This window comes from Rutilus rutilus (assembly GCF_951802725.1).
Source record: "Rutilus rutilus genome assembly, chromosome: 11".
Taxonomy (NCBI): domain Eukaryota; kingdom Metazoa; phylum Chordata; class Actinopteri; order Cypriniformes; family Leuciscidae; genus Rutilus; species Rutilus rutilus.
In genome coordinates, this window is record NC_140216.1 from 13,374,399 (window position 1) to 13,440,542 (window position 66,144).

The 66,144-nt window shown below is 37.9% G+C and overlaps 3 protein-coding genes across 7 annotated transcripts; 1 reads left to right on the forward strand and 2 right to left on the reverse strand.

Annotated features, from left to right (window-relative positions):
• Positions 1-15,114: 15,114 nt before the first annotated feature.
• Positions 15,115-25,065, reverse strand: sdhaf3 (succinate dehydrogenase complex assembly factor 3). Of its 4 annotated transcripts, none has more exons than XM_084422895.1 (3): positions 24,948-25,065; positions 24,593-24,825; positions 15,115-15,426 (listed from the first exon to the last, which is right to left on the reverse strand). In XM_084422895.1, the coding sequence occupies exons 2-3, from the start codon at positions 24,767-24,769 to the stop codon at positions 15,232-15,234; spliced, it is 372 nt and encodes a 123-aa protein (XP_084279021.1). In that variant the 5' UTR covers positions 24,770-24,825; positions 24,948-25,065; the 3' UTR covers positions 15,115-15,231. The 4 variants fall into 4 exon arrangements, with proteins under 4 accessions (XP_084279021.1, XP_084279020.1, XP_084279019.1 ...); XM_084422894.1 differs by having other exon boundaries at positions 24,958-25,048; XM_084422893.1 differs by having other exon boundaries at positions 24,931-25,023.
• Positions 25,066-26,187: 1,122 nt separating this feature from the next.
• c1galt1a (core 1 synthase, glycoprotein-N-acetylgalactosamine 3-beta-galactosyltransferase 1a) lies at positions 26,188-32,017 on the forward strand (the record flags this gene model as incomplete). The annotated part of the gene is made up of 3 exons (XM_084423184.1): positions 26,188-26,332; positions 28,937-29,601; positions 31,798-32,017. The coding sequence occupies 3 exons, from the start codon at positions 26,188-26,190 to the stop codon at positions 31,924-31,926; spliced, it is 939 nt and encodes a 312-aa protein (XP_084279310.1). The 3' UTR covers positions 31,927-32,017.
• Positions 32,011-60,437, reverse strand: col28a1a (collagen, type XXVIII, alpha 1a). Of its 2 annotated transcripts, XM_084423182.1 has the most exons (35): positions 60,302-60,437; positions 59,321-59,467; positions 54,745-55,310; positions 54,321-54,341; positions 53,537-53,596; positions 51,023-51,076; positions 50,641-50,685; positions 50,501-50,527; positions 50,218-50,262; positions 50,091-50,135; positions 48,506-48,559; positions 48,343-48,411; positions 47,562-47,630; positions 47,348-47,416; positions 46,107-46,175; positions 45,942-46,010; positions 45,754-45,822; positions 42,121-42,189; positions 41,938-42,009; positions 41,571-41,639; positions 40,282-40,353; positions 39,246-39,314; positions 38,943-39,011; positions 38,792-38,860; positions 38,612-38,680; positions 38,445-38,513; positions 38,301-38,369; positions 38,111-38,179; positions 36,250-36,330; positions 35,532-35,567; positions 35,408-35,444; positions 34,762-35,316; positions 34,524-34,669; positions 33,557-33,833; positions 32,011-33,428 (listed from the first exon to the last, which is right to left on the reverse strand). In XM_084423182.1, exons 2-35 carry the CDS (start codon positions 59,439-59,441, stop codon positions 33,256-33,258), a joined length of 3,522 nt encoding a protein of 1,173 aa, XP_084279308.1. In that variant the 5' UTR covers positions 59,442-59,467; positions 60,302-60,437; the 3' UTR covers positions 32,011-33,255. The 2 variants fall into 2 exon arrangements, with proteins under 2 accessions (XP_084279308.1, XP_084279309.1); XM_084423183.1 differs by lacking the exon at positions 60,302-60,437 and having other exon boundaries at positions 59,321-59,472.
• Between the last annotated feature and the right edge of the window lie 5,707 nt (positions 60,438-66,144).

Genomic DNA, 66,144 nt, shown 5'->3' on the forward strand with positions numbered 1-66,144 from the left:
CCTGGCAACCATGTGCACTTGCTCTTTCTTCACTGTGGATAAAAAGAGCTTGCTTTCTGAAAAAAAACGTTAAGCTTGCAGTTTAACAATCTCCACTTCGATATTATATTCACAGAAAAATGTAATACATCAAGCCTGTGTTCATTTATAGGCCTGAGAGAGAGAGAGGCCTTCGTTCCCCTACATACTATGGGGTTGATGTTTTTTTTCTGATGTGTTCCTTTTGTCGGTTTTGTCTTATTTAATTGTGTTCGTTCACTTTTTGTGTCCTTGTTGCAGTGCTATTGTGGGTGTGCGAATGTCCTTATGAAACTCAGAGAACGGATTTTTAAAACGAAGTTTTGATTGATAACCTTGTACTTCCTGCCGAGGTGTGTACAGTAACACTTAATTTAAGCTTTGCCAGCACTGTTGTTGCAGATTAAATCAGGGTCACTGGGCTAAGGAAAAATCCAATGCACAGTGCTATTGAATAAATGCTAATGCTAGAGCAGCCTATGCTAAGTCTCCCATTGACACCCATTTATGAAGTCCATGTGAATACTACAAAAGCCTGTGGAATCTGTGAGTGTGCACATTTGAATACCAATTTGAATGCAAAAAAGATTCAAGCGAGCAGCATAGCTAATAAAAGTCATGTATAAATGGGTATATCCAATATATTTTCAAGTGTGACTATTTGCTTTTTCTCAGTAAATCACTTGCAATATGCCCATTAAATGCACTTGCAAATGTGTTATATTGTGCATGTATTGGGATTTTATAAATCAGAACCTCATTGCAAGTAGCATAGGGGTGTAGATGACAGCTGCTAAATGGCATATTTACATAGTCTATAACAAATTGATTATATGCTAATGAATATTCATCAATCGTGTGTGCATTTCCATACATTAAAGCAGGAGTAATGTTTCAATGCTTTAAAATAGCCTCTCATTAAAGGTCTATCAACATTGCATTTAAAACGGAGAGGCATTTTACACAGATTGCCTCAGTCCCATAAGGGGTCCGAAAGTGAAGGTAGGAAAGGATCAGGTGGGTTTTGGTCCCACATCTGTGTGAAAACTGAAGTTGCAAAGATATTTCCCTAATGGACAATTTAGTCATGTAATTAAAAAATAAATAAAACTTAATTACAAATAAATGGTTTTGCAAGTCCAATTTGATGCTGCTAGTGAATTTGTCACTAGCTTCAGATTCATTCACTAGCTTCAAGTATATTTTTAGGTGCTGATCATCATTTCTTTATTATTCATTATTCATAATCATTTATTAGTCATTATCTTTAATCACCTTTACACTTTACTCAGATACTCCTGTTGTGAGGTGAATTAATTTTGAAAAAGAACAAAGATTCCACATAGTTCATTAATTAATATAAGGTCATAGAATCTGCATGAATAATAGTAATAATTATAAAGGTATTATAAAAATGTGTTTGTTTTTTTTAGCATGGATTAGAGAGTTTATCACATCATACTGAAAGACATCAACTTCCTAAAAATATTCCATGTCATCCCATATAACTACTTTGCATGAAGGCAAGACATTTTCCGAAAGCAGTGGTCAACCTGTAAGGGGTCAGAGTTAGTTTCATTTCACACAGGGAATATATCTCACTTCAACGATCGGTTTTACAGTAGCCTCTGGCTTTATCCGTATGCCTGTGGTCTCCACAGGGCACTTGATTCAGATGAGGAATATATTGATCTGTCAGTGCGGTAGGGGTGCGCAGACGCAGGCAGATGGGATGTCACGGCCATTCATCGGCGTGTCAATCTGGTAGGTGACTCTATTCTCCACACTGCCTCCTTGCATTAAACTCCTTATTAGCAGAGCCATGATTGATCGTGAGTGTCTCTCGGTGTGGTCACCCTCCTCAGTGACCTGTGAGGAAAGCAGCGCCTGTCTGTCAAACAGCTGTGATTAGAATCATCCCTCAATGAAAGCAAACAACTGGATGGTTTTCATTCTCAGGAGGACAGATTAGTGTAGGATGACTTGATTCATTAATACTGTGGTATAGACTTACATAATATTCATTTCTCCCTCTCTTTCTATATATATATACAGTGAGGAAAATAAGTATTTGAACACCCTGCTATTTTGCAAGTTCTCCCACTTGGAAATCATGGAGGGGTCTGAAATTGTCATCGTAGGTGCATGTCCACTGTGAGAGACATAATCTAAATAAAAAAAATCCAGAAATCACAATATATGATTTTTTAACTATTTATTTGTATGATACAGCTGCAAATAAGTATTTGAACACCTGTCTATCAGCTAGAATTCTGACCCTCAAAGACCTGTTAGTCTGCCTTTAAAATGTCCACCTCCACTCCATTTATTATCCTAAATTAGATGCACCTGTTTGAGGTCGTTAGCTGCATAAAGACACCTGTCCACCCCATACAATCAGTAAGAATCCAACTACTAACATGGCCAAGACCAAAGAGCTGTCCAAAGACACTAGAGACAAAATTGTACACCTCCACAAGGCTGGAAAGGGCTACGGGGAAATTGCCAAGCAGCTTGGTGAAAAAAGGTCCACTGTTGGAGCAATCATTAGAAAATGGAAGAAGCTAAACATGACTGTCAATCTCCCTCGGACTGGGGCTCCATGCAAGATCTCACCTCGTGGGGTCTCAATGATCCTAAGAAAGGGGAGAAATCAGCGCAGAACTACACGGGAGGAGCTGGTCAATGACCTGAAAAGAGCTGGGACCACCGTTTCCAAGGTTACTGTTGGTAATACACTAAGACGTCATGGTTTGAAATCATGCATGGCACGGAAGGTTCACCTGCTTAAACCAGCACATGTCAAGGCCCGTCTTAAGTTTGCCAATGACCATTTGGATGATCCAGAGGAGTCATGGGAGAAAGTCATGTGGTCAGATGAGACCAAAATAGAACTTTTTGGTCATAATTCCACTAAACGTGTTTGGAGGAAGAAGAATGATGAGTACCATCCCAAGAACACCATCCCTACTGTGAAGCATGGGGGTGGTAGCATCATGCTTTGGGGGTGTTTTTCTGCACATGGGACAGGGCGACTGCACTGTATTAAGGAGAGGATGACCGGGGCCATGTATTGCGAGATTTTGGGGAACAACCTCCTTCCCTCAGTTAGAGCATTGAAGATGGGTCGAGGCTGGGTCTTCCAACATGACAATGACCCGAAGCACACAGCCAGGATAACCAAGGAGTGGCTCTGTAAGAAGCATATCAAGGTTCTGGCGTGTCCTAGCCAGTCTCCAGACCTAAACCCAATAGAGAATCTTTGGAGGGAGCTCAAACTCCGTGTTTCTTAGCGACAGCCCAGAAACCTGACTGATCTAGAGAAGATCTGTGTGGAGGAGTGGGCCAAAATCCCTCCTGCAGTGTGTGCAAACCTGGTGAAAAACTACAGGAAACGTTTGACCTCTGTAATTGCAAACAAAGGCTACTGTACCAAATATTAACATTGATTTTCTCAGGTGTTCAAATACTTATTTGCAGCTGTATCATACAAATAAATAGTTAAAAAATCATACATTGTGATTTCTGGATTTTTTTTTTAGATTATGTCTCTCACAGTGGACATGCACCTACGATGACAATTTCAGACCCCTCCATGATTTCTAAGTGGGAGAACTTGCAAAATAGCAGGGTGTTCAAATACTTATTTTCCTCACTGTATATATATATATATATATATATGAAACATATCACCAATTTAAGAAGATGATGTACACCAACACAAGTACTTACTGTATTATGGAAAACATATACTTAATGTACACTGTAATGTTTTTGGAGACTTAAAGGGGTAATTCACATGTTGAAATGGGCTTTCAATAAAACTTGACTGCCTTTGCAGTAAAAAGGGAGAGAGAAAACTACCTGACAAGACTTTTAGTCCATGTCTGTTAACTCTGAGATCATCTATATGCGATGCTGATCTATATAACGCATAAACATTGACAGAATTAACTTAGACATTTTTTAAATCATGTTTAAAGACTATTGGCTCTAAAAAATATCCTTTGAATTGTCCGACTGAAACCTCAACAGAGGAATGCACATTTATTATTAATTTAAATTCCTATATTACTGAAGGAAAAGGTAATTAGATAGTAATTTCATTATTCAAAATCAACTTTCTCTACATATATTGTTCACAATCCCCAGAAATCATTATAAAGTAGAAGATTCTGTATATAATAGATGAAGTACTGTGAGTTGAGGTCACATTTGAACAGCAGCTCCCCAGAAACTCTCTTAAATAATTGACTTTTAATAATTCATGTTTTGCCCACCTAGTATATTAATTCCCTTCACTAGAGCAAATCTGAAGAGGGGGAAATGAATGATCATTGCGCAGCCGTTTGGAACTGATGTTGCAGATTTGGGAGTAGAATAAAAAGAAAGGATAGAAATAGCTGTGAAGATTTGCCGCATCAAAAATGTAAAAGCTGTAATCAGTGCAGAGAGCTGAATCATAATGATACAAAAGGCAGTGAATGAATTTCACCAGGGTGACCTTTAGGAGGGCAAAACACGAACATTTTATTGTTATCACATCTCATGAGCGACGCGACACCAGTGTAGCGCTGTTGTTGTAGCAAACAACCTCAGATCCCTTTCACTTTCCACACATGTATCGTGTTCATACTGAGAATTAGTGAAGCAAATTGAGAATATTGAATCACAGCTGATTATGAGTAGTAGGCTACGGGAAATTGCTCAAAAACTAATGTTGGTAATTTACTCACCTGTATGACTCCCTTTCATACGTGAAACACAAAAGAAGAAATTGAGCCGAATGTTTGTGCTGGTCTCTTCCATACAATGAAAGTGGTCCATACGCACTATATTTCAAGTCATACTGTATAGATTATATAAATAAAACCTAATACTGGAGTACACTTCAAAATGTCATGTTTCATTAAATGTGTTGCATGCTTTTACTTTGTAATTATTTGTGAAATTGACTAGTAATTTCTGAGTGAAAACTGAAAAAATGGGTGTATAGGATCTCCTTTGAAACTGTGTTGGACAATTGGCAAACTCCACTTGTGTTCCAGTGGTGAATGAGTAAATGTTAATTTTTCATCTTTAACAACATACACTTGAAATCAGCTGAGTGCTCTTTTAAACCATAATTAAAACAGTTGTCAAAAGTGCTTTTCTCACCACGCAGTGTTTTAATGTTTCATTTACATTATAAAATATACTTCAGATATAATTTGAATAAAAAAACAAAAAGTCTGGTTTATTTCAGTAACAATGTAGTGCTGCATAAACATTTCTGAAAAAGGAGGTGGTTTGCAGAAGATATTTGAAACATAAGTAGATAGTTTAGAAAAAGCTCTTCAGATTTAAAGAGCCATCCCTGATTGAGGCGATGAGTCACCTCCTGAATGTACTCTTCAAAGTCACGGATCTCAGCTCTCCCTGTTCACTGGAAATGTACGAGAGGATTCAAGCCAAGCACAAGTTCTCAATAGAAACAAGATATGTCTCAAAAGCACTTTAAGTAGTAAAGCAATTGCTGAATTTCCTTTATGTCAAATCTTTGCTGAAATGACTTGAGTTGAAAAAAAAAAGCAATATGTTGTGAGGTATATACAGAATTTATTTATCATGAAATTAATAGGTGAATCTCATAAAGCTTGCCACACACGTCAAGGTCACATTCCATTCCATTCCAAAAGCAAATATAAAAAATATATATATTTAAAAGTCTATCTAGGACTCTCTTTTATTTTCATGATAATTATTACATGGCATTATCGATATTTAAAAGACTCATAATTGTAATGGAGACATTGATTAAATATATATTACTTAAATTGTAAAACATTTATACATAATGGTATTATCTGTAATAAAACCCCCAGATTTTACAAAAAAATACAGGAAAACGTCTCTGGTACGACTGGAACCCTTGTTCCCTGAGAAGGGAACAAGACACTCGAGTCACATTACACTCAAGTCATATGACGACACTTTGGGCAACGCCTTCAGCGTGAAAGCATCTGAAGCACGTGCAAACTAGTTCAATCCTGATTCGTGCTGCGTCACCTCATGACATGTGACGGCGTAACGCGGAAGCTACAAAGAGAAGCCGGCAACACAGTAACGTCAGCTTTGATAGGCTGAAGTAAGCCGCTCCCAGGCATGCAGGAAGTATGGCAAAGGGGCGCAGCGTCTCGTTCCCTTCTCAGGGAACAAGGGCTACAGTCGTAACCAGAGATGTTCCCTTTCGAGGGAACTTGTGCTGCGTCGTATGATGATGCTTTGGGGAAAGAAATACCCACTTTGCCATACTGAAAAATGCCTGTCCTGGTGTGAAACTGTTCAGGCACAGCTCAGGATGAGAGTGCTTAAAGGGATAGTTTACCCAAAAATGAAAATGACCCCATGATTTACTCACCCTCAAGCCATCCTAGGTGTATATGACTTCTTTCAGATGAATACAATCGGAGTTATATTTAAAAATATCCTGGATCTTCTAAGTTTTATAATGGCAGTGAATGTCAGTTTCTGTTTTGAAGTCCATCAAAGTGCATTCATCCATGATAAAAGTGCTCCACACGGCTCTGGGGGGTTAATAAAGGCCTTTTGAAGTAAAGAAAAGCGATGCGTTTGAGTAAGAAAATATCCATATTCAAAACTTTATCGACTAAAATAACTTTATTTACTCTATAAAGTTTTAAATATAGATATTTTTCTTACTCAAACGCATTGCTTCAGAAGGCCTTTATAACCCCACAGAGCCGTGTGGAATACTTTTATCATGGACGGATGCACTTTGATGGACTTCAAAACAGAAATGACCATTCACTGCTGTAGCATCTGGACCAATCAGACACACACAAATTATTCATTAAATTTAACTAACATCAAAACTAACATCCCAAATGAAGCTAACACACTAGCAGAACCCGGTGTCCTGTTACAGGACACATTAAGACTGATAAGAGTCAGAAGGAATTTGCAGAGAGTTGTGACTCTCACTTAATTATTGCTGAGAAGGAGAAATAACCCCTTTTAATCCTATATATTCTATATATAACCACTTGAGAAATGTATAAACATGTATCCAATTTTCCCATCTCATGATTTTCCTTTTATGGGGTTTTTGGCATATGTATTTATTCTCTCTTTTAAACTCTTTTGGATTAATGTTTCAGATTTGCATACTATGGTTAACCAAAATCATACGTATAGGGTCCAGGAAAATGCCTCCGGAATCCACCTGCTGAATGTTAATTTGGTAACCGGGCAGCCCTATTCGGGGGCCCGAAGTATACCAAGAACTGGTCAGCCTTTACTGCTGAGCAGTTGTACAAAAGTAGATGTAGCTTCTCTTGGTCCGCTGACACAGGAGGAGGATGAAGGCCTGTAGGACTATACGCCAAGACCAAGGTCTGAAAAGTGCCAGTGGAAACTCTTCTAAAGTCATGGCTAGATCTCCCTGCTGGGACTCTAACCTGAACTGCAGGCCTCACCCTCACAGAGGTGTCAAAAGTATTCACATTCATTACTCAGGTAGAAGTATAGATACTAGGGTTTAAAAAGACTTCTGTAGAAGTTGAAGTATCAACTCAAGCTTTTTACTCAAGTAAAAGTATAAAAGTACTTGTTTCAAAACTACTTAAAGTATAAAAGTAAAAGTAATGTAAGGAAAAAAATGCAATTAATGCTCTCTCTCTCTCTCTCTCTCTCTCTCTCTCTCTCTCTCTCTCTGTGAATCAATATTTGACGCGATTTGCCCCGATTTCTCCCTCGCTTACCGCATCTAGGGGGCTGTTTACACGTGGCCACTTAATGCGTTTTCTCAGATCGGATAGCTATCCGATCATGAAAAGACCAGGTGTAAATGCCCTCCGAAACGCATTCGAGACGGATTTGAATCCGATCACTCAAACCACTTCAGGAGGTGGTCTGGGCCGCATTCCAGACGAAATTGGACAAGTGTAAATGCATCTGGTTGTTGAAACCACATATGTAAATTGTACTCCTCCCAAAAATGCTAAAAAATAAACGTGTGAGAGCGTGTTATAGGCTATATGTCATGTTATAGCCAGATATGACGACGCTACTGCAACACGCGCGTCACCGCAGATGAGCAACTGAGCATCTATTCATCAAGCCAACGTGCAAACTGTCACAAATCAAAGTGAAAGTAAGTCGCAGAAGCTTAACACACAATCATCATCATTAAAAGTAAAGAAACGAAATGATCTTACCAGGGCTGTTGCTGCTCTCTCTTATTGCGGTCTTTGATTTTGAAATTTTAGATGATCGGAGTTTCGGAGGAGTTTTGGCGCTTCGCACAACCAAATATGACTACAGCCTCTCACAAGTTAGAAAGACACCACAACACCAATCAGTTTAGCGATGTGCATTCAGGGAGGCGGGACTCAGATCTAAACTGTTTGTGTAATTGGCCCTTTTTTTTTTTTTTTTACGACGACAAGCCGGAATGAAAACAAGCCGAAATTAAATAGGAGTAACGAGCCTATTTTTAAAATGTAAGGAGTAGAAAGTACAGATAATTGCGTGAAAATGTAAGGAGTAGAAGTAAAAAGTCATCTGAAAAATAATTACTCCAGTAAAGTATAGATACCCCAAATTTCTACTTAAGTAAGGTAACGAAGTATTTGTACTTTGTTACTTGACACCTCTGCACCCTCATAATGCCAAGAAGGAATCAAATTACCAAGTAATGCTTCCACCACTTAGTGCTGCATGGAAGGCGACTGGTCTTCACGCATACCCTAGGACGGGGAAAGACCGGCAGAGAGATGGTCTTGAAGGAACTTCAGCACTGAAGCCACTGGGCAGTTAAATGGGTCCAACTAAGAGCAAAAGTAAACTTTCGCTTATGGTAAAAAGATTCCTCGAGGGAGGAACTCTAGAGTTGAGGTTAGTCTCCACAACCTCACTTGAGAGACCTGTATTCAAGATCTGATCCCCCTCAAGGGTCAGCCCCCCTCTCTCTAGAACTCCTGGGAGCAGAGCAATCAGGGAAAATGCGTACAGACAAAGCCTCAGCTAAGTCTGCACCATGGCATCTGACCTCACAGGACTGGATGCATAAGTGAGAACCAGAGCAGACAGTGGGTCATCTCTTGTGATGCCAACAGATTTGGGAAGAATCTCCATTTCCCAGGCCTCAGCCCCCGCCTCGGCAAGACGTCTGCTCCCAAATTTGGTCCCCAGGGATATACATGGCTCTGAGTGAGAGCAACTTGCCCTGGGACGAAGGACCTGATGCGCCTGTCTGCACAGAGGGCGCGACCTCTGATAATTTATGTAGTAGACCACCAACATATTGTCTGTTTGTACTTGAACATGATGGCCCCTGAGGTCTGGGAGGAAGTGCCTCAGAGCCAGGAGCACAGCCATCATCTCCAGGCAATTTATGTGGCCAAAAGTTATTACGTAGGATGCAGCTGCCATTAGCCCCAATACTCTCAGAAAGTGTTTGTCAGTGATAGCCTGGCCTATCTTGATCCTGTTGACAGTAGCCAGGATGGTCTTGATATGAGCGGGAGACGATTGTGCCCGCATCATAGTCGAGTCCCGCACTACTTCCAGAAACGTAGTTCTCTGCTAGGGAGATAGTGAGCTTTTCTTGACATAGAGCTAGGCCATGAGCTAGGCTAGTGATGAGATACTTAGCAGATTGTCCTCATATAATACAGATGAACAAATGATATTGCTGAATATTCAATCCCCTACTTCAAAAGCACTTATTGTTAATGAAATGAATGATTACAGATTATAACCTAGATGTACTGTGTTTGACAGAAACCTGGCAAAAAAAACCAGACGATTACATTACTTTAAATGAGTCCACCCCCAAGATTACTATTATAAACATGAGCCTCATTTGAAAGGCAAAGGGGGAGGTGTTGCTGTAATTTATAGTAATAGCTTCAGAATTACTGAGAAGTCTTGTTTCAAATATAATTCTTTTGAAGTGTTGGTACTCAATCTAACACTATCTAGTGTAAATGATAAATCACGTTTGACATTTGTGCTGGCTACTGTATACAGGCCAACAGGGCACCATACAGACTTTATCAAAGAATTTGCTGATTTTCTATCAAAGTTAGTACTGGCTGCAGATAAAGTCCTAATTGTTGGCGATTTTAATATACATGTAGATAACGAAAAAGACGCATTGGGATTGGCATTTAGAGACATTCTAAACTCTATTGGAGTTAGACAACACGTGTCAGGACCTATTCATTGTCGTAATCATACTTTAGATCTAATATTGTCTCATGGAATCAATGTTGATGCCGTTGAAATTCTGCAGCAGAGCGATGACATCTCAGATCATTATCTAGTCTTGTGTATACTTCATTTAGCCAAGGCTGCAAAGCCGGATGTGTTACAAATATGTTTGACCAATCACTTCTGCCACTAAAGATTCCTTTATTAATAATATTCCTGATCAGTTTCATCATCTCAGCATCCCAGATAACTTAGAAGAACTCAATATTGCGACAGAAACTTTTGACTCTCTCTTTTCCAGCTCTTTAGACACAGTTGCTCCTTTGCGCTTAAAGAAGATTAAAGAAAATAGTCCAACGAGCACACTCGGGCCCTTAAGAGAGCATTGTAGTCTCCCTGAGGAAAAACTCGATTCATTCATTGCTATGGGAGAGGAAGTATTTTCTAAACTCTCTAAATCATCTAAATCGGCAACATGTATGTTAGACCCTATACCGACCAAGCTATTGAAAGAGATGCTTCCAGAGGTCATAGATCCTCTTCTTAATATCATTAATTCATCTTTGTCATTAGATGATTTGCTCTTCTCACCTGGTTGTATCTCTCTATTAGTGTTACTTGATCTTAGTGCATGCTGCATTTGATACCATTGACCACAACATTCTTTTAAATAGACTAGAAAATGATGTTGGCATTAGTGGAATTGTATTAGCATGGTTTAAATCATACTTGTCTGACCGTTATCAGTTTGTAGCAGTAAATGAAGAGATGTCTTATCGATCACAAGTTCAGTATTGAGTACCACAAGGCTCAGTACTAGCTTCCCTTGGGAGATATCATAAGGAAGCATGGCATTAGTTTTCACCGTTATGCTGATGATACTCAGCTCTATATTTCTTCACCCCTTCACTTCACTTCTTCACTTATGGGTGAATGCCCTGCATGCTTAATAAACTACAGCTGGTCCAAAATGCAGCAGCTAGAGTTCTTACCAGAACCAGGAAGTATGACCATATTAGCCCGGTTCTGTCAACACTGCATTGGCTCCTATTAAACATTGTATACATTTTAAAATATTGCTGATTACTTACAAATCACTAAATGGTTTAGTACTTGAGTACTTGAGCGAGCACTTAACGCATTACAGTCCTTCACGTCTATTGCGATCTCAAAATTCTGGCCAGTTGATAATACCTAGAATATCAAAATCGACTGCTGGCTGTAGATCCTTTTCCGATTTAGCACCAAAACTTTGGAACAGTCTTCTTCTCTGTCAGTTTAAATCTAGACTAAAAACACATCTCTTTGACCTTGCATACACATAACATTATCAACTTCTATAATTCAATGTTAGGTTGCATAGATTAGGTCAGCCGGAACCGGGAACACTTCCCATAAATCCTGATGTACTCATTACATCATTAAAAGAATGGCGTCTACGATAATATTAGTTTCTCTGTTTATCCCGAGGCTTACCGCAGTCCTCCAGATACAGGCCGTATCCAGATCTGATGAAGGACATAATAATAATAATAATAATAATAATAATTTGTTACATTTATATAGCGCTTTTTCTGAGACCTCAAAGCGCTTTACATATGGAAGGGGGGAATCTCCTCAACCACCACCAATGTGCAGCATCCACTTGGATGATGCGACGGCAGCCATATTGCGCCAGAACGCCCACCACACACCAGCTTACTGGTGGAGAGGAGACAGTGATGAAGCCAATCAGTGTATGGGGATGATTAGGAGGCCATGATGGACAGAGGCCAAGGGGCAAATTTGGCCAGGATGCCGGGGTTACACCCCTACTCTTTTTCGAAGGACATCCTGGGATTTTTAATGACCACAGAGAGTCAGGACCTTGGTTTTACGTCTCATCTGAAGGACGGTGCTCTTTTGGCAGTATAGTGTCCCCGTCACTATACTAGGGCATTAGAACCCACACAGATCACAGGGTGAGCACCCCCTGCTGGCCTCGCTAACACCTCTTCCAGCAGCAACCTAGTTTTCCCAGGAGGTCTCCCATCCAGGTACTAACCAGGCTCAGCCCTGCTTAGCTTCAGTGGGCAACCAGTCTTGGGCTACAGGGTGACATGCGCCTAGACATGACGAAAACGCAGTCCTGAAGTGTCAACTAATCTCTCCCCTGTGAAGGCCTCCTTCCCTTCCCTTTACCTCTGTACAGATAAAACGCGTAATACGCATGTGAACGCCATCAGCGGTTTCATAGATTCACGTTTTTGAAGTTTATGCAGAGATGCTAATGTTTTTCAAAATTTTTCAAAGCTTTTACCTTGGAGCCTATTTCAAGGTTTTTTTTTTTGCGTTCTCGAGCCACCAGGCACTGTTGTTGTGCGGATGTGCGGGCCGGAGCGCGTCAGGGGTTTTCTGTGAGAACGGTGTTGTGTAGCGGCCCCTAAGTTAATAACTATGATCTTTGCAACGGAAGTGAATCAATCAAAACTAACTTTAGCTGGACAGTAACATAATTTTAGAGCTGCTGTAAAGCCCAAACAATCTCTGTTACTTTAATTTCCTATAATCACTGTAAAGCTGCTTTGAAACAGTCTGTATTGTTAAAAGCGCTATATAAATGAAGGTGACTCGACTTATGAGATTTCATAATTTAACATTTAGCTGCAGTTATATTTAGACATCATGGGACTTTCCTCATGTTATTTATCCTTTATTTAAGAAAAAAAAAAGTCTTATTTCAATTCCATTATATCTGTGTGTCAATCTACATTAACAAAATCATCTGCATCTATTGTGCCAAATTGTTTGCGATGGGCTGGGTTTGTTTGAATAAAACCGCGTTTTATATGTTATGAATAATGCAATGTGTCAACACATGAAATTGATTTGTCTGAGGCACACAGTCTGATGTCTTCATTTCAGCACCCTGATGATAACCTGGAAACTTTCTATTGGCTCAGCGTATATCCTTTCTGCTGCTTCATTTTATAGCTTTGTTGACTCATTTAAACCTCACACAGTATTCCACATTGAGAGTCATGCCCATAATGTCTATGATTCCTCCCTGTAAGATTTGGCCTCAATCAAGGTTTTATGCTAATTACACACTGTATAAACGTTATAGTTCAGCACACAATAGGCTACTTGTCACTTAAGCCAATGATGATACGTTGCACAAGAAGTAATTGCTACCCTTGTCTTCAAAGCTAAAACAAGGACTTTTGGGTAATCTTTCCTGATATTTAACTTCAGAAACACAAAATGCGTACCATGTGCCTCAAGTAAAACACTGCACTGAAAATAAATTGTTACAGGATTTACTTTAAAAAAAAAAATTACTCGGAAAGAGATTAAAGAGAAATGGCAAGTAACGTTGAACTCAAGTAGATATACTGAAATAGTATTTTCTTGTAAAACATACTCCAATGATCTTTGTTTTATTTACAACTTTGAAAAAATGTTTTTTTTTTTTTTTTTTTTGGTGTGTAAAGTGTTTTCCAATGGCCTGTCATTTTGAAGTGTCCTATGACTACAATCTGCACACCAGCTGAAGTGTTGGATCGTCTCTGCCCTTTGATTTCTGACCTTTCCCATCTTTTGTTCAGCTTTTCTTTACTCCAGAAGCTCGAGCAAAAGGTTGCCGTGAGTGCATTTCCATTTTATCACTTTCTCTCTGTGTTCTGAGACGAAAAGAATAGATATTACCTCCAAGTCTTCTCATAATCCCTGAGGATGCGCATTCGCTTTCTCTCCTGTCAGAAGCCATTCGATCCACAGTCATGCCCTTCTAACATGACAGCACAAAGATTCTAGGGTGTACATCTTCATGGAGCGAATATATTGATAAGCACGTTTTATTCCACCCTGACACTAACTTGAAGTTAGCATTAGAATAAAGAAGAAAAACACTTTTCAATTATCATGACTATAATAGGAAATTATAAAAAAAAAAAAAAAAAATGTATTTGGTGTGACTGTCATTGCGCAACATTTTTGTTGTGGGAGATCAGTTTATGGCTCGTGCTCACTTATAGGAGCTGTATTGTGTCATTACAGTTTGTTTTATGATTGAAGTGGCATTCAGAAATGAATCTGCGTGTTAAGGGAGCCATGCTGAAGTGCAACAAAACAAACCACCTCCGCTTAAACGCCTCTATTCAAAACACTTTGGACCATTCCTTGTCATTATTTGTATTGAGGCTGTATGCTCTCACATGAATACTGATTTCTTCACAAACCATTGATTTTTAGTGTTCAGTGTCGACTAAATTGTTTTTTTTTTACTTGACTAAAGATGCTTGTCTTCTAGAGCAGTATTTGGTAAAGTTCAACATGGGGGAAAATATCTCACAACCAATCAGCTGATGCTAGCTGACAGTGCCGAAGCTTTTTGTGCAGCTCTACGGTGAAAGTGTATACACAGATACTGTCTAAGGCTAATGAGGTATTATTTTTCAGACAATCTAATGATTCATAGAGTGAGAGAAGCATTATTGATTTGGGCTTTTTTCATCTGTAATGAAGGAAAAGAGTGTCTGGAGAATGACTTTTTATCGTGTCTGCAAACTTTTTCTGTGTGCACATGATGGCAATGACAATAGCACCTTTCACACAGTAATTCTGGTAAATTACCGAAAAATGACCAGAACAACATTTTTCGGTATAAATACACAAATGTGCTGTTCACAGAAACAACAGCATTCCCTCTTTTTAGCAGTAAGATATCATTCACACATCAGTACCAAAATACCAGTAAACTCTGATGTCAATAATTGGAAATGACCATTAAATGCCGTGCATGCTTTAGTTTCACTACCTGGCCAATTTGACTACATTTTCTTACTTCTGAGTGACAGCCGTTAGTGGATTATCACACAGAATGGAGAGGTGTCTTAGTAGCTCTTTGTAGCATTTTAATGTAATCATCAGACATGGCTATGTACAACAGTATTTTATAATAAGTCAAACTATGACCCATCGGATGGCTTCCCCTTCTTTTCTCTTCAGAGGGTGTTACTTTGGCGTTACCTCCTCTTGAATATCAAACTGCCGGTTGGGTTTTGTGGACTCAAGCATAAGCTCGTAAAGCTGCCCCATCTGCTCTTCTTGAAAGTCTTTGAGTTTATCTTCCGATAAATCAGCGCCAAATACCAACTTCTTGTTTCCCGCCGCTTCCAGCACCTGTGTCTGTAGGGTGTCTTTGTAGTTCTGCACAGAAAATAAGACGAATACATTAAAAAAAACATGAGCAACTTTTTATTTTTTTAGCTACTTTAGAGATAACTAAAACCTTAACACTTGTGTGCCTGCTATTGGTTCTTGTATTGATTTGACACACAGGCACAATTAAGAAATTCATTTTATAGAAAGCTATTGATTTACTATTACAGACTGTGACAGAATTATTTATTTCTCTTTGTTGGAGATTCATTGATTGCAATTCACAAGATGAAATGCAGGTCACGGGGGTTACGAAGTATCATGGAATCCACAAAGGTCTAATGGAGGTCAATGCCTTCTGCTCTCTCTAAGCCCACTTAAATCACTCCCTCTATATCAGTGATTACCACCTGTACGCAGGTCCAAAGTCTCAAGTTTTACAAAGCCAATGTTCTTCAACTTGCTAGTAAAATTGGCCTTACAACATATCTGATGTGCAGGGTTTTTTCTGTTAACCAAGTAAAGAACAGTTGTTATATTATGTCAACACATTCTGGCTCTGGCTCCTCAGTGCATCCTTGGTGTAGTCCAGGCAAAGTAACTCATTTTGGAGCCAAAAATAGAATTAATTGTAAAAGAATTTTTTTCAGCATAGATCTGATTACAGGCAGAAGTCATTCTTACCAACTAAACGATTCACTCTCACACAGAAGACACAGATGAAAAACCAGATAGACACACTTTCCAGACATTCCAGCTCTTTAAGATAATTTTGCCAGACACCAAGACTGCTTCTCTTTTTGTAGTTAGCAAGTATTTCAGACCAGGCGGGCCACACATCAGACTTCCACCGTTTGTAAAGTAGCTTTGCAGTGTTATGAGAAGCTAGCAACAGCAATATCTAGTTAGTTAAAGAAAAACAAAAAAAATCTAAAATAAAATAAAAAACACCAGAAAGAAACCTCCCCTGTTGTTGCTACCTTGTCGTGGTGGAGAGGCTTGTGTGCCTCCGTGACCCTGAAGACTATACCACCGGGGGTTATACCCCTGGCAGGTACTACCAAGCCAGGCAGTTTTCAGGTTAGAGGCCAGTCTAAAAGCAGCACTGCCATCACCCATTGGCAGTAGGATGATTGGATGAATATTGGGCCGATGTATTTGTCATATGAATGGTGTTTCTGCCTATGCAAATTAGGACATATTCAATAGGTGTGGCCCTCATGTGCATATTCTAATTCATTTCAAAAGAAACTTGTAATACAAAAAAAGTTACTTTTCATGTATACTTTTACTATGTAAAGTTTTATTGTGTTAGGAGTAAAGAAAAAAATTAAGCCTATTTGGGTGTATTTTGGGCATATTCGATTAGTCTATAGCTCATTTGCATATTAAAATTCATTTTCAAAGAAACTTGTAATACAAACATTTTTACTTTTCATGGGTACTTTCATTGTGTAAAGTTTCATTTTGATAGGAGTAAAGGAAAAAAATAGCCCCATTGGGGTGTATTGTTGCCTGGCCTTATTGGCACACATCTCGGATTGATGAGAATTTAACATATTTCCTCAACTAGGATTTCTTAGGACTTTTAGTATGTTGTTCTGGACACCTCATAGAAAAGATCTATGCTGAAAAAAATTCTTTTACAATTAGTCTGTCGTAAAACGCTACTTTGCCTGGACTAGTGGGGTTGTCAGTTCTTTTTCATAATCAATTCCATTTAAAAAAAAACAACTGCAACCAAACTATTTTCATTTGTATCAATGTTCTTCAAGGTATACATTCTTCTGCTGCCATGTGCAAAACACTGAAAGTTTCTTACTGAATGTACAGACCCACAGAGAAAGAAACAAATATACAGCATGACCAGTGTAGTCCAATACATTTGTTGAAAGTAGCTCAAAAATGCTTGATTTGATTCAGTCTTAGCGATTCCCTCACTCACTGAACAGCAAATCACCTTCAAGTCGTGTCTGATTCAAAATAAACTAAATAAATAAAGTGTGTTGTGTGTAATCATGACACTAAGATCTGTAAATACCGACTGATTGTCCATAATGTGCACTTAAAGACAGATGCCCACAATAGATTTTGTTCTAGTAAGTATTTTAATTATTAAAACAATCACTTAATTGTAACTAAAAACATTCTTTTCATAGTATATTGTGGGTTGGTTATCCACAAAGGAACTAAGAGAATGATTAATTGGAATCAGAACCAGAGTTGTTAAATACGATTATCCTCCACAATCCTTGTAGCACTAGTATGCAAAGTCCCAGAGTAGAACTAAACATATTTACACCATACCGATGATTCTATCATATGAGCTTCATTCTTAATTGAAACTTGTCCGTCACGTCTGTCAAGACTGCTTACGATCAAACCTACAAGACATTACGGGCAGACTCATTCAGGAAAATACACTGAAAACAAAACCATTAAGAACTCTCATTCACTCTCCTAACATCTTGGAATTTGGACGCAATCCAATTTTGGAAGTAAAAGGCCATTTGTCTGAGAAGCTTCCTCCTCTACATAATGTAATTAGATTGAACATCTGCCAAAGAGTAATATTTTAAGAATGGAAGGGATGTGGGCATACTGAATGCCAAGCTTTTTGGTGAAGCTCACCTTCTGAATATAAACACCTCACATCCCATCGCATTGACGTAATCAGGCAACCCGTTTTATGTTTGTCTGGAATAGCCTGACTTTCCCAAGGGCACATAACTTTAAAGATCTATACTGATAAATAGATTAGGTCTATGACCACTACTTTGTATGCACAGTACAGCTTCGAAACGTGCCGCTGAAATAACAATGGATTCACAGTTAAGTCAGTAGTCCTTTAAGAGATGCTTTTATCCAAAGTGACAAATAGTATAATAATTACAGAGACAATCCCCTGGAAGCAACCTGGGGTTAATGGAGATGGCTCAAGGCTCCAATTTACATCAAGCAAAATCTCAAACAAAAGTAAGTGTATGTGTTGTAATGTAAAAACGTAAGTGTTTTAGAGTTGGAAAAGTTTTCTGAAGATCCAACTTAGGGCTACACGATATATCGTTCTAGCATCAATATCGGGATGTCAAGTATAGGGATCGTAGTTGATGTGTGATCCGTACAGACTATGCACCAGTTTAAACATTCAAGCAATTTTAAACCATTCAAGCGCAAGAAGGTGCGAAAGAGAACTCAATTCTGATCCCGTGCGTTATTTTCTGAGCGCACAGCACGCGAACGCCGAATTCCGTTCTCTTTTTCGTCTATTTGCGCTTGAACGGACACATACACGCAAAATTATGTCAAAATGCCCATCTCAGTGAGTATCTTCATAAATACAGTCGCTTACGTGAACTTAAACAATTGAGAAAGAAAATGGATGCGAATCATTATCCTGAATCCGTCATTAATGTTAATCAAACAACAAAAAACAATCACTTTTGTAGCTTTAATAAAGATTAATTAGATTTTATAAATACATTGAAGGCTATGCAGTGTTATTTTACATTTGATTATTCAATTTCCATACCTGAATACTGTTAGACTAAAACATTTCAGTTGTATCTTTGTTCTATTGTATTTGTATACTTGTAATTTGTTCATTGTTTTCTATGCATATTCACTCCCCTACAAAATTACCCCAATCATTCTAGAATTATTTCTAAATAGAGATATTTATCTGGTGAAACTGTTTCAATATTGCAATTATTGCAGAAAAACAAAATATCGCAATGACAGTTAAGGACCTTTGAACTGCCATGACAGTTAAACGCAAAGACTGAAGAATAACACAAGACGTGTCACTAGTATTGCTTTGAATGGGGAAAAGTGCAATGCTCACTGCAGCTGCCATTAGAAGCTACAGTTCCTATAGAAACAGTGAGACGCGCGCTTAAATCATGATTCGTTTAGATTTAGCATTTAGGAACAAAATTGTTTAGACAGTTGTCAGATTTCATTGGTGATTTCAAATATGAAATTTAATCATAAGCTTGGTGAACAGTTTTGGAGAATTTGATGTTTCCCCATTCAAAAAGATAGGAGCTGTACTTGCATGCCGAGAGGCATTGCAAAGATGGACGCCGAGTGAAATGACTTGTCGAAAAAGGGACTTTGGTTAAACATGGGTGCGCTTTGGGCTCCACTGACGCGAAAATATTTTCTGGTTCACTTTTCGCTCAGTTCATCAAAGTCAAACATGTAAAGCTGGTGCAAACATAACCACATCCCTATGATCAGATGCTTTCTTGATGCTACTCTTTTCTCACCACTGTCATTTTTGACACCACTCCTAGCAGCATGGCCAGAGTTGGAATGGTCGCAAGCAGTAGACCACTGTACAACCATTTCAAACATGTGTTTATCCCTGAGCAAAGAACGAAGAACAACTTAACAGAGAGTAGATCAGGGTCTTTATAGTTCTTGAGCCAGCAAATTTCTGGTTAAAAGGTTAACCAGCACTTTGTCACACCTGTTTTCATTGCTATGTGCGACATTTTAAAAATAAGCAAGGAGTAAACTACATGCAAGTATGCAGACACAAATGCTCGGTCCTGTTATTATTTTGATATTCATAAAGTTTATTTCCCCTTCACCCCTTCTTATTTTGTATCTCACATCACCTTTAATATAAGATTAGTGGTAATGCACTTGCTTCTGACACATGGTGCTTTGGTGCTCCTGAGGTTCAACTTTGATATCCACATTTTGTCACCCAGACCAAGTTACATATTAAAATTTGTATGAAGAAACATGGTGTGGTGTTTGCACACTGAAAAGATGCAAGGGTGCTCTGGGTGGTTACCTGGGCGTTGTCATTAGCTTTTTATGGTGTTCAGAGTTGTTTTTAACATATAACATGAGGCAACTAGATGCTGATGACTAATATGATGTTCTGGGTTGTCCCAAGTCTTCCCAATATCCCAAGATATTCTGACCCTTCCATCAAAATAAGTCTATAAAATGTCTTCACCAGATTTATCATCTACCAAGTGAAAATGGCAAACCCATATATAAAAACAACAATGCACACACTTTTCACTCCTTCACATTCTCCTTTTCTTTCATTCCTCAGGGAAAGCTTGTCTGTTGCAAATGCGGTCGATTTATTAGGCGATGAGAAGCCCCCTGGGCCCTCTGGTGTAACTGGATTAAAGTGAACACTCAGTGCTCCTAATCACATTTGGAGGCTCGCTCTACGTCTGTTCCTGGCTCCGCCACCCTTCCTCATTGTGTTTTTTTTTCCAGCAGTGCTTTGAAAACTGAGACCCCACAGTAATTCACTCACCTCCAAATGAACGAGTGGGAAGGGGGTTCTTAATCACTCACACACACTCCTTCCCAATACTAATGTTAGAGTGGACTCCTCCATTCACAGCTGTATTGTGAGCGAGTGTGAAGCACTACAGCTCTGTTGTAAAATAGTGAGCTGCCTACCTAGACCAGTATGACTTACTTTCTTCTTGCGAACACAAAAGATATTTGGAAGACAATTGGGAACCAAACAGCATTGAAGCCCACTGGCGTCTATTGTGTAGCCAAACAAAATATGTTTCTATATGTTCCCAAGAAGAAAGCAAGTCATATAAGTTTAGAATGTCATGAGGATGAATAAATGATGACAGAACATACATTTTTGGGTGGAGATTACCTTTAAAGGGTTAGTTCACCCAAAAATTTAAATTCTGTCATTCATTTTCGGTACACAAATGAAGATCTTTTTGATTAAATCTGAGAGCTTTCTATTCCTCCATTGACAGCTACGCAACTGACACTTTGTCCAGTGGCATACCTTTGTTTTAAAAAGTGGGTGGGACAGGTGTGGGTGGGTGTGGGGGGTGAGGGTGTAAGATACTGTATGTGTACAATAAAAATGTGATGTCCAGAAATGAATTTAAATAGTACATTCATTGGGTTTAATTTGTCGTTTAATGAGATCTACTAATATTGTTAGTGTCTAGAATTTTCACGTGAATAAATGCATAGATCCGCAAATTTCGCTTGTGTACTTTATTGGTCAAGTGATAGAACTTTTGCCAAGCGTGTCAGAGGTTTCGGGTTCTAATCCGCAATCGTATTGTTTTTTTTGTTTTGTTTTACTCATCAAACGCGAATATGTTCATCAGTGGTAGTATATTAAGCAGGGACACGAGACGTTTGCGTGCAATTTGTTTTTGTGATTTCACCGGTGTTGTGCCGAATTTCGACCCCCGCCAAATTATTACCCCCCTCGTTAAAGTCAGTACCTGATTGCCTAATCCTAACCCCTCCCCTACCACTAATCCTAAACCTACCAATGCTAGGGGGTAATAATTTGGCGGGGGTCGAAATTCGGCACAACACCGGAAAGAATAGAGAGTCTTCGCAACTGCGTTAAACGATAGATTAAAGCGCGCATCCGTGTTCAGACTGAGCCACAAGAGAACACTGTATGTGCGCCACTGATAGCAAGCGGCAACAGGCACTCAGCTTGATTTAAAAAACAACACATTTCAGCACTAGATTGTCTCTTATTTAACAAATGAACGAAATGAATGCCCTACAAGTTAACCAGAGATGTTTTTTATTTATCTGTATTAGGTATATCTGTGCTGCGAGATGTTTCAAAAAGTAGTGGGGTGGGGACAATATCGACCCTGGTGGGGACATGTCCCACCCGCAAATTACGCCTATGACTTAGACGCTTCAAAAAGTTCATAAAGAGATCATAAAACTAGTCCATTTGAATTGAGCAGTCAAGTCCAAATTTTCTAAAGGACATTAGATCGCTTTATATGATGAACAGATTGAATTTAGGCATTTATGCTTTAAAATATCATATTTTGTGTTAAACAGAAGAAAGAAACTCATGCAGGTTTAGAACGACATATGGGTGAGTGCGGATTGATTCTGGACCCAGGTTTTACAGTGGACATAGTGGTGTAGAACTGAAATTGTATTTCATAAACTGTAAATTGAATTTAAAGGGTTTCATGCTCAATGCAACCCCAAAAGCACATTGTGATCGGCACAAACTATGTTTTTACTCGCTGCAAGTGAACTCAATACCAAAACAGTCCAATCTAATAAAAAAGTGATTACTTTTACCCATTATTATTCCTTTTACAATTATCACATCACATGGTTTGCGTAGTAACATGCTGATATCAAACTCTACTGGGAATCACTTTTGAGTTGAGTTCACCCACAAATGAAAATGATGTCATCATTTACTCAGCCTCATGTTATTCCAAACCTGTTTAATTCACTTTTATCCATGCAACACAAACAGTGAATTTCTGAGAAATATAATGGCAATCTTATTATACTGAAAGTAAACGGGCTATCAAAATGACAAATAAGCCACTTAAAAGTGTCATAAAAGTGGTCCAAACGATTGTTCTTAAGTGTTCTAAAGTCATACGACAGCTTTGTGTGAGAAAAATATAAAAATTGTTAAGTTGTAGCTGTCTTTGATGTGCTCATGAAAGAATTTGTGAAGTCTCACTTATGAATAAATTGTTATTTTGAGTCAAATCTTTTAAATTGTGTTATCCAATTCACAAAAATGGTCTGAATTATCAGTACTCGAGTTTAATTCACTCAATGATTCAGTCACAAACTGCGAGGGGAAGATTATCAGTGAACAATGACTTAAATTTCAGTCCTTTCCCAAACAAAGCTGATGTATGGCATTATGTGTTCCACAAAAGAAAGTAATGCAGGTTTGGAATGACATGAGTGTGAGTAAATAATGACAGCATTTTCTTTTTGGGCTGAACTATCCCTTTAAGGTTTACTCTGTGTATTTTATTACATTTTCTGTGTTGACCGGATTTATTTTCTAACTGTGTACGTGCATAAGCGAAATGTTGCAAAGGGCTAGACGGGCTATTTTTTTCAGGACAGTCAGCTGTCCATTTTGGAAGAATGTGTACATGTCCTTCTGTACAAGGACATAGTGACTCTCATTACCTGCAAGTGTGAGATTTTTACCCTCTTAAAGAATATCTGTTTCTGTCAAAGCCAGTACAGGAACATCGAGTCCTCTGAAATGATACTGCATGACTGTGAAAATGCAATAAGAGCTTTGTCCACAATCCTGAGTTACCAGAACCATACTAGAAGTGTAATACATCTTGTGAAGTTTGACAGCTCAAAAATCAACTCCAATATCCAGGCTTAGAGTAAAGGAAGATCTGGATTATTGCTCCTTGAAAGCATGCTGCTGCATGTTTAAGTGGAGTTCATGCGTTGAATTCGATCTTTGGATTTGTCATGGAACATTTCATTCGAGCATGGCGTCAGAGCACGATTCTGTAACCACGTAACTAAAGTGAAAGAAATAGGTCTCATCAAAGTGATGCTGGATTAAAGTGTAATTAATGTACACAGATGGTGTCAGGAAACAGCGGTGCTCCCTGGGAGAAAAGGATTTGTTAGCTATGGGGTTATGGATGAATTCTATTATGTCTTCATGATGATAGAGACTTCAGGAAGGTGCTGCCATCATGTGGAATGTTTCAGCAAAGGCCTGACTCATTAAAGGGATGGTTCCGCCCAAACAATAAAATGTTGTCATTTACTCACCCTCAAGTTGTTCCAAACCTGTATGAGTTTCTTCTGTTGAACACAAAAGAAGATATTTTGAAGAATATTGGTAATCAAACAGTTGACGGTAGCTACTGACGTCCATTTTTTTTCTTTACTATGGACGACAATGGCTACTGTCAAATGTTTGATTACCAACATTATTCCAAATATCTTCTTTTGTGTTCAACAGAAGAAAGAAACTCATACAGGTTTGAAACAACTTGAGGGTGAGTAAATGATGACAACATTTTCCTTTTTGGGTGAACTATCCCTTTAAAGAACTTAAGATTTGGTAACATCTCTTGTAAATATAAATTTGTTTCCATTTTACAACAACACTTAATACATATACAAATAGGATGAGGATGAAAAATAATAAGGGGAATTTGCATGTGGGGTTATGTGAGAATGATGATGTACAGTGGCATGATGTAAATGTAGGGATGCACAGTGACAAAAAAAAAACACAATAGTACTATTAGCCACACCACCAATTTTTTTTATAAAATAAATTATTGTGGGGGACCCCCATTATAAGACTTGATTCGATTCAAGCACTGTCATGTAATTAAGTGATTTAAATTTATTTGCTTACTCTGCAGTCAAGCGATGGAAGCTCACAGCTGGGTTTCCCTCTTACCTGCCATTCTGTCATGAAGCGTGTGACATCTTCACCTGATGCAGACTTGTTTCTTCTGAATTCATCTTTCACATACTGATCACCCAGAGCCCGCAGGTCTATGGGCAGGAAGCGGTGCAGTAACAGGATTCTCTTATACAAAGACCGAACCACTGATACATGTGCTGGAAGTGCCATAACTTCACAATCTGACAGACAGTAACCTCTAGATATTATACAGCGACAAGTGCGTCCTGTTTGAACACAGCAACGAAGTGTTAGTGCACCAGCCTAAAAATCATAGCTCATGAGAAAGACGAACCGATCTGATATTATGAATTAGAAAAGGTCATATGTACATAACACTGTTGATTACCCAACCGTACTTGCAGTCTTCTTCACCGCAACGCTTTGAGTGTTATTACAGCCGCTGCTGCCCTCTGGCGCCGTTGGGATGTAGTGCAACTAAGAAAACGGGCGCCAAACTCTTTCTCATTCAAATACGTCACCCAAGACCAACCTATTAAAAGTTCATTTAAAGGGTTAGTTCACCCAAAAATGAAAATTATGTCATTAATGACTCACCCTCATGTCGTTCCAAGCCCGTAAGACCTCCATCCATTCATCTTCGGAACACAGTTTAAGATATTTTAGATTTAGTCCGAGAGCTTTCTGTCCCTCCATTGAAAATGTACGGTATACTGTCCAGTGTCCATGTCCAGAAAGGTAATAAAGATATCATCAAAGTAGTCCATGTGACATCAGTGGGTTAGTTAGAATTTTTTGAAGCATCGAAAATACATTTTGGTCCAAAAATAACAAAAACTACGACTTTATTCAGCATTGTATTCTCTCTGGACATGGACAGTATAGGCTACCGTAGGCTACATACACTCTCGGACTAAATCTAAAATATCTTAAACTGTGTTCCGAAGATGAACGGAGGTCTTACGGGCTTGGAACGACATGAGGGTGAGTCATTAATGACATAAGTTTCATTTTTGGGTGAATTAACCCTTTAAATCTTCTTTAGAACATTGTGTTTTGCCAAGTTAATGTTTACAAATCAATAATTTAATCGTGACGATCATGAGAGGTTTTTGTTGTGTAGGTTTGTGTAGTGTATTGAAATGGGTAATAATTATGTCTCATTGCATGTTTTATATGACCATGCATTTTACAACATTGAACAGGCACTTTATTTAGGCTATATTGTCATTGCAGTGCTGAATTATATATAGATGTTAAAGTAAGAAAAATAAGAAACAGAAAAAGACAACATATTTTTTATATATTAAAAAAACATGCAATATATTTTCCTTTAAAACATGTTCAGAAATATTCAGATACGTTAATATAATATAATATAATATAATATAATATAATATAATATAATATAATATAATATAATATAATATAATCATGAGGAAAAACAACATGAGAAAAAAAAAGTACATGGCTTTCCATCCACTGATGTCAGTAATGCAACCTGTAGAACTTTGTTGCACAATATGTAAAGTCATCTGTGTGTTTAAGGGCAGAACGTTCGGAGCATTGAAGAGATGCTGTCTTTGTTTAAATGAGTTGAAGAAGATTTTATCATACATATCGTAGACATGAGATTATTTAAGCACTACATTTTATTTTTAAGTGGCGTAGCAGTAAGTCTGCTTCTCTCAATAACTTATTCTAGTGTTCTAAGGACTCTGACACCTACATTTGCCATGCATGCAAGGAATACATATACTGTATGGCACACAGGTAAGACAAAGGCTTTTTCTCTACCCTTACATTTCTCCTCTGTAATCAGCTACAACCACAGTAAATAAAAAAGAAGCAGAAAAGAAGACAGAAGCTGTTGGAAATAATATACTATACTACTCTTACAATTGCTCCTATACTAAACAGTATGAACATTTTCTGTATAGAATACCCAGATGACCTACTACATTTACTCAAAAACAAACAAACAAAATACATACAATTGGAATGGATAGGTTACTTGTCTGCTGCATATGAATTTATTTACTGTACACATTTGTTAAAGAATTTACCGTTATTAAATTGTGTTATGTAATTCTGGGCATGTGTTCAATTGTTGTCATACGACCTCAACAAATGAAACCCATTATCATCTTTGAAATAACTTATTTACTTTGTAAAAGTACATTTTGGCATACATAAGAGTATATAGCCTAGTCATTGCGGAAATACTGCACTTGTAATGTTTTCAGCAGAGGTGGACAAAGTACACAACTTCCTTACTTGAGTGAAAGTACAGGTACTACTGATCAAATATTACTCCGTTATACAAGTAAAGGTTGCAAAGACCGATTTTTACTTAAGTAAAAGTACAGAAGTACTTGTTTTTAAAAGTACTTAAGTATCAAAAGTAAATGTCAATGCATTATTGTTGCATTGTTGTATGTAATACTTACAGTACCTTATGCCTCTGAATCTATGCCTACCTACCCTCATATCAATATCAAATTTATTTCTAACACAGTTCCAGTAGTGGGATTGAATGTGAGATTGAGTAAGTGCACTCAATAACGTCCACAATGGTTTCGGACACCCAAATGGCTGTTCCCTCAAATAGTGCCCTATTTAAAGTTTTTTTACTTTTATTATGAATATGTTAGCCTTACTGTTATCTGTAAGCTAGTGTGCTCCAAAACAATGACAAAATTCGCATTTAGAAGACCAAACCCAACACTGAAAATGAAAATCAGGTTGATGTCAGAATCCAATGCCAGATTGACATTAACGGACACTGACGTCGGATAGACGTTGTATTGTGGTTGAAAATGAAAATCGGGTTGACGTCAGAAACCAACATTAGTCATCTCCAACCAAAATCATCCCCTGACTGACGTTACTACTTTCTACTCAAGGACCTTGACAGAATTGTAGTGGAGTAAAAAGTAAGATATTTGTCTTTCAAATGTGGTGAAGTTAAAGTAAAAAGTTTCCACAAAAAAATAATACTCGAGTAAAGTACAGATACTCAAAAAGTGCAAGTACAGTACTCAAGTAAATGTACTTTGTTACTGTCCACCTCTGGTTTTCAGACATTACATGTTATTTGAAATTAAATGAAAATGTATTATGAAATGGAATTACCTTAACTTTGACCCAGTGCAGTGATTTAAGTAGGACTTAAGTACTTTATATGTAATTTCATGATTAATTCTATTGTCTTTGAAATATGGTTAAAGTGTACTGCTGAATGTACAGGCAACATTTATAGTAAACTGAAATATACTTTAATGTAATTTCTATTTTAACTTGTCCTATTTTTTAAACATATTTGTAATTATGACGTTTGCAATGCAGCACATTTAAAATAAACTACGGCTAAAATAAACAAGTACTTTACATGTACTTTAGTATGTTAGTCAACACATCAATATAAATGTACTTATTTAAAGCATGACAAAAGATTAAAACAATAATTTCAAATGTATTAAAGTAAAACTTTTAGTTTAGCATTATTACTTTTTAAAAGTTACACTTTTATTGCATTAATATTATATTATCTGCAAGTACAGTTTTTGTTTAAAATATATACTTTTAAGATTTGAATTACACTATTACACAATTACAAGTGCACATTCAATACAATTAGGTGTACTTCTTTTTCACAAGGGTTATTACCGTTATTAATTAGCATTTTTAATCCAATTTGTATAATGTATGTGGTTTGTTGTATACTGCGCACTTTGACAAATGTACTAGATCACCCATGTTTTCCTTGCCTGCATAAAATGTAAATACTAAGCACAGTATTCATACTGCAAAAATACAGTACATTCTATTTCAGAGCTAAACCTGGCTATAGGCCTGTTCACACCAAAACGCTAACTATAAAGGTACAACTTTATTATTAGCATCCACACACACGCACAATAACGCTCTGTTTGTTTTAAGTTTACACGACAGTTTTGTCGACTATCACGTTAAATAATCTTTAAAAAAATCGAATATATTTTCAAAGTGGGGAGGATTCTGATTGGCTGTCAGTGTTTTTATCGTTCATCAGCTGAAAACAAACACACAAAAAGTTCTGAAATTGATTCCAATGATATCATTCCTCTGTGTTATTATCGGTTTAGTTGTGGTGCTATTCTTAAAATTATTTTTACAACTAGGTATATATTTATTGTTGTTGTTATCGTCCTTGGTGTGAACTTGGCTTGTATACTATCCTGAACAATAGCTGAAACTTTGTATTATTAGCGCTTCTCATGTTTATGGCCTCTTTAAGATGAATCACTTGTTGTTTTCCTCAATTGTAATTGTAATCTGCTAAATGAATAAATGTAAAATAAACGGGCCTTAAGCTAAACTCTAATATTCTTATAGCCGAGAACAGAGGAGCCGCACTAGACCTTAGCCAGAAGGTCAGAGTGTTATGCTGGGTAATGACGCAGCCTCAACACCTGGAATCTAGAACCCAACATGTGCGTGACACATGGGGCAAACGCTGCAACATCATTCTGTACATGAGCTCGAAGGAGTCAGACTTCCCTACGGTAGGGCTCAACGTGTCAGAAGGACGCAGTCAGCTCTACTGGAAGACCATACGGGCCTTCCAGCACATTCACAAGCATCATCTGGATGATGCTGATTGGTTCCTCAAAGCTGACGATGACACGTTTGTTGTCCTTGAGAATTTGCGCCACGGTCTGTCCAAGCACAACACAGAGGAACCGCTGTATTTTGGACGTAGGTTCGCACCGTTCGTTAAACAGGGCTACATGAGCGGAGGGGCTGGTTATGTCCTCAGTAAGGAAGCTTTGAGGAGATTCGTGAGAGGTTTTGCTGATGGACTTTGCACACACAACACAGAACTTGAGGATAAAGGATTGGGACAATGCATGGAGACAATGAAAGTTAGGACAGGTGATTCCAGAGACATGTTGAGGAGACAAACCTTTCACCCTTACCCTCCAGACTATTACCTGCCCAGACAGCTACCCAGACGACGACCCTGGTACCTCCTCTATGAGCATTATAACCCTGTTGAGGTAAGAAGGAGATGTAGGGTGAATCAATACACTAAACAACCTTTGCCCTGATTTTTGCCCCAATTTACAGTCCAGAGGTGTCAAAAGTCAGAAAGTCAAAGAGTTTGGGCAGTCGGAGTTGACAGATTTCACAGAAAATCATGAAGAGTATGATGGGCACAGATTCAGATTTTTTTTTTATCTTAAAGACAGTAATTCCTTCCAGTCAAAGGAGATCAAACATGTTTGATATTTTGAGCCGATTTTAGAACGTATTGTTTTCAGTTGTCCTGTGTCCAGAGCCATAGCTGGGGCCCACAGCAACAACCACGGGTGCGTTTCCCAAAAGCATCGTTAGCCAACTATGGTCGCAAGTTCCATCGTTATCAGCATAGTTCAACGAGTCTGTGTTTCCCAAAAACATAGTTCTAACAAACATTCGCAAACAGACCTGTGGTTAGAAGTATAGTTTCTTGTTTGCATGACATGTGGACTCAATAAATCCTTATCTTGAGCCAAATAAGCAAGCTGACATTCAGTAAAATCTATATCTTTTATTCAGAATACATACAAATTTTTGAAGAGTGCGCATGTGCGAACGTGCTCTAAGAACAAGCCTATGATTGAATCTGGAAATAAAGCAAAATAACTAAGAAAAATGATTTATAGCAAACCATCTAGCATTAATTCGATCTCGAACAGATTCATTAAAAAAAGTTATTACTCCACCACATGAGTGACATCATTACCAACGTGGTTCAACGACAAATTTGCGACAATATGGTTTCGGGAAACAGTCAGGACTAGCTAGTTGATTTCTTCAACGATGCATCGTACTACAGCAGTTAAGCAGCGAGTTATGTCGTTGTACGGAAAACACACCCCTGCACATGATCATCGGATGAAATTGAAATCCTCACTACCTTTCGCCCCGCTAGCATCAAGACGCTTGTGCGGTTGTTGCGTTTGGTGTGTGACCCTCAGTCGTTTAGCATACAATACCCAGTTTTTCCTTTTAGCCGTTTACAAAGTCAGTCATACAAAGTGTATGATGCTTAATGATTAAAAATTTGTTCAGATTTTAAAAGTTGTGTAGTGAATACCAGCCTTTAGGCTAATGAGGGTCATCAACTACCTTCAAATGATAACAAATGATAAAGATGTCATTAATTCATACTATCATTCCTGTGGGTGAAAATACAGACTCAAATTAAAATAAAATGAAGCCATGTGTATGTGCATGTAGCTGATGTACATTTTTTTTCAATGAATTGTTATTAAAGAAAAAAATCACCCCCTCCCCTCATTCAAGTCCTTGCTTCACATGCTCATACTGTCAGCATCTCATTGGCTCTCAGCTACATGGACATGTCCAAGTCCAAATGGTCTCAGTTTAGTGTTCTAGTAACCAGCTCTAGATTCGAGAACTGCCATTATCCGTGTACTGTTGACTGAAGAACTATGCCACCGGATCACTGTTACATGAATATTTAGTGCCTCTTTATTAAACCCTTCGGCAGTGAGTTCCAACTAAATACTGTTGGCTGTGAGTTTTACAAGCAAGACATAATCCTGGATAAACATCTTTTGTTGATCCTGGAACAACATTACTGTCCAAAAGTATTGTTTTAATCCAATCATGGCAGTTGAAAATGGAACCATCAAGTCAGACAATTTCTGCTTCCTTGTTGGTCGAGGAACAACTCTGTAATATACTATTTATATTTGATTGATACGTTTCCAGTTAAGAGTTGTGTTCAGGATGTTGATCCAGGAACATGTCATTAGTGACGTAGGGTAATTCTACAATAGCATCTTCTCCAAAAATGTTTGCTTTTGCATGATCCACAACAATAATAATTATTATTATTATGATAATCAATAATAATAATGATGATGTTGATGATGATAATGATGATTTCACTGTTAAACCCCCTTGGAATGAAAAGAAAATACCTCTAGGCCTTTTTCACATTTCCTGGCTTATGATCAATCAGTCAGATGCAGATATAACCAGGACATAGTAAAGAAAATCCAATTTATATTCAGGGAGGATTTAGGTTTAAAGGCGAAAGGCGGAGAGAAGTGAGATGTATATGAGTACAGTTAAAAAAAAAAAAAAACCTTTCTTAGGTCTCTCTTAACTCTCCTTCTCAGCTAGGATTTGATTGATTGTTCTTTATGTTAATATACATTGTTCTGTTCTTGTGTTTTTAGGGCCCTGGATGCTGTTCAGATTTAGCCATCTCTTTCCACTACATAGATGCAGTGGGAATGCACACACTAGAGTACTACACCTACCACTTACGCCCATATGGATATAAATACAGATTTAACCCAGATTAACAAATAATAGAACCAACAGCAAATCTAAAAATAAGACAGCATTCAAAATGTATTTTAAAGATACATTTTTTTAATACATGTTTACATTACTTCCCAGTAAGACCATCACATGTCAATAATGTTACATTTATTGTTCTATAATACATATTAAAACAGGTTTTACAAAGTTACAGACTAAGAACTTTATTGTCCAAAACATTATTAACATTAGCTTCGGAAACACAATGGTTCGCTTCATCACAGACCGAACGTAAAAAATTCAAGTTGAGAATATTTGTTAAAATCTGTCAAATGTAAGACAAGTTAATCCAAACTTTGTCATTCATTTATATTGGAAAGGACTTCTGAATGTTTGATTGTAATTTATTTAAGACATGCAGGGAGGAGTTCATACCCAAATTTATGAGTCATGCTCACTGCTATAAGGAAACATTAAAAATGATATATGGGAAAACATCCTTGAAATGCAAATGCTGTTAATCACACAATATAATACAACTACTACTTATAATATAATACAAGTACTTCCTGGTACACAGTATTAGTAATTTTGTGCAATGCTTTTCTGTTGCATAATATATTTGTCTAAAATATCATCTTAGAGTATGTACATACTTTATGATGCTTACATTGCAAAACCATTAAAATAATCATGGATTTAGAGTGGCATACACTTGTACAATACATTTCAGTTTTACTTTATACAGTTTAATGAGGGAGGGTCACTTTAGCAGAACTTTAGCTTCTTAACATTAGCTTTGAAGTTAAGGTAATGTATTATTTAACGCATATTAAACATTTTTCACAAAAATACTTTGCAGTTAAACAATAATTGGTGGACTCCCTGCAGCATTGCCCTGTGATGACCACATATGATGACCCTAAATTATGTATATAAGCATTTTTAGTCATTTTTTTAAAACAAAGGGGATTACCAGCAACTCTTTTTTTCCACTTTGTGGAAAAAGGTAAGTTATAATTTACTAGTAAGTTGACGATTGTAAATCACAATTAACAGAAATATTTACAATGCTGTATTTTTAAGGATGCAACATACAGAAAAGGATTATTTAAAATGAAGAAATTAATGATACTTTCAGTGCGACTAGGAAGAATATACATGTTATTCTCAAGAAAATGGAGCAGCACTAAGTCTAGTAAACAATAATTAAAGTAGTGTTGGTTCACAATCTGATCTACAGTCAGTGTAGGCTTCCTTACTGTTCTCATAAAAGACATGTACTACAATGAAAATGCATAGTGCATGACTGCAAAGTAAATAAAAAAAAAAAAGCTGAATGAAGCCCTGTGCTTTATTGTGAAGGTGTGTTATGTCTGCACACAAGCGCTTATACAAATGTCTTCTGTCTCAAAACGGTTGCTGTTGCCTTGGCAACCACCATACCAGAATTGTGCGCACGCGTTGGCCTCCGGGTCATAGTACCACATCACATTGTACTCTCTACATGGCCCAGGGTCCAATCCCTGCCTACAGTCTACATCTGAAAAACAACAACAACATAGATCTGAAGTATTTGAACCAAATCTGGATTCAAACTATATTTAAATGTGAATGCTCGAGAAGTGACCCGAAATTATAAATAATTGTGGTGTAGGCCAGTACATTTACCTTTCACGATGGCATCAGGCTGAGGGGGCGGTGCAGGTAGATTTCGTGGAGGAGGGCTGATTTCTGGAACATGCCGCCAGTTTATGGGCGTCTGGGGTCCTACTACTGAGATGGAGGACTGGTCTCTCCTCTTATCTCCAGCTGGGGCCTCTGTCACCTTAGGGAACTCACTGATAGATTCGTCAAAGGTGTTCCAGTTTGTGTCAATATTCGTGTCATAATATTCATCTGGTTGTTGAGGAGAAAGGGTGGTCTCAAACTCTGTTGGAAGTTCAGCCTGTGATAAAGAGAATTTTTCAATCAACCTTCAGTTGGTGTTTACATTATGATTAGCGATCATTTTATGTGCTACTTTTTCTCCATATCAATGTTTCTGGAATTTCTGTTCATATTTTATGATATAAACAGAATTTTGTGTCCAGATCTATTAATTTATTCATAAATGCATATAAATATAATTACATTTTACAAATTACTTTAGTGATGAGCAGGGTTTTAATTTCTGATTGATTAGATATTTTAAAAAAAAAGTTGTTCCTTTTTTATTTTGAGAAATACATTTAAAAATGTTTTTGAAAATAATGATTAGGTGTAAGATATGTTATTACTTTTTAACTTGATGGTTACATCACGAAATAGACGTGACATTTTCCTTTTAGGTATTTTTTTACGAAGCCCACACATCATGGGGGAAAAAAAATAACAGATGCCATGGCCATGAACATAGAAGTTGTTACCATGACTTAATTCATGGCCACATTTGATTAATTCATTCCCTCATCTTAGGGAAATCGTAGCCATGATTTACCTAAAATATGGGAGCAAGTCTTTAATTTGCGCTCACAGCATGTGCGGGGCTCTATCATTTTAATTTTTCATTTTAAAGTTTAATATTTTCTCTTTAATTTTCATTTTAGTGTCTTCTTTTTAATGTATTACTGTGTCTTTCTGTAGTATGAAAAATTACCTCTTTGCCTACTGGGATGAAATAATCACTGGTGGAAGCTTCAGTTCCGTCTGGAAGTGGATCAGGCCCAAATGGAAAGAATGTTTTGCCGTTTGGCGTTCCATCATCACGCTCGCAGATCTGACTTAGCAGTTTAATCTCCAGTGCTGAAAAAAATTATAATAATAAATCGCAAAACATTAGCATAAAAATATTTAGCCAAGTACACCATATTTAAAAGAAATATAGGAGTACGTACTGTGCAGTCTCATGAAGTCATCAGTTAAGTAGACATACTCTTCATCAGGATCAGATGCCAAAATGTTCATCTCCTTCTTAAACTCTGCATACTGGGAGTCACTTCTGTTCATTATACCAATCACGAAGATTTCAATCCCAGCATTGTGAGCCTCTTCTGCAGCGTCTTTCAGCCTCACTGCATCACGCTTGTCGGCATGACCATCCGTCAACACGACTGCAACCTTTCTTACGCCGGGCCGAGCTGCTTGAAAGAGCTGAGTGGCCCGGTGGACGGCGCTGCCCGTGAAGGTGCCCTCGCCGAGGTACAGCATCCTGCGCACAGCAGTTTTGATGGCAGCCTGGTCAGACAGCTGATGTAGGCTCGCCACCACCACGTCAACATGACTGTACTGCACCACCCCAACACGCGTAGCTTCTCGGCTCACGGACACGCGATCGATCAGAGCGTTCACGAAGTCCTTCACGACCTCAAAGTTCTCCGGACCCACACTCTCTGAGCTGTCGATGATAAAGATCAGCTCCAGAGGACTCGTCCGGCATTTCACACCACATCCTGAGAGAAAACGCAAAAATAGTAAGAGCCTCCACCTAACACAGATTAAACAACCTATATATAGTTTTGAGTGGTAGGGATGGTTATATACCACATATTTCCCGGATTATTCTGATCACCTCTTCTCTCTGCGGGGTGAAGTTCAATGTATGTTATTTATACAATATTTGTGAGTATCTGATGACAACGTTTTTATGAAAAATGTTTTGACTCACAGATAGGCCACGATCTCCCTTCTCTCCTGGTTGTCCCTATACAATTTAAGTTGAATTTTATTAGTAACAGGGCAATTTATGTATATTCTACATTATCTTGAAATATCTGCTTTAGGTAAATAGGAACTGAATTAAATCTGTTGCAGTGACTATAGAGTAAATGTCCGGTCACGTTTAAAGTTGAATTTTAACGGATGAAATCCAGTCGTTTTAATAGAATTTTATGTGAAGGTAAAATAATTCCCCAAGCAAATTTGGCAACGGATTCAAGTTCTTCACGCAGATTCGCAACAAAATGCTTCTTGGTTTGAAAGTGACATCTGTGTGAGAAGTGTTTCATACATCACAACAATATGGACATTTTTGCTAATGTGACTGCACTTTAAGTCATGATAGTGAATAACTAACAAATGAAATATAGTTGCAAGCCGAAGACACTAGGACTAGAATTGAAATTTAGAAACCGTGTTGTAGAACTCCACTAGACTTGTCTTGAGTCTTTATGGTCTTGTTATGGACTTGGGAGCATTTGGACTTGGTCATGACGCGAGCCCAAGTCCAGTCTTGAATATACAACACTATAGATATGTTTTGTGGTCTGTGGTCTCAACCTTCACAGGTCTCAGCCTGGACTTAGACTCAAATTAGCTGGTCTCAACTACAAGGCTGCCCAGAAAACCATGATATGAGCCTTTGTTAACTGATAACTGGATATTACCTTGGCTCCTGATTGTCCGGGTACTCCATGTTCTCCTCTCTCTCCTTTTCTCCCACGCTCACCCACTAGGCCTCTGTCACCCTAAAACCATCAGACTTTGTTACATTGGCCCTCATTTATCAAAAGTGCGTACACCAAATTTCCAGCGTACACCTGGCGTACACCCAAAACCACGGTGACTTTGAGATTTATCAATATGGACGTTGGCGTACGGCACGCTCAAATCCTACGCCAGCTCAGGAGGTGGTGTACGCACGTTTTGAGTGCGGGAATGCGCAGAAAAACAATTCCTAACACCACAAAACGCACTGACAAACTAAAAGATATGATAGGTTATGACCCACTGTAAAAAAACAACAACATAGGGATGTTAACCGATGACCGTTTGACCGATGGTTGACCGTATGAAACGATTAAAGTTGTCGGTAGTCGGTTAAAAAAAAAATCTCTAAATTAGACAGTGGACTAAACGATAGGCTACAGTTAGCCATCTCATTCCAAGATCTTTTTGTGTGAAGTGAACAAATCCCTCACACTCAATTTTTCATAACTCGCCTGTTTGTAGGCCTACTTAATAAACCAATAAAAACATTTGGTTTTCTGTGTCGGCTGCAAAGATGAAGTCTGACTCGCGATCTTCGCAGTAGTGAACGCGCCGGAGAGAAATACACATTTCATACAGATTAGGCCTACATCATTTTATTTTGTTTTGAATGGTTCTGTTTAAAAGTAGAGATTTCTGTAGATAATAGATATATTTCTATTTTTTTTAGGTGTGTGAGGCGATCAGTCTACCTTATACGTTGAGTTTCGGTTCATGGATGATAGCTTAACGTTATCCAGTTCAGGCGCTGGCGCCTCCGTGATTATCTCTGCTATTTAGGCATTAAATCCAGAAAATTGGATAATGAAACACTGATTAAAATTAAGATACAATTAATACAAAACGAAATTCGCTTTAAAGAAAGGCTTTGTGCTTTCTGTTTGAGGTCTCTGTGAAAGTTTTAAAGCATGCCGCTTTCACAGCGCTCACGTCCGTAACTGTCACGTAACAATGCTTTTTCCTCATAAATGCGAACACGAAAAATAAAAGACAAAAGACTTTTTTTAAAAGACAACCATCCACAACTTTATAACACTCCAGGCAAAGTATACCTCTTTTTTTTTTTCAGTAATAAAAAGGCTTTCAATGACAAAAAGAAATAAAATAATTCAGACTGACAAAATAATAAAAATGACATTCTTCTTCTTTTAAATAATAATAATACAAATAATAATAATAACGACATTCTTCTTCTAAATAACAATAAGCGTCATTAATAATAAAAATCATAAATAATAAGAAGAATATTACAAATTGTCATGCAATTATTAATGTGAATGAATGGTACTCCACATCACATCATCATCATTATTGTTCACCCCAATACATGTGACGTGATACGAAATTAAATACTAATTGTTTCAAAACACGTGCTGTAAAATAATGCATTGTGATAGGTCATTTGCTCATCCAACGTCGGAGAAGTTTCTCTTCTTTGCCGTCTTCCGTGTGTCCATGGCGTAAAATGAGGGCGTGGGGGAAGCGGAGACTTGAATATATAAGGGCGTGTTATTCTAATGACGCTCGTTTTCCACCGTGGCATTTATCAAGGGCAGCTATTGCGTACACCTGGATTTCAAAGGTACGCACAGCTTCATAAATCAGGCGATGAGAGGAGTGTAAGCATAATCTTACGCCAATATATACGCCCATTTCTACGCAAGAATGATAAATGAGGGCCATTGTCTTTTGAACAGTACTATATTATTAACCATACTGACATATAACACAATCAGCCAGTGTTTGCCTTTCTAGTACCTTCTCTCCTGGCAGGCCATCACCTGGAGGCCCTCTGGGACCAGGGGGCCCTTGAAACCCAGAGTTTCCCTGTGATGACAAAATGTTTATTTAGAGTTCTAAGCTTTTGTATGATAAAGTTATGTTTAGCTTTATGTCCTAGTTGATAGAGCTACTGTATTAATGAGGCCGGCAGGCCTTGGAGCCTTACCTTGGGACCCTGAATTCCCTCTCCTGGAGGGCCTGGAAGACCTGGAGCACCAGGCTGGCCAACTGCACCCTATAAAAATCTCATAAGAATTAATCAACATAAAATGCTCTTACATACAGTATGTTTTAAGTAGTGATCTTGAACCTTTGATCCCAGCAGTCCAATTCCTGGGGGCCCTGAAGGGCCAGTACCTCCGGGTGAGCCCCTGTCTCCCTGAAAACAACATCACTTTAGCAAAAATGCTTACTTTCACACTTTCTGAAAGATCAAGTCAGCAATTGTTTATTTTAAAATTGCATAATGACCAATACCTTTGGGCCAGGAATTCCTTGTCCTTCAGGTCCAACTTCACCTGGCAGCCCAGGCAACCCTTGAAGCCCCTGAGAATATATCACATGTATAGATATTATTGCTTTTGTTTTCTGTGTTGTTCGTATCAAAGTCTTTTGTTTCTGTGTTGTTCGTATCAAGTCTTTGTCTCCTTCACGCACCCGTGGTCCGGGGTAACCCTCCCCCTTCATTCCTAGTGGCCCCACTGGTCCTGGACTCCCTCTGTCACCCTGAAACATGCCAATGTAGATTTTATTAGAGTAAAAAAAATAACTCCTATTAAACTATGTAATATGTATTTGTGTCTATAACCTTAGGGCCTGTAGTCCCAACACCTGGCTCTCCAACTGGACCGGAGGGGCCTGCAGGTCCTGGCTCACCCTAACAATACACATGCAACCAACATAATGATGAAGAGCATGTACAGTACATACAATAATGTATAACATTACGTAAGAATGCAAATAGCCAACCTTGTTGGCAAAAGCTATTTTCACTAGCTCCGCCCACCATTTCTCAGCTATTTACCTTTAGTACAAACAGGATATTACTTCTTTTAACACTTTGTGTGAATAGCATCTATCTCTATTTGCACTTTGTGAGGCATATACGTACCTTTGAACCAGGCAATCCTCGACCCGGAGGTCCAGGTAACCCCATCATACCTAAACTCCCTGGTTCTCCCTATAAATGAAAGGAAATATTTTATCAATAGCGACCATTTTTAAAAATGGTAATAGTGTACTGTATATAAGGCAATGTGATCAGTGAGCGATCATATTAGTTGTGTACAATTTATAAAGAGCTGGAGTGTTACTGCTATATTGAATATCAAGAATATTCAAGAATATCAAGAAAGCATTGATGGAATATAATTATAGTTTAAAACAATAGATACTTTTGAAGAAAAAAAGTATTGTACTAACAATAGCTAGGACACATTTCTCAATACTTTTTCAAAACTCTTTACACAGTTGTCATAACCAACTTTCAACATTTCACAGCAGTTAATTTGACATTCAAAATGCACTAAAACTACAAAAACACTTCATTCAACTCATTCTTCCATAACATAAGCAAGGGTTGTCACCCAATAGACTTTGTCACACAATTACCTAAAAAACACTAACAACAGGTAGCATTATACAATGTTTTCATTTTGTATAGATGGTAATGAAATGACGCATAGACTGCTATTGTGCTCACTGTATGAAGAGTTTTGAAAAGGTGACCTAAGTATTGAGAAATGTGTCCTAGTGATTGTAAAAATATATTACATTTTGTAGGTTTTGAAATAATAAATTAATTTAGACTGATGAGATAATATATTGAATCCAGCATGTCCTATATGAGAGTTGTTGCTTTGTGCCCATTTCCAACAACTTTTTAGTGACAAAGTCCAGGAAATACACTTTAGATTTGTAATGTATTTTAATAGTTTATGGGTTTATGGATGAATATTCTCACTACCCAAGGCCGACTGTTAAAAGACTATGAGCAACCATAAAAGTGTACAAATAAACCCTTTTATGAACTCCTTAAAAGTCATCTGATCATGAAATATGACATTCTAAACCTTGAAACATAACAACCTGGACATTAACCTCCACATTGCAAAATTAAATGTAAAGGTTAAATGTGTCCCACCCACCTTGGCCCCCGGGGGTCCCGCTGCTCCAGGGCTTCCTGGGAGACCCCGAGATCCTCTGTCACCTCTGTCCCCCTGTGGAGAGATTCATAAACACTATTTAGTGTGATTATGTGACAGTAATTTCCACTTCAATACATTCAAAGACAGTATTTGAGACTATTCAGCTTTTTGATCATAGACTAACTTTGAAATGGAGTTGAGTGGCACGATGTTATGCAGTATTTTATTTCAAACTCAAGCCTCATGAATACACATGTAAGATATTAAGATGTTATATTTTGCAAGAAAATGAAGGCTATTTTTAGGACTACGCATACAACAGCATTTACTTTTGAGGTTTTTTGTAATTCTCATTATTCAAGGATGATGTTAAGACAATGTTGATTCGACACTGTTTTCTATTTGAATATCATTTTAAAATGTAATTTATTCCTGTGATGCAAACCTGAATTTTCAGCATCATTACTTCAATCTTCAGTGTCACATGATCCTTCAGAAATCATTCGAATATGCTGATTTGCTGCTCCAGAAACATTTATTATAATAGGCCTAATCAATATTGAAAACAGTTGTGCTGTTTAATATTTTTGTGGAAACTGTGATACATTTTTTTTTCATGATTCTTTGATGAATAGAAGGGTCAAAAGAACAGCATTAATTTTAAACAAAAATATTTTGTAGCATTATAAATGTTTTTACTGTCACTTTCGATCTATTGAATACATCCCTTCTGAATAAAAGTATAAATTCCGTGACACTTTATTTTACAGTCATGTACTTACTGTAGTAAAAACAGTCAATTATGCATAATTACATTCAACTAACCTTAAACCAAACCTTAATTCTAGCCCTTATAGTAAGTACATGTTGTTAATGAATATGATTTAGTACTTAAATGTGTACATTAAGGACACCTTAAAATAGTGTAACAAAAAAGCTAAATCTTACTGACCCCAAACTTTTGAATTGTAGAGTACTTTCTTTTGATAACAATGTGATATACAACCTTGACTTGGCTGGTTTTGTGAGATTCAGCCCTAAACTAAATGATCTAAAACAGATATCTTTCCACCATTTGAAATGGTTACAACCTGTGTTTAACTACTAGAATGAGACATGTTTGCAAATGGCAGAAAATATATTACATTGTCTCCCAAAAAAGGGCAAATACTGACTCCTGTACTCACTGAATGTAGAACTCACTGTTTAACCATGAGAGATGCTTTTCAACTATAACTAATATAATTGTGGTAAGTAAGAAATATTTTTAGAAAGAAACGTCATTGTACCTTCTCACCGGGAATTCCTTTCCCAGGTGAGCCCTCTGGACCTCGTACACCAGGTAAACCCATCTCACCCTAACATAATAAAGAAAAGACAGAAATGCCCAGGTGAGGAAACAATATAGGAAAGCAATGCATGTGTGCTTGATTGAAGCTTTCCTGTATTTGCTATAAAAAAAATAAGAATGTGTTATAGTCACAGTGGCCCCAGAAATATGTAGACATTTAAGTCACACCTTAAAACTTATGACTTTATATGACATTCATAAATTATTAAGGGTAGCCTAAGTGACGATCCATTGGTTAATTTTTAAATGAAATAGTAACCATATTACAAGAAACCTGTGACCCAGGATGTTGTGTTTCACTGTACCTTTGGACCCACAGAGCCATCTTCACCTGGGATGCCAGGAATACCAGGTGCTCCATCTGGTCCTGGTTCACCCTAAAATCATGAAACAACTATATCACTATTACACAAAACAGATTATATTAAAAATATGGTCATATAGATAATATTTAATTTGGTTTGTGAGGACATTAAAATTGTACATACTTTTGGTCCTGGTTCTCCTATTCCTCTCTCACCTTGTGGGCCAGATTCTCCTGGAAAGCCTTGATCTCCCTGGGAACAAATTTATACAATCACAAACACTGATAATCACACAAACCATTAATGGAATAATTCATCATACATTTTTTATATTTCTATATAGCTTTAATGAATACTTATTTCAGTTTTAGTCATTTTAGTATTTACAGTGACATATTTACAGTAACACATTTACAACAAATTTACAGTATTTCAGTTAGTTGCCAAAGCGATCATTTATAACTTCCATTCCCTTTCATGGTCACTACGAGTTATGTCGTGACGACGAATGGGGTTTCACTTAGAAAGCCTCTCACCTTCGAGAATACAAAACAAGCCAATGTGGAATTTGCATAGCGTAACTCTGCCCCACCTCGTGGGTATTTAAAGGGATACTTCACCTCTGGAAAGATGAATGTGTATTTAAATTGGGTCATTTATGTAGTAGAAATGTGAAATTATTTTTGAATTTGGAGCCTTCTAGAATGAGAAAAGCCAGAAAATGTATATTTGGCTCATGTGGATGAAAGACAACAACTCCCAGAATGCACTTGCTTCGCTGCCCTAGGAGGCCACTCCCAAGCCACGCCTACCGGTTAGAGAGCAGTTAAACAACGAAGCTAAGCTACTAGTGAGTCTCCGTGACAAGATTTTGAGATCGCACAAAATGTCCGGGATTTGCCTTTCGCCATTCATCATGTTTACTGTGGCGAGCAGGACGAGGCTAGGGCCGCGGGAGAACGACGCGAGGCCGGTGGCGTAATTACTGATGAGCGACACCTGTGAGACGCACCGGTCTCGTATCTCTCACGGAGGAGCGGGTATTTTCTTTGCAATGGTAAAACGCACATCAACCGATCACTTGTTTAGCGTTTATGTAAACACTATATTAAGATTCACCAATCGGAATGAATTCAGTTAGATTGAAACAAAAGGTGTGCATGTAAACAATGAATGGCGACCGCAGAAAGCAAAAGCTGAATCCCGGACATTTAACCCCTACTACTCCGCTTTCTCCACAGAATAAGAACCCGTTAGCTTAGCTTCCAAATAAAAGATGGCTGACACTGTTTGTAAATTCTGTGAGTGAGATCCCACCCTCTATGGGCGAGTTGAAAACATGCGGAACTAGCTACTACTAGTGATGTATGTCTCGAGACCGGTCTCGAGACCACTTTTACGTGGTCTCGGTCTTGTCACGGCCTTGACGGTCTTTGGTCTTGGTCTTGTCTTGGTCTCGGACCTCTCGGTCTTGTCTAGGTCTCGCTGTCTCAGACCGACATAGTGGTCGGGGATTTAGCAATACAATAGGCTACTACAATATCCACGACGACACAACGTTCGATAATGCAACATTATTATCCGCAACGGAACGGATTGAAGCGCGCGTCCGAGTGAAGACAGTGCGGCGTGTGCGCCCAATATACGAGAAAACACTTTATCCGCGCCACTGATCGCAGCGGCAACGAGCACTTTGATCACTTGATTTAAAAACACATATCAGTGACATGATTCAGGAGATTTCATTCAGGAGATTTTGGGTAACTGCACAACTGACAGATGACTTTGAGCGCACCGTGTGTGTGTGTGTGTGTGTGTGTGTGTGTGTGTGTGTGTGTGTGTGTAACCATAGCGACAAAACGACCAACTTTCGGATCCTGCACTTAAGCCTATAATTTCGATTTTAAACATTTTATTATGTATTTAAAAGTTGCAGAATGGATTCATTTGGAGACTCCGAAATCGGCAGAGATAGGCAGGCATTTGCTTAGATGAATTTGTGTCTTTGATATCTCTCTGTGTGTGTGTGTTGTTTGATTACAGTATTGTATTTAAGATGGTGTTAGACTAAATAAATGGTCTTTTAAATATCATCTGCATATCTCCGTTGTGTTGACTAAACATTAGGCCTAATCCAAGTTTATAATTGCGTATCTTTAATTTGATGTTACGATTTCATCTACAGTACACATTAAGTATAATTTCAATTGGTTACATATTTCTCATTCTTTAGACAGTTGTTGGAGGAGCAAGATGGTGTTGGAGGTGTTTGATGTTTTGTCAGATGAACCAGTCAGTACCAGTCATGTCAGTCCTCAACAGTACACAAAAGTTAAGGGAGTCTCAATCCTCTAATAGTGCAGTAACAGCCGTTATCCAATTGCTACACATAGTTGATCTCACCCTGCAAAAACATTTACAGTGAGCTCACAGTCACACACATGACATGGTCTGTCTCTGTATTGTTCTGCCTGTGTAGTTGAAGTAATACCATCTAATATGTATTGAAACTGCGGCTGAACCCTAGTATGCTGCTGTTCTTGAATTCATAGTTATTGCTTAGCTTCAACACTAGTCTATTTTTTTTGAAAATAGACTTGGTCTCGGTCTCGGTCTTGGTCTCGACTTGGTCTTGACTTGGTCTGTCTTGGTCTTGGTCTTGGTCTTGTCTTGGTCTCGATACCCTCTGGTCTTGGTAGTGTCTTGGTCTCGGTTTAGGCGGTCTTGACTACAAGTCTAGCTACTACTACTGGCTGTAGTCTCTAGCCTCTGGCCAAAAAATCCTCAGATGATGCAAAATGATGATTTTTGCGTCATCGGAGGATTTTTTCCAGACAACAAATACATAAATCTCTCGTCTCAGGGGGATATGAGGGAGGAAAGCATGGTACTTCGAAAATACTACAGGTTTTCTACTGATACAAAGCTGTTATCCTGCTAAATCCTGAAGTATCCCTTTAAGGAAGTACGCTGGCAACATGCAGTTATGTTTTCGCTTCGGAGCCAAGAGTTTTATTCACTCCCACAAGCTATTCTGAATTATCTTCACTCTACGAGACGAGCGGCTCTCCAGTGTGTTGGTGCAACGGCGCGTTCCAGCGAGATCGCATTGCCTGCTGCTGGTCTGTGCAGTGATCTGCCGACAGTGTGTGTGCTTCTCCCTGGGTGCTTCAGCACTCTGCTGAGCTTTTACCTCTCTGTAAAAGAGCTGCACGTGGCACGTCTTTTTCAAGACGGCTCGCCCATGTGTTTTCTGGATGTGGGTGTGTGATTCATCTGCCTAAAGGTCACGAGCGCTGTTTGGCGTGTTGGGCTTAATCACGCTCGGCAGCACTCGTGGATGAGTCATGTTTTTTTTTGCGGGAACATGGCCATCGTGATGTTTAGATCGAGACTCAATGATCTCTGTGTGGGTAGAGTCCCCTCTGCCACACCCCAATCTATCTCTTCCTTGAGAGGGGATACTTTGGCGGGTGGCCAGGGTGATCTGAGGGTTACGGTTGGCACAATAACTGACGAGTCATTCCTTGGGCCACGCCCCCTCCACATCGCAAACCATGGAGCTTCCGTGTGTGCCTGGTTCCTCTCGGGGACCCAGTGTTTTCATTCGGCCTTTTCATCAGGACACCTCTGGGTTGCGAGAGTTCCCTTATGACTTATCGCTGGTCCTTCCCTGGCCAACACTGACAGAACGCAGGAACTCGACCAAAATATTACCACACACGGACAAGGATTTCCATCTTTGTGGAATAATATAATGTAGGGTTTACCTGAACCACACACACACACACACACACACACACACACACACTGCACCTTAGGGCCCACCATGCCCACTCCAGAGGGGCCTCTTGGTCCAGGTGGTCCAATGGGTCCCAGGTCTCCCTGCAGCCAGAGATGCCACATCAAAAAGTATTTTCAAATTGAATGTTGTACTATGATTTCCTATAAAACAATGTAGGCATTTGGGTGCAGCCTATGGATAGATAAGAACTTTGCTTTACCTTTTCACCCTGGATCCCTACGCCTGGAAATCCCATCAGTCCAGGTAAACCCAGTTCCCCTGTGTTACCCTACAGAAGAGAGAAATGAGCAGTGTCTTATTGTTGGATCTGATTACACTCCACAACAGCATGTCATTTTTTTTATTTTTTGATAATGTATTCTACCTTATCACCCTTGATGCTAAACCCAGGAGGTCCACGTACACCTTTAGGACCCTCAAATCCCCGGTCACCCTGAAAGCATCATTACATTATTCAGTACATAATCAGATGTCAATCACATGAGCAGCGCATTTAGCATACTAGCATTTTTACTAATTAAGGAAATGATACACTTTAAAGGAATATACCTGAGTGTGTTAATGTATGTATAAATGAAAATGTATTATAGTTAAAAAAAAATGATAAATGCAATTAGATGAACTTTAGGGTGCTTTTTTGACCCACTTAAAGGTGCTCTAAGCGATGTCACGCGTTTTTTAGGTCAAAAAATTTTTTGTCACATACAGCAAACATCTCCTCACCATCCGCTAGCTGCCTGTCCCCTGAACACACTGTAAAAAAACGCGGTCTCTGTAGACACCACAGGCTCCACAAACGGCAAGAAAAACAAACTGGGCTCACCCGCACCACAAAACATAACAAACTGTTCCCGCCAATAACCGGCAAGAAAAATTTGGGTTGTGGTTTGGGGGGTTAGTGCGCGGATGAGGAGGAGGGAGGGTCTAACTAGCCTCCGTTTTGTTTGACAATACTTTAAACGTCAACAAGAAGTGACGTCACCCAACATCACTTAGAGCACCTTTAAGTATGACTTAAATACATCTTTAAATGTAATTTCATATTTATTTCTATTGTTATTGAAATATGGTTAAAGTGTACTGAATGTACTGACAAGCTAACTAAATATGCTAAAATATTATGGTAAACTAAAATATAAAAGTATTCAAATATATTTTTAATTACACACTTATAATGTTTAGTACATACTTTAAAAGTGTAAATGAAGTTGCAATTTAGTCTTAATTTTAAATGAAATATCGAATAAAAAACTTAACTAAATTATTATCAAATACTTCACGTGCTTTAATATGTTAGTCAACACATCAAGATAAGAGCACTTCTTTAAAGCACGAAAAAAGATTATTAAAACATAATGACTAAAATTCAAATGTACTTTTTGACATTATTCACTTTTGAATCCATTTTTAAAAAGTGCGCTTAAATGTTTTAAGAAATAGTCATAAAAGTGTACTCTCTTTAGTGCACTTAAGTGGCTTGCCAGTTTTTTTTTATAAATGTAATTTTAAGATTTAAAGTATACCACAAGTGCACATTTTTAAACAATTAAGCACACTTATTTTTCACAAGGGGAGGAAGATGGAGTTTTTATTGTTAATTCTTGCCTTTGGCCCTGGTAAACCTTCTCCTGGAAACCCTTGGTTGCCTTGAACTCCTTGAGGTCCTGGTTGGCCCTAACAAACAGATATTAAATATTAGTACATTATACTATACATACCCAGTGGATAAGATGCCCGATAGTTGCCTGTTACATAAAAACACATGACCAAGGATCTGTATCTCCCTCTAGTGGTGTTACTGCCGAATCACTTCACTTACAGGCATTCCTGGCTCCCCTATCCCAACAGGCCCGGTGGGCCCAGGTCTGCCTTGGCTACCTTTGTCCCCCTTACAAAACACAAAGAGTTTACATGGATATGATTCCATTATAATTATAATAAAACTGCATACTGATACACAACTGTTCAAAAGTTTGTGGTCCGTACATTTCTTTAAGTCTCTTATGCTCACCATAGCTGTACAGTAAAAACAGTAATATAAAACTATATATAAATATATATATATATATATATATATATATATATATTTGTGTGTGTGTGTGTGTAATGTATTTCTGTGATGGAAAGCTGAATTTTCAGCATAATTACTCCAGTCTTCAACATCACATGATTCTTCAGAAATCATTTTAATATGCTGTTTTGCTGCTCAAGAAATATTTCTTATTTTTAAGTTATATAAGTTATTGTGCTGCTTAATTATTTTTTTTTTTTCGTGGAAACCATGATACATTTTTTTTTTGTTTTTTTTCAGGATTCTTTGAAAAATAGAAAGTTCAAAGAATATAATTTATTTGAAATTAAATATTTTTGTGACAACGCAAATGTCACATTTGATCAAATGAATGTATCCTTGCTAGAAAAATACTGAACCCAAACTTATGAATGGAAATGTATATAAAAGAAAACAGTTCTGTGGTGTGACAATTGTCTTATCTCAATTATTCATAAACTGCATGCATGACATGTTGTCTAACCAGATATTAAAATATGTTTGGCATTATCTTGAAATCAAAACTAATGAACTAATCTGAAGCCATTACCTTTGCACCAGGAAACCCGAACCCTGGGTCCCCTGGAGGTCCGGAGGGTCCGCTAGGTCCTCGCTCACCCTGGGAAAGATGTCACTGTCATTCCATGATCCATATCATTTTCATGTTACCATTCATAATGTCACATCATAATGGTGAGATGCAATATTCTTACTTTAGGTCCGACAGGGCCCTCAGGGCCAGAGTCACCAGGGTTGCCACTCAGTCCCTAAAACAGATAGATATTCATTTATTAGTCTATTATTATATATTTTACTTCACACTAATCACGTCTATGATCTGTGAGCTAGTTGTACTGAAAGAGTGTGTCTATTTAAGGACTTTTACAGTGTACTGGACCTCTACCAAGGTATGCCATCAATTATAATGTGTTTTAACTAGACACATGACAGCTAGACACACCAGAGAATAGACTGTGTGGGAAACTGAAGCTCTCTAAATCTGAATCGGGTCAAAAAAACGGAGGCTACTGTCATCAAACCAAAACCACAAGGACAGAGATGGAAGTAGGCGGGCAGGAGATAGTAACCCCTGTCCCCATGCTAATCCAGAGGAACAAAGAAACCCGTCAAAGAGGAACAATGGCGTGTAGGCCTGGATTCACTGCTTTAGCTATGTTACATTAGTGTAAGAACAGCACTTAATCCCTCAATCACATTCCATATGTGCAGGGAGAGGACAGGCTATCTGACTGTGTAAGCAGGATCATTTCCTCACTGAGCTTGGGAGGTATGTTACTCCTCATTCATTACTGTAATTAAATAATAATTCATAATTCATTATATTATTTAATAATTTAATTTAATAATAATTTAATTAAATAAAAACAAAAACAGCATATATTGTAAGAATCAAAGAAAAATATGGTAATATTTGATTATTTTTTTAATCAATATTTTTTGCATTAGGCACAATATAATGACTTTTTATGAAAATAATGTAAAATGCAACAATTTTTTATAATAAATCAGGGTAAATCCATGCATACATATATATATATATATATATATATATAAACACAGACACACACACACACTACCGTTCAAAAGTTTGGGATCGCCAATTTTAAAAGAAGTCTTTTATGCTCACCAAGGCTGCATTTATTTGATCAAAATACAGTAAAAACAGGAATATTGTGAAATATTATTACAAATTAAAATAACCGTTTTCTATTTGAGTATATTTTAAAATGTAATTGATTCCTGTGATGTCAAAGCTGAATTTTCAGCATCATTAATCCAATCTTCAGTTTCACATGATCATTCAGAAATCATTCTAATATTCTGATTTACTACTCAAGAAACATGTATTATTATTATCAATGTTGAAAACAGTTGTGTCATTTTTTTCAGGATTCTTTGATGAATAGAAAGTTCAAAAGAACAGCATTTATCTGAAATAGAAAGCTTTTGTAAAAAATTAATTGTTCGTACTTTTTTGGATCAATTTAATGCATTCTTGCTGAATAAAAGTATTAATTTCTTTCCAAAAAACAAAACAAAAAAACATTCTAACTAACCCCAAACTTTTGAATGGTTCTGTATAATGATTTTTTTTATTAATCAAAGAATCCTGAAAAAGAATTGTACACAGGTGTTTTCAGCATTGATAATAATAATAATAAATGTTTCTTGAGCAGCATATTAGAATGATTTCTAAAGGATCAGGTGACAAAATGTTTTTAAATCTTACAAATCCCAACATTTTTAACACTATAAAAAGGGGATAAAAAAGGCAACCTGATCTCCTCTTTGTCCACGTGGTCCAGGAGGACCGTCCTGGCCCTGTGGGAATGAAGGACAGGATCATCATGACAGATTGTGGGCCGCAGATCACAGATCAAGAGAATCATTTAATAAAACGTACTTGATCTCCTTTCACCCCTGGGGTGCCACATTCTCCTTTCCCCCCCTATACGGAGAGAGAGTGAAAGTTAATTTCATTGTCCTGTGTCTAATATCATCAATAACGCTTCATCCTCAGGCTGTCTTCTGTGACGTAGTCTCCTGATGTTTTGAAAGCATCAGTCAGGATTAAACAGCTTTCATCATTTACTGACAAGCAGAATCATGTTGTACAGTACAGTACAGTACTTCATGTTGTACAGTAAAATGACTGAATTCACTGTCATTAAGTCAAATATACTAGCCTTTTCTCCTCTCGGTCCTGGTCTTCCCTGTAGCAAAAGAAGAGACTTGATCGCTCAGAAATCCACCAATGAACATGCAAAAAAATATTTATGCTAATATAATAAAAATATATACATAATAATATATGAGGATATAGTACCCTTATACCCTCTAATCCTGGACGTCCATTTAAACCTCCTTCTCCCTATGAATAAAAAGAGAAAACCCTAAAATCAGATTTGAGAACAATTCTTTACATGTTCTGAAGAAAATACAAGTGGCTTTTGCCTGTGCACAACTCGCTTCCACAGTTCTAGGGTGTAGTGGGTGGTCGCCAGGGTGTTGCTATGTTCTGGCTGGTTGCTAGGTGGTAGTTCACTAGCTCAATTCAAAACACCCCATACTTGATTCTGGTCTGTACATACGTGTCAGCTCTATCTTTTAATGTAATATATTTATATATAAAATAATTTTCCAATCACAACTCTGATCAGCTTAGGAAACAAAAAATAACACAGAATTTGTATTAAAATGAGACTTACTCTAGATCCTTTAGGACCAGGAGGCCCATCAACTCCTAGATCGCCTGGTTTGCCCTAATATTTACAAGAAGTTATAGAATGAGCAGGCAAAATAACTTCAATCATACATTTTAAATAACATGGTTGGATAAAATTTCCTTTGTGTAATTGAACAATATTTCTGTCATGAGTGGTATGGTAATAGAGATTGGCATGGTAATGGATATGGCAATGTTAATGTATTTGGTCTTGGCGGAATAGATCTGCTACGTTGCTGTTGCTGCTGCAGAGCAAGTCCCGAGACTGGCTACTGCCAATATATTCACAGACATTGCTGTGAGCATGTAAGACATGCTGCTACTGCTGCTGCACATGTAACATACATGATTTAACCCCCGTAGCAGATATATACAGGTGGAGCTGGGGAAGGTGGAGGGTTTCTGAAAGCACGCTGCTAACAGCAACACTACCGGTATTTGTTTGAATGTTGAGCTGATGCAACAACAACCAATCAGTTGTGCTATATAGATAATGACGTGATCGCTACCGAATGAGTTAAAGACCTATCAGCCTGCACCATCTAGAGTTTCATGCCAGAACTAGGCAGAGGTGTAAAGTCCAGGTTCAGAAAGTAAAAGTCCTCCTCAGTATTTTGTTCCAATCACCTGGATTTGCACAGTTTTTCAGCCAGGAGATAGAACTAATTAGTAAAATACGCTGGCTGAGTTCATGGGTGGAATAAACATATGGCAGGACTTTTACTTTCTGGCGCCTGGACTTTACACCTCTGGAACTAGGTATTTACTGACAAGTGAAAGCTTTCCCATTACGTTCTATGTGAGTCAGTGGATTTGACCTCCACATAAATTCTGCATAGATTTATGAGAATAATCAAGTGTTGATGCCAAACTTTTTGTTTGTTTATCTCTGCATAATCTGCAACCTTTTGCAAATCAAAAGGTAGAAGAGTCGATGTCGGGTCACTTGAAGTGTTTTATTTGAAGGGAAAGGAAACAACAAACAAGCATCCCCTTTCATTTTCAATTTCCTTTAAACAATAAGACCTTTACTGTGCCACTAAAGGGACATGGTGATGGAAAAAAAATGTAAAATGGGTGAAAAATTATATATATATATATATATATATATATATATTAATGCTTTTGAGTTCTTTTGCAAAAGTTTTGCGTTCTTCCAATAAACTTTGAGTTAATTTGCAAAGAACTCAAGTTTTGAGAGTGAAGTGAATGCAAAGTGTCTTGGGGGAAAGCAAAAAAAAAAAAAAAAAACTGACAATTTGCTCCAGATCAAAACCAATATTTTGAACGACCCATTTTCAAGGTTTGATCCAATCCAATAGCCGAAATCTGATTAGATTACTTTTGGACAACTAGGCCCGTCTTGATCTTAACCCACCCTGTGAAGCGTACACATATTTCAAAGCACAGAGGGGTCCTCTTGAATGCTCCAGCACCTGCTACACTTGCAGTGTGGGAAACACTTCCTACGCTTTCATGTACCGCCTCTCTGATCGCCCTGAATCCACCTGCTCTGGCTGTAAACCAGGGCTTTCAGACTCAGAGCGATGGAGTTAACCGCCTCACATTGTTAGATCAAACACGGCTCAGAGAGAGGATTATTGCTGTTTAACAATTCTTCCTCAAACAATTCTAACTTTGTTTGTTCATGTGCACAGATCAGGCAAGGATCTACTAGTGTTTGAAACTGTCTTCCACATCATAGGTCTGATGTCTAATGTCTCCATTCAGAGTATTCAGAGACTAATTAGACAAAAAAAAAAAAAAATCCACTGTTATTTTAGTATTATGGAGAGACTGTTGTAATTGATGTTACTATTATTAAATAGTTTTATTTAAAAAAATTCTGCTTTCATTTACATTTTAGTTACTTTTTTTGCCATTTTGTCATGTTTTTGTGATTTTTATTATTTTTAAAAGTATGTCTATATAGTTTTTATCTATTTTTATTTCCGTTTTAGTTTAGGTTATTTTAGTACTTCAAGTAAAACAAGATGGAAATGAGAAATGCTGTCACTGAAACTAGCTGAAATAAAATAGTTTTGCCATTTTATTTTAATGCAGTTAAAGTTTGCAGTATTTTATTTCGTTTTCACTTTATTTTGATGGTCACTTTAAGACATTCTGTTGACTAAAAGTAATGTTGCACCTACTGTACATGTCTAATAATAACTCTTATTAGAGAGTCTACTAATACTCTAATGAGAGTTAGTTGACATGTAGTTGCAAAGTCACTTATAGTTAACAACATTTTCAAAAGAGACCAATCAAAATAAAGTGTTACCTTTATTTCAAGAAACAAAAGTTTTTATGGTTTTAGTTTACTGTAATAACCCTGGCTGTACTGTTTAAGAGCCAATGACAGATTAATCATGTTGGTACTTTTGTGATTATGAACATCTACAATGATTTCCTATTTTATCAATCTGCAGAGAAAGCTGGATATGATATGATGAGAATTGACTGGGCTATCAAACTGATTTAGATATGAACTCACTGGTTTTCCAGGAGGACCTCTCTCTCCTTTCTCACACAGACAGGATTTGGGCTGAGGACACTGTAACAGAGAAATAAGCCATTAGAGATAAATGATACAGTTAGTATGCCATATATATATATATATATATTTTATCTTTTTATTTTATTTTATAAAATGTTGTCATGTGTATGATTTTCGTGATCCAACGCTATAACAAGGCTGGGGATAATTCGTAACTATAGAAACAAACAAGGATTTAATCAGAAGCCTAGGAAATTGAAACTAAACACAGCAGGGAAATAGAAACCAAGGGAAACAAAACAGAATATCAAAATAAGAGTCCATAGAACCAAACATAACCGTAACTATTTTATTTGATTTAAAATAGGCCATTTTATGTCCTTTTACAAGGTCCTGATTTTGTTTTTGGGGTCTCGAATAGGATTTCATGGTTGAATGTTGAAAAAACATAATTTTTCACATATTTTACATTAATGCAACATCTCCCTTCCTAGTCTTTAAGTAAAGCTATATTTAGTTCCTGTCTCTATAAAGCCCCTTTTTCAAACATGTTTCGGAATTGCCCTATTTTGCGTATGCCTTGGGCGGGAATTATTTAAATTAGGAAAATTGTGAAGTGTACATTCTGTGGACTTTGTGTAATTTTGCAGACATTTATACATACTTTCATTTATCAACAACATTAATGTAATAAGTAGGATAATGTACAGTTAGCTGGTCATTATAGTAAAATGACTGTTATCCATCACATCTCAAATTCAGTTTGAAAAACTGTACTTACAACTGTGTTCGCAAGTTCACTCTGTAAAAGAGAAAAGAGAGCATTGTAGACTGATACACAAAAGTATAAACCATTGACAGATACATGCAGATCTTGATGGAATTGTGATATTGTTCATATATGAAATTTTGTTTCAAAACAAGTGGTTAGGACCACTAATGGTTTCTACTAATGTCTGAGAACATTATAGAAGACCAAAATACGCTGAATGAATGTTCTATCAATGTTACTGGAAGAGCATTTGTTAATAACTTTGAGAGAACCTTGCCAGAATGTTGTCAGTCAAAGTTCTGAGAACATTTCCAGCCTACAAGTTAATAATCTTATAAAACAAGAAAGTTATTCCTCATGGCCAGAAGTTAAATGGATCCTAACCATCTCTTATGCCTTCCAGGTGAAAACATATCCTACTCCAAACACTCACCAGTTCTCTGAAGAGCTTTTCATCTAGTTGTGGGTCAGTGAGGCTGAACAGGTGCTGCTGAGGCGGTGCGCTGGCGATGGACCTCAGTCTACCGTTGTCTTGCTCATCTCGTGTGGATCCCGACAGCCCAATGACAAACATGCGTATGTTGTTGCTCTTTGCATCTGCAGCTGCAGTCACAGCACTGGGACTGCGCGGGTGGTCAATCCCATCCGTCAACAGAATCACTGCTCTTAAGCTGCTGGCCGCTGTCTCTCGGATGAAGAGCTGAGTGGCGTTTGAGATGGCATAAGCTGAGAAGGTGCCTTGGCCGATGTAGGTCATAGCATCCACTCGGCTTTGGAACACATCTATGTCCTGCCAGTCCCGGAAGTTGTGTTCCACTAAGACGTTGCTGCTGTACTGCAGGACAGCGATTCTCACCCGCATCCGCCAGCCGGGCACCTGCATCTGCATCAGCCTGGTGCTGAAGCGCAACACGAAATCCATCTGCCTCTCAAACAGAGGCATTGTAGCTTTCTCTGAACTGTCCACCAAAAAAGCCAACTCCACTGGACAGAACAGAGCTGCAGAAAAATGAAACAACAGCTTTTTATATATAAATATTTATATATATAATTGCTAGGACACATTTCTCAATATTTAGGTCTTTCTCAAAATTACACTTTTTCTAAATTAATCACACAGTTTTCCTAACCAACTTTTAGTTTTGTACAGCAGTTAATTTTACATCCAAAATGCACCAAAACTTCCAAAACACTTCATGCATGTCTTAAATTAACTCATACTAGCAAGTAGTTTTCACCCAACAAACACACTTTGTCAAAAAAAACAATGACCTTAAAATCACTGCAGTTTTTTCTGAAATGCTTTGGTGCATTTCTCAGATCACAACTAATTCTCAAAACTACCTGTTTAACCTCCACATCATCTAGTCACTTGTGCAAATCATAAAAGCAAAAAAATATTTTTCATTCTTTTGATCAAATTGTCAATGCTTTAGTACATTCATGCAATTGATTATGTACAATTGTCTGCTTGTCCTACATTATCAATTGATCATGTTGATCAGACTATTCTGACTCTCTGTTGCATAGTCTTACCCCCAAAACCTCTAGGCATTAGTTCACTGCATAAATCATTAAAAGCAAAATGTTTGAACGACATAATCTGTCAAGCATATTTTCTATACATTTCTATTACACTCTTCTGTAAATGTATATCTTAAATCTCACTATAAACGGGGAATGTAAAGCATTAAATCAACCAATGATCTACAGCTCAGAGGTGCATCTCATGAACCTTCGATTGGCAAGAATATATAAAGCACAACACAGTTACAATTTCTGACTATGAAAAAAGAAACCAACAACAACAACAACAACAACAACAATAACAACAACAACAAGGAAACGAACAAGGTCAACAGCCAGGAAGAACATGAGTTAGGATGCATGGTGAAAGGGTTTGGAGACTATAATTTGTTGTCAGATCAACAGAAAATAGTAACTGTGAATCCTGTCACTGTACCACATACAACAATGCATTTGTACTGTTGAAAGTAATATCTGCCATACAAAAAGTGCAGCCTTCTGTCACAGTTGGTTGCAGAAAGGAAGAGAAGTTGAGGCAGGATCTATATGCAGCAGTCATGAGCCCAAACAACTGAGGTGAAGCCGGGAGAGGTGGAGACCCAGGTGGAGTCTGATGTACGGAGGAACTGGGCGACACTGGAAGACCAGGAGGCCAAGATGGAGCAGCGGTGACGAGCAGCCAAGGTGAAGCCAGGGTCCAACGGAGCCGAAGCAGAGATGAGGCAGGATGAGGTGCAGTCGTTGGCCCTGAATTATGTGGCGGAGGCAGAGCGACGACTGACCAAGGTGGAGTCAGAGTGGCAAGGGAGCCGGTGGAGCCAAGGGAGCAAGAAACCTAGGTGGAGCTGACTGGTCGATGGGCCGAGGTGGAGTAATTGGCTCGGAGGCCTGAGGTGGAGCCAAGGGATCAACACACCAAGGCTGTGGACCAGGAAGCCCAAGGCGGATCCAAGCAGCTGGGTAGAGCCACTGAAGAAGGAGCCAAGGGTCTGAAGGGAGCCAGCTGAGGCAGGGCTGAGGAATTTAATGGAGTAGTCAGAGGAGGAGAGAGTGGGAGGCTGGGCGGGACAAGTGGCAAGGTTCGTACACCTTTTCCAAGGTCAAATTCAAGCACTTTTCAAGCACTTTCAAGGTCCATTTTAAAGCTTTTCCAGCACCTTACACCACCGTAAATTACATACCAATACATAGTCAAAATTATTATTTCGTGTTTTTATCACATTAAAAGAGATAATGCTATAAATAGACAAGGTTTGAACAAAACTTAGATGCTTAGATGCACGCCGCGGTCAAAGTTAAAAATAGTTAAACTTTTGCCACTGCGCTCTGTGATGATTACCCGCGCGGCCAAAAAAAACAGGGCATCCAAAAAAGCACGGAAATCAAAATGAAAACTCTGCCTACTTTTGCTCAGACCAGCGTAGCGCAAATCGCTCTGTATCTGAAGGGCTACATTTTATTTCTCTATTTAATAAACGAACTATTCAGTCAGATAGGTATTTGTTGTGAAAGAAATACAGTTACAATTTCAAGCATTTTCAAGCATTTTATCCAAAATTTAAGCACTTTTCAAACCTTGAAAATGTTGAAACACAACATCAAAATTCAAGTATTTTCAAGGATTTCAAGCACCCGTACGAACCCTGAAGTGGCGACGAAGGAGACTTGGAGCTGGGTCTAACTAGCTGCGAAGAAGGAGATTTGGAGCTGGGCTGAACCAGCAGTGACAAAGGAGACTGGAAACTGGATAGGATTAGAGGAGACCGTTATTTTGGACAAAGACATAATCCAGATCATCATACCATTTAGGAGGGTCTGGGCTCAGATCACCCTCAGTAGCAGAAGTATGGCCAGGGCTCCACTCCATGCCCTCGAACTCTAGTAAAACACCTTCTGGGATGGACATTGGTGCCTTCTCTCGCCCCTGGTCAGACTTTGGGGCAGGCTCCAGCGCCGGAATGGAAGTGGCACCAGGCTCTGGCTCCGTGGCTCAGGCTCAGGGTCAGTGTTAGGCTTGACAAGGGGCTGAATGGGATCTGGAGCTTTTACTTCCTCCTCAACCACTGTCCAGGAGAAACCAGAGTGGCATAACACCCACTCAATGTATTCACAAAAACGCCCTCGAGGACCATCTCCAGGCAAGCATGCTTTAGTTTGACTGTTTAGACCAGCTCTAAGGAAACACATGGGGAGGAATCAGGATAATGCACCAAGGGCACCAGTTATGAAAAGTTTCTTATGTGGTCCTCAAGGGTGCTGTCCTCCTGGCTTAGGAGGAGAATCTGAACTGCTGGTAGATCCATATGTAGGTCTGTTCTTCTGTCACAGTTAATTGCAGGAAGGAAAAGCTGAGACAGGATCTATACACAGCAGTCAATTTATTAAACAATAAATCAAAACAAAAAACATGCAGGAGCACAGGAGAAATCTGAAACACAGGAGAATAACATCCAACTAAAAATAAATGAGAATGGACAAATAACAACTCAAACTGAGGAATATTTATAAACAGAGTAATTAAAGGGCTGAACAAGGAACAGTTGAATCAAATCAGTCAAACAATGAGTCATTGTGACAACAAAAGAGAACATTCTAGAAACATTGGAAAAAGAAAGGAAACACAGGAAACAATGAGTTACAAGCCAGGAAAACCGAAACGGAAATCAAACTGAACATTACACCTTGTGCATTTTCAATCAGTCATCAAAAACCATCACATTCTGTCAGAGAACACAGTTTTATTGACAGCATGGCTAAGCATTTTGACTATCTTGTTTGTGAACAATGACACACGGCCTCGTCATTCTGATGGCACTGGTATGTTCATTGACATAATACTTACTTTTGAGAGATGAACTAGGGATTTTTAGCAAGTTACAGGATTTTGCAGTGCTGTTTGTACAAATTGTTTCGAGAAATGCACTGACTGGTTTGCAAATGATGGTTTGCATGATTCAAGATATGTACCAAACCGACTGAGATAAACTGTAATAACAGGTAGCCTTATGCAATGTTTTTCAAAACAAGAATGACAGCTCTCTGCTGATTAAAATTCACTCCAGTCTATATTACATGGTCCATGTTTACATTACAGTACAAATCCCCTTTTGTATATATGGTAATAACTGTGTTCAACTACATCTAATTATTTTGATAGTATTTTCATTTTCTTCAGTTATTCAGTTCTGTATTATGATACAGAATTATGGCCTATAGGGACATTTTGGCGGTGGTGTCTCTGAGTAAGAAAGTGAGAAAAGAATGAATGCAATTTGAAAGATGTAGTCATTGAATGCATTTTGTGCCAAAGCAATGGAAAATTATCCACAGTTTAGCCCACATAGACTGCTGTTTTGCTCACTGTGTGAAGAGTTTTGAAAAAGTAACCAAAGTATTGAGAAACTGGTTCAAGCAATCGTAAAAAAAAAGAAAACTGAAAAACATTAGAGAGGTTTGGGTAGACAGGCAGACAGATTACTTACTTCTGACTTCATTTTGGATGACAGTGTTGTCAGGTTTCTGTCTGTTCTTTCTTCTGTTCTTGCTGCTAGCACTACAGGACAGTATCAGCAGCAGGAGACACAACATCACACCGCACTGCATTCTTCCTGCTTATTCACGCCGTCACACTACAAATGAATCATATTATACATTTCATATTCATTTTTGAAAACATGTCTCTAAAATAATGCATTCATTTTTGACATCCTAAGTACATCCTGACAGATCCTAAAAAAATGTAGGCAATGAGAAATCCTTATCGGTGGTAAAAATCCCTGTAATGAATACCTAATTAGATTTTTGCTTTAATAATCAATGTTTCTTTATTCCTGGGAAATATGTTTTCAAGCCATCTCCACTCCAATTTGTATGCAGTTTACTGCAGTGATTAATTAAACTGATCATTACAACACTTTTACACCTGGCCCAAAGTTCCGCATCTAAAAAATCAGAATCTTGACAATAGAAATAATGAGGGTCAGGAAGAGCAATATCCTATGAACTACCCTGAGGCAGTCATGCACATGGCCTGTCCATTTTAGCCCTGAAGGTGCCACAAAATCACTTCACTGCGGTAAAGTGTGACACAAGCATGCTGCTGCTATTCCAGTGAATTTTGCTGAGAAAACGTTACATTTTATTTGATGACGATGTTCTTTTTTCCACAAGTTAATGCACATTTGATCCTTTTTTAGGTGAACGTTTTTTTTTAAACCTATTCTGTTCTGCTACAAATGATATATAAAAATAATATAATATTTAACACATAATTCTATTCATATATTCTATTTTACACTCTGTATCATGAAGATCTGGACTTTTTCTGGACTTATTCATATCAATAGCCATAACACATAAAGAAAATCTTATCAATATGTAGACTATCTACTTTCTTGTGTCCAACAAAATAAGAAATATAGTATGAAAATGAACAGTAGGAATCGATTATGGTGGTTCCTTACCTAAATATTAATTGCTGTACTGTCTGTTTCCTTAATAATCCAGTCATCCAGTTAATCATTCATGTCCAGTTACATCCTCATCGTGTGTGATATCTCCGTATGAAAGAGCTAGAGGCAGAATAGGCAAAGTTTCATTGAGGCCAGGCATTTATTCTGTGAATAATGCAGTAATACCCTCTCTGTAATCACTCTGTGCTCAATGTGCCAGTATCCTGACAGTAACCGGCTCACTGCTCTGGGACTCCTAGAGTAAAACCCCCTTTTGTCAGTGGATTGGGAGGGTGATTATTCTGACAGGCTTGATTCCTGTATTCCTGTCAAACATTTTATGCGTGTCTTTATCAGCCATTAGCTCACAGACGTAGTGTAAAAAAGTCACTGGAAAAATAAACAAGACTGTCTTCAGTTAAATGATATTATACTGATATAACAATTGCTTGCGCTCTAACTTTAATACAACTATCATGGGCAGATGGCAGAGGAAAATCCTTTGAGAAAATATGCAGGTCTAAACTGGATTTCTATCAGTATCCTCAAGCTAAAAAATGTCTCTTTTAGAAACTGAAGCCCTGTCTCACCTCAAAAATATAGCCTTTTAGTGTATTTTCTTTCATTTAATTTGTATTCATATACACACAAGGACGTCACAGATTTCAAAGAATAAAAAAAAAAAAAGAAGATTTTTATTATTTCTAAAGGAATTTTTACAAACAGAAGGCATTACACTGCTAGTGAAAGGTTTCATATTTTATAGTATTTCTATACAATATGGATGAGTTGGACCAGTGGAGAAAAAACTTTGTCTAGCATATATCTATCATATCATTAAATCTATTGACTTATGTTGAAATGCTTGAAATTAATTGTGTTGATAAATTGTACCTCTACAATATATATATACAGTGGGGAGAACAAGTATTTGATACACTGCCGATTTTTCAGGTTTTCCCACTTACAAAGCATGTAGAAGTCTGTAATTTTTATCATAGGTACTCTTCGAATGTGAGTGACGGAATCTAAAACAAAAATCCAGAAAATCACATTGTATGATTTTTAAGTAATTAATTTGCATTTTATTGCATGACATAAGTATTTGATACATCAGAAAAGCAGAACTTAATATTTGGTACAGAAACCTTTGTTTGCAATTACAGAGATCATACGTTTCCTGTAGTTCTTGACCAGGTTTGCACACTTTTGCACAGATTTTGGCCCACTCCTCCATACAGACCTTCTCCAGATCCTTCAGGTTTCGGGGCTATCGCTGGGCAATACGGACTTTCAACTCCCTCCAAAGATTTTCTACTGGGTTCAGGTCTGGAGACTGGCTAGGCCACGACAGGACCTTGAGATGCTTCTTACGGAGCCACTCCTTAGTTGCCCTGGCGGTGTGTTTCGGGTCGTTGTCATGCTGGAAGACCCAGCCACGACCCATCTTCAATGCTCTTACTGAGGGAAGGAGGTTGTTTGCCAAGATCTCGCGATACATGGCCCCATCCATCCTCCCCTCAATACGGTGCAGTCGTCCTGTCCCCTTTGCAGAAAAGCATCCCCAAAGAATGATGTTTCCACCTCCATGCTTCACGGTTGGGATGGTGTTCTTGGGGCTGTACTCATCCTTCTTCCTCCAAACACGGCGAGTGGAGTTTAGACCAAAAAGCTCTATTTTTGTCTCATCAGACCACATGACCTTCTCCCATTCCTCCTCTGGATCATCCAGATGGTCATTGGCAAACTTCAGACGGGCCTGGACATGCGCTGGCTTGAACAGGGGGACCTTTCGTGCACTGCAGGATTTTAATCCATGACGGCGTAAGTGTGTTACTAATGGTTTTCTTTGAGACTGTGGTCCCAGCTCTCTTCAGGTCATTGACCAGGTCCTGCCGTGTAGTTCTGGGCTGATCCCTCACCTTCCTCATGATCATTGATGCCCCACGAGGTGAGATCTTGCATGGTGCCCCAGACCGAGGGAGATTGACCTTCATCTTGAACTTCTTCCATTTTCTAATAATTGTGCCAACCGTTGTTGCCTTCTCACCAAGCTGCTTGCCTATTGTCCTGTAGCCCATCCCAGCCTTGTGCAGGTCTACAATTTTATCCCTGAAGTCCTTACACAGCTCTCTGGTCTTGGCCATTGTGGAGAGGTTGGAGTCTGTTTGATTGAGTGTGTGGACAGGTGTCTTTTATACAGGTAACGAGTTCAAACAGGTGCAGTTAATACAGGTAATGAGTGGAGAACAGGAGGGCTTCTTAAAGAAAAACTAACAGGTCTGTGAGAGCCGGAATTCTTACTGGTTGGTAGGTGATCAAATTCTTATGACATGCAATAAAATGCAAATTACTTATTTAAAAATCATACAATGTGATTTTCTGGATTTTTGTTTTAGATTCCGTCTCTCACAGTTGAAAAGTTACAGACCTCTACATGCTTTGTAAGTGGGAAAACCTGCAAAAATGGCAGTGTATCAAATACTTGTTCTCCCCACTGTGTATATATATAAAATATAAAATATTTTTATATTTATATTATTTTATTTAATACATTTATATATATTTTTTTCAATGGATGGGTTGGACTAGTGCAGGAAAAACTATTACAGCTTCCCAGAATGCACCTCATTAAGCAGGTCCAGAATGAACAGGATTGGAATCTAGGTTGTCGACTTTGAAGAACATAAAATATAAGATCATTTGGGAATTGTTTGGTCACTACACCATTCCATTACTTCAGTTTGTATATTGCAGAAATAATCATTTAAAAATTAGGTGTGTAGGTGTAGGTAGAGTAGGTGTGTTGAAACTTTTTATCACATCTACTTTTCCTGAATGTTTCTTTGAACTACATAGTTCAGAAAAGGGTCACATCACATACCCTATTCCCAACCTTGTCATCTGATAAATCTCAGTTCTTCGAAAAATGTGGAAACGATCAAACCCTCTTGATGGCACAGTGAGTGAAATACCTCTCCACTTGACAAGCTACAAAAAATGTGACAGGGCAACGAGGCACTCAAAATGACTTACAGGGAGGAGGAGTCGGAGAACATCAGTGGAGAACCATAGCAAATACAGCAACAGACGTCAATAAATTATTATTGATACTAATGGTAGGATAAATTTAATTGGTCCGCCTCTGAAAGTCAAATATGTTTCCTCTAATGTAAAAATCATAAATCTGTTTAAAAATGCTTGCTGTGCTGTTGTAATTACAACTAAGCTATGCCTCAGACGTAAAAGCTCAGATCGCATTACACATATTATGACAATGTGATGTCATCATGAGCCATATTTTTAAACAGCACTTAAGATGTCACTTGCAGCACCAAGTCATAAGAGGAAAGTTGACACTTTATGCAAGAGATATATGAAGCATGTCTGCTATATTTACATCTTCAATATTTTAAAGTGGCTGTTCTGTTCTACATGAAATGTTTGAGACAAAGGTGAAAAGTTTGGCTCTGAAACAGTCATTGTATCTTTACATCTGATATCCCTATAGTATATCCCTTTTCTTCTGACCTGAGACCTTACACATTGTAGTCCATTACATGATGAAAATTGTAGTTTAAATACTTTTTGATTACTTTTAGATTACTTTTGAGCTAACTTGTTTATTACATTGATTTGAATAGGATATATTGTACCAAATTGATAAAAAAAAATACAAAGAGAAAAAAATATATATTATTTTGTTATCAACAACATGAAGGGCATTTAACATTGTATTATGCCAGGATTTCCCTAATTAGGCTTCAGGAAGGAACTGCAGGTGATCCATATAATCAGTTGCTATCCATTTTTGCGGTTTCTGTTGACAGTATGAAAAATAATTTCTCTACAAATTGTTTCTGGTGGAGTTTATCAAGTTGGTTTCCTCTCTGTTGCTCCACTTTAAATCCCATTTTTCATTTTTTTTTAAATGATTTTAGTACTTTTATGAAGTCACCAACTTGAAGTAAATTCCAAATCTGCTGCCCGGGGTGCATCAAAGGGAGTCATGACAAGGAAAAACTGATGTTTTAATCATTCTGTGCCTTTAAGCATTTGCACAAGAACCAACTGCAGAATGAGCTTTGACTTCACTTGTGAACTTTAGGTGTTCAGTATGGCCAAAATATGTATAATATGTGCTTCTGTTGTTAACCTTTCGTTGGATAAATTTCTGGAATTAGAAAAAAACATCTGCTAAGCGAATAGATGCAAATGAAAAGTGCTGCAGAGATTTGCTGTTGCATGGCACTAAAAGACAGTTTAACGGCCCTGGGAACTTACATGCATTACCACAGGGTATGAAAGTTTTCTTGAACCAATTGTGCTTGGGTGATTTGTTAAACATGTCAGAAGATGATATGGAGAAACCTTCCTGAGGCAGTGAGCGCATCCGCGGAGCACATAGATCTGATGCTGCAGGAAATCTCTTAGTGCAAACCCTTAAACGCTTAGATGAATCAGAAAAGGCTGTTTTAGAAAAAAAAATACAGTATGAAGTGGTGTTATCTTAATTAAGGGCAAAGGTCAAGGTTATGTCAACTTAATGGCATGTGGCAGTAATGTGGGTTACTTTTAATCTACAAGGTCATGAACTTCAGATGGGTTTGCCAACACAATCTAATGGCAATTTGTAAATATTTTGGCAAATTGGTGGTTAATAACTGAATTTGTACAAACTCATCCGTAGCCTACGTTTTAGAATTGGTTTACCCCCCAGTCACGGGTATAGGCCTATATATTTAGAGGTGGACCTTCACTTTCTTTGTTTGTATGATTCACATAACATTTAAAATAATAATAATAATAATAATAATAATTAGCACCTCGTAAAATAGTTACTTATTTCCTTGGGTGTGTTGTGTTCACATTTGTAGGTCGGTTCGTTTGGCCCGGACAAAAAAAAGTCCTTATCCAATTAGTGTTCACATTGGCATTTTTAACACCAAACCAGATACCGAACCTAAAGACACATGGATATGTTCACAACTAGGGGTGCGTTTCCGAACAATGATGTAACTCGCTGCATCACTGAAGAAATCAACTAGCTAGTCACGACTGTTTCCCGAAACTGTATCGCAAAGTGGTCGTTCAACCACGTTGGTTTATGACATCACGCACGTGGTGGAGTAATAACTTCTTTTAATGAATCTGTTTGAGATCGAATTAACGCTAAGATGTTTTGCTATAAATTACAGACATGACATCTGAGGACTATTTCTCATTTTTCTCAGTTATTTGTGCTTTATTTCCAGATTCAATCATAGGCTCGTTCTTGTAGAGCACGTTCCCAGATAGCACAAGTCTATTTGATGTGATGTTTACATCTGGAAGACAAATTTTTAAGAGTGTTTGCTTATCTGCAATATGTCTATAGGACGTTTCCTGTCAGATGTCAAATAGACGTTTAGAAGATGTCTTAAAGATGTAATGATTTAGAATGTATGTTAAACTGACATCTTCTAAACGTCTATTTGACATCTGACAGGAAACGTCCTATAGACGTATTGCAGATGAGCAAACACTCTTAAAAATAAACATCACATCAAATAGACGTGTGCTATCTGGGTTCGCATGCCTACTCTTCAAAAACGGTGCTTTAAATCTCTTGACAAACTAAAAGATGTAAATGACATTTGTATGTATTCTAAATAAAACACACGTTGAACTGAATGTCAGCTTGCTTATTTTGCTCAAGATAAGGATTTATTAAGTCCACATGTCATGCAAACTATAGAAACTATTCTTCTAAACAGAGAACTGTCGTTCCAACTACACAACTTTGCGATGCTGTTTGCATATGTTCGTTAACGATGCTTTCAGGAAACGCACCCCTGACTCGTTAAGCTGATAAC

Excerpts from the sequence above, each read along its gene's own strand:
- sdhaf3 (XM_084422895.1), bottom strand. The coding sequence starts at position 24,769 with ATGGCACTTCCAGCACATGTATCAGTGGTTCGGTCTTTGTATAAGAGA. Across the intron at positions 15,427-24,592 it reads GCTTCATGACAGAATGGCAG|AACTACAAAGACACCCTACA; the intron begins GTAAGAGGGAAA and ends TTTTCTGTGCAG.
- col28a1a (XM_084423182.1), bottom strand. The coding sequence starts at position 59,441 with ATGCAGTGCGGTGTGATGTTGTGTCTCCTGCTGCTGATACTGTCCTGT. Across the intron at positions 38,681-38,791 it reads AGGGTTACCCCGGACCACGG|GGGCTTCAAGGGTTGCCTGG; the intron begins GTGCGTGAAGGA and ends ATATATTCTCAG. Across the intron at positions 33,429-33,556 it reads GCCTGATGCCATCGTGAAAG|ATGTAGACTGTAGGCAGGGA; the intron begins GTAAATGTACTG and ends GTTGTTTTTCAG.